Source organism: Phascolarctos cinereus, unplaced genomic scaffold (assembly GCF_003287225.1).
Source record: "Phascolarctos cinereus isolate Bilbo 61053 unplaced genomic scaffold, phaCin_HiC Scaffold_3;HRSCAF=262, whole genome shotgun sequence".
Taxonomy (NCBI): domain Eukaryota; kingdom Metazoa; phylum Chordata; class Mammalia; order Diprotodontia; family Phascolarctidae; genus Phascolarctos; species Phascolarctos cinereus.
The window spans coordinates 234,032,080-234,096,690 of NW_027555736.1; the positions used below are offsets into that span (position 1 = coordinate 234,032,080).

Below are 64,611 nucleotides of genomic sequence, written 5' to 3' on the forward strand. Positions count from 1 at the left end.
AATGATTAACCTGTCAGTGAGTCTATTAGACTAATGATATTAAAGAGTCAAGGGTGGATGACAGTTAATCAGGAGGAAAGAAGGCCGATTTTGATGAAATAGCAAATAGGGAAACTGAAGAAACCTACCAGGTTTGGTGTGAGAAACTTTCAACTATGAAATGAGAAGGGGAAACTGTGTGGGACAAATGAAAGTTACTCATGTGAAATCTAAGCTATGCTCCAAAAATATAGTGAGGCTTCAGCATGAGCCTTTTATTTCTGGAGAATGGGGGCTGTGCACCAGCTGCCCACCCCTCCCTTGTTTCCTAACCACCCCCTCTTTTATTTTGTACCTTAACTACCAAATAAGGCAATCCTCTAGCTCCCAAGCTAGTTTTGAGTAAAAGGTATCTCTTGAGTTCTAAATATAGACTGTGAGGCCTCTTGCCTCAGCCAATGAGGATAAAGAGATTGAGACAGACAGGTGGGGAGGGGGCTTCTTGGAGTGATTTGTCTAAGAGTATATAACTGTTTGATGCTGTTTGTGTTGGGCCTCCCTACTCCAGTCCACCCTGGGTAGGTGAGGCCCAACTCTTGGGCCAGACTTGCTAGAATAAAACTTCTGTTTTCTACCTGGAGATACCTCTGAGTTTTTATTTGAGTAAGTGGTCTTAAATCCCACTCACAAACCAAAGTGGGTGAGTAGAGGATTGAGATCCCCCGCCCCTGTGTGCTCAGCTGAGCAGTTTCTCTAGGCTGGACCCTGAACAGATAAAGAAACCCAGGCCCAGGGAGGTTGTGATTTGGCCCAAGCACAGGAAGGGAAATCAATTGCAGTGGAAAAATTGAGCAGTAGCTTGCAAATCATGGGTTTTTTTTTTTGTCGATAGCAGTTTTATGTGTCATGCAAGAGGGTGTGGGGCAGAAAGTTGTCCAATCGATCTAATGCTGGGATAACTGGGACCTTCATTAACATAAATTGAAGTGTTAGTTTCTTTTAAAAATAATTTTAGGCACAATTTTTCTTTTTACTTCACTCTCATTTCTTAATCTATCACTCCCTAATCTTTATTTTAAAGAAAATTTTTTTCAATTAACAAGCGTTTATTTTCTTCTTCCATTTTTCTCACCACCAAGGGTAGGGGGAAACTTATGGTAACAAATGCGCAGAGTTCTTGCCATGCAATAAAAACTTTTTTAAAAAAATCATTCAGCAAATGCCAATCTCGGTCTTTTTCTAAATACTGTAACCTCATTAAGATAATATTTCAGATATACTGTGGCCTTTTAGGTGTAGGGCGAACATCCTACTTTGTCTACGCTCTAGCCTGATTTTGAAAACTGACTTCTATGCACCAGGATGCAGACCTGCGCCCCCGCCGCTCTTGCGGCTGCAGCGAATGCTCATTCAGAGAAAGATGAAGAAGGGAACCGGACAGGTTTTGGCCACGTCCCCCAAACCAAAAAAGGAGAGCCTTCGCAGGAGACTCCTACGTCACTCAAAAGCTGGCCAATCCCCCTCAAGGCTTCCGAGGGAACGCAGCCTATGACTCGCAAGCCCCGAAGCTTTGGCCCGCCTCTCTCCGAGACGGGAGGGAGGGGATAGATTCGGCTGCGGCGGGCGGGCTCAGTCGCGTAGTGGCAGTAGGGGGAAGATGGCGGCTGCTGCACCCCAGCGGGTGTGGACTGCGGAGCAGCTGCGCAGCGAAGCGCTCCCCAAGAAGGACATCATCAAGTTTCTGCAGGACCACGGCTCGGATTCGGTACCTCAGGGCAGGGACGAGGCCGGGCTTGGGATAGTTGAGGGGGCAACCCTTCTCCCCCCCCCCGCACCCCGACAACATTCTGTCTCCCGCCTCGTGCTCCTCGCCACGCGCACCCAGCCTCGTGGGCTTGCGGGGGGAGCCGCCTCTCCATTTACCGGAACTAGAACCTCGTATTTTAATCTCGAGCCCCGGGAAGAAGTCCCGCCTCCCCGGGCTTGAGGGAAGTGGGAAAGATGTGAAAGGAGACCTCCGAGACGAAGTGCGCGGGCCGGAAGCGGGGGGGGGGTGAGAGAGGAGAGCGCGAGGGGGATTGTGGGCCCCACGCTACCCTCCGTCCCTGCTGCCAGTCGCCTTGGGTCTTGGGTCGTGCCCTCCCTGCGCTTCCCCATTTTAAGAAATTTTTAGTTCCGTGTTCTTTTCTTCAAATTGTGATGAACCGCCTTCCCTGAAATCTTAATTCGCGAAGTGGGCTGAGTGGGCGTGGGGTCGGCGCGCTCTGTCCGTGGCTAGGGGCCGGTCCTGCCCCGTGCCCTTTCTCTAAGGGCATCCTGGGCCTCCGGGGGCCACCCAAATTTGGAATGACCTCAGTCATACTCAGATGCTCTGCATAGGCCAGGGCTACCAGAGCTTGGTGGTTTTTAAAATTTTGATAACTATTTCAATTGAAGGGTTTTTTTTTGATCCTGTGTATTTTTATTTTATGCGTTTAAAAGCATTATTCTGTGAGGGATCCATGGGCTTCCCCAATGGTCGGAAGAGTGCGGGACACCAAAAAGGTTAAGCGAGTTCCACACTCAGTCCGCCTCGATTATACTCTGATGCTCTGCATAAAACAGGGGTTCTTAATCCCTGAACTCTCTTTTTTTGTTACATGTTTTGATAACATTTAGCATAATGGGATTCCTTTGTCACCGTATGCATTTTATTTATTTAAAAGTAGTATTCTGAGGAGTCCATAGGCTTCCCCATACACAAAAAAAGAACCGCTTTCCTAAGGTCAGTTCAAATTCTCTCTCATCAGCGTCACTTATACTTAGGTCCTGTGCATAGAAGAAAGTTGAAAGATGAAACCTTTTGTAGAAGTGAGAAAGTGGTAGATTACAAAATAACTTCCTAGGAAAGGAGATAGCTTTACTAACGGACAGCGGGAGAGAATTTTCTGATACGGAAGGAGGCAGAATGAAAACTGGTGAAGAGCCAGGAGATTAAACACATCAAAACAGAGAGAAGGAAGTGATTTGTTTTATTTAAATTCTGTGTTTTTCAAATTAACCAAAATTCACATTCTTCCGACCTCCCACCCCTAATTCAAATATAAGGGGGGGAAAACTCTTCTAACAAATATGTGTAGCTAAGCAAAACAGAATCCTGTATTGGCTACATCCAAAAATAAAAATGTCTCAATCTGCACTTTGAGTTCCTCACCTCTCTTATCAGGAGGTGGCTATCATGGCATATAGTTGTGAGATGAGGAAAGAGAGATTAATTTTTTCACCTTTGTAAATAAATTGTATTACTATTTCTAGTTTTTTTTTACTTTTTTGATAGTGTAACATCTGTGGTACAAGTGGAATTACAGCCAATTTTTTAACAACTGCTCTTGCACTGTCCAAAATAGGCAATATCAAAGCCAGTGGTGTTGATAGAATTATAATTCTTTTGTCTTTGAACAGTGCCTCTATAATTTTAACAGTAACATTTTTAAATTACAGTGTGAGGCAGCTAGGTGGCATGGTGGATAGAGCGCTGACCACAGTCTGTAGGACCAGAATTTAAATTTGGTCTCTGATACTTACTAGTTGTGTGGTCCTTGGCAAGTCATTTAACCCTAATTGCCTCCCCAAAAATAATAATAATAATAACAATAAAAATAATAAATCTACAACATGACTACTACCTTGAGTAAACAAACAGAAAAACTTTAATACTTCTGTTCCATACACTTCATTTCAGGTCCACAAGTGTTTGCGAGTGCCTATTTTGTCAAACAGTGAGCTTACATTCTTTTGGGGGAGGGGGAAACAACATGTATACAGATAAGAATATAGAAAATAGAAAGTATTTAGAATAAGTACAAGAAGCAATTTGGGGTATTGAGAGGAATTGGAAATTGGCTTCTTTTAGCAAATTCTTCCCTTTGAAGGAAGCTAGAGATTCCAAGAGAGCATCTTTTAAAGACATCCCTTGCTTGGGGAAGTTATTATATGTAACTTTCCTCTCTTAATAGTTTCTTGCAGAACATAAATTACTAGGTAACATAAAAAATGTGGCCAAGACAGCGAACAAAGATCATTTAGTCACAGCCTACAACCACCTTTTTGAAAGTAAGGTAAGTGTCTCCGTTCTCTGTATAGTCAAGTGATTATCTTTGGCATTTTGTTCTTTTGGAATTGTAGATATAAATGTAAGTATGTGCTTCCATATGCATAGTTATAGATACATTAGAGCTATAATTATTAAATTGTACATGAGTATGTATTGGTGTCAGTTAAATATATGTATTGTTTGCTGGTTTTCTAAAATGCAGAGATAGATGAAAAATCTGCCAATTCTAGGGAAGTAATTTACATCATGATGAGATCTTGATTTTATTATTAATAAGTTTGATCTCTTATAACATAAAATGAGGTAATGGGTATGAAAAATTGAGATGTTATATCAGATGTCATTATCATGTTACTGAAGCAGCCGTTTTCTGCAGTTTAGTCTTGTGGAAAGGATGTTAGACTGGAGTGAGAGTATGTACATTAGATTCCTGGCTCTGATACTAGCTGTATGAATTCTGAGAAGGGGTCTGTAGGTTTTACCAGACTGTCAAAGGAGTCTGTGACACAGAACAGGTTAAGAACCTCCATTTTAATGAGTCTGTGAAGTGCTATACATTTAGATTCTGGTAGCAGCAAACATCTAGGAAAGTACCCTTCTAATTGTTAATTGTTAAATATGCAGCTTTAGCAGAAAGGATTCCTTTTTTTTAAGTGACTAAATGAGTAGCATCAGCATATCTTCTTCACCCCCTTCAACCTCCGCCCCACTCCTCACCCCCAAGACTATATATTTTTTGAGGGTTGGAACTGTTTCATTTTTATTTTTGTACTACTGCCCACCATGGTGGCTGATATATAGTAGGCGATTCATAAATGCTTACTGATTGATGCTCTATCTATTCTCCTGAGTTTGTTTTATGAGAATGTGATTTTGGATAATATAACATAACAGGCTTACAGGAACAATCCAAAGATGAATTGACAAAAAGAATGTTAGGGTGGAGCATTGCAGTGTTATGATCTGAGTTAGATCAAAATGTATTAACAGTGTTATTGCAAAACAACTGATTCCGGCAACATTGTATGGGGTCTGCCTGCATTTGTACCACTGATTCAGGGATATATCTATAGGGTTGTTTTTTGGTTCTTATTTCAAGTATTATTTTAGAAAATTAGCTCATGATTTATATAATAAAAACAGAATAGTTTCTTTTTATGTTTTATATTCCTTAGGCTAATTATTTCATGTTAAATTCATGTCACAGGTTTTCATTTGGCACAGAGTAGCCAGATTTCCTCAGGTGCAGTTTTCATGAAAAGAGCTTGTCTTTGATATGTTAACGTGTAAGGGATTTTTATTACAGCGTTTCAGAGGTACTGAGAGTGTTGCCAGAGTGACAGAGCAGGTGAAAAGTGTGAAGCTTGATGAAGAGAAGTCCAAAGGAGTCAAGCCTGAAGAGACTTTGGATGAGGTCTGTAGAGGGTCATAAAATATTTTGCAACTTTATTTTTGCTTTTATATATACATTTTAATGATATTGTTACTTAGTGGAATCTAGAGGTCTAACCTTGGATTACTCTTTTATTTCCAATCCTGAGCCAAGTTTTTCCTAAACTTTCAGGCAAATTTCTAGCCAGAAGATTCTGTATGCAAATTGAAATAGATCTTTAGGAATTCCTTCTTCCTATACCTGGAAGCCTGAACCTATTGCTTAAACTTTTGGGACTAAAAATAAGTAATTGAAGTATTTAGACTTCCTTGGAACTTTCAGACCTAGGTTGACATCCAGTAAAAATTATTGTCTCTTTTGTCCATCTCACTTCTCGTTCTCTTGTCATTTGATTTTTGACTCCACCATTCAACTAGAACTGCTTTCCCCAAGGTTACCAATGGTCTTTTCTCAATCCTTGGCTTACTTGACCTTTGACGTATTTGACACTGTTTAAATGTACAGCCAGGGCCTGGGGGTGGGAGGGTTCCTGACCTTTATCTCTCCTGGTTCTTTGAATATCTCTATTATCATCCTTGTTTTCCCACTTTTGCATGGATGTCCCTGCTCTGTCCTAGGTCCTTTTTTGTCTTTCCTTTTGTCATCTTTTTCATTCCCATGGTTTTAGTTATCTCCTTGTCTACAAAGAGACTCCCAGATTTGCTTATTGAGCTCATTGCACTTCTGAGTGCCAGTTCTCTATCACCAAAATTTCCTGCTTCATATCTCTATCTTGGTGCCTTATAGGCATATCAAAGACTGAATGACTAAGCAAAACTCCTTTTCCCCATGAAACTCATCTCATAACCTCCAGGACACTGCTGTAATTTGAGCCACCTGCAGCCTTGGAGCCATCTTTGACTCTTCATTCTCTCTCTCAAAAATAAATTTTTTTTCAATTATGAAGCATTTCTTTTCTTCTCCACTCCATTGGGGAGAAAAAAACCCCAACAACTTTGTAACAGACATAGTCAAGCAAAACAAATTTCCATATTGGCTTTGTCCAAAAACAGTTGTCTTATATCTGTATCTTAGTCCATCACCTCTGTCAGGAAATTCACTACCCATATCTAATTAATTGCTGTGTTGTTAATTTTACTCCTGCAACATCTTTACATATATATGTTTTATGTGTATGTGTATATATATATATATATATATATATGAAAAAAATGCAGTGAGTGTGGGTATTACTACCACCCTAATTCAGGCCTTAATGTCCTCTACCCTGAAGTGACTTCTTAATTGGTCTTCATTCCTCCTGTCCATCTTCCACACCATCTGCCAAATTGATATTCCCAGAGCACAGGTTAGCCCTCCTTTGTTGAAGCTTCAATGGCTTCCTGTTGCCTCTGTGATAATACCTCTGTTGGGTATTAAAACCCTGTGTAACCTGGCTTCAGCTTGGCTTTCTTTTTTTTTAATTTTCAAATTTTTTTTGCTTTTTGGTGAGTCAGTCGGGGTTAAGTGACTTGCCCAGGGTCACACACCTAGTAAGTTTCAAGTGTCTGAGGGCAGATTTCAACTCAGGTCCTCCAGACTCCAAGGCCAGCGCTCTATCCACTGCGCCACCTAGTTGCCCTTCTCTTTTTTTTAATTGGGGAAATGATATGGTCAGAGTTAGATTTTAGGCACGCTAATTTGGCAACTTTGTAGAAGATGGATTGCTAGGAGAAGGGAATGGAAGAAGAGTGACCAATTATAAGGCTTTTGCAATAGTCTAGGCAGGGGTTATGAATCCCTGAATTAGTGGCTGTGTGTGATTGGACTCCAATTTTAGTGTATAATCCACTGTACTACACTGCCTCTTTTTTTTCCATCTCTGACATTTCAAATCTATTCTTTTTTAAGTCCCAAATCTTAAGTCCCTTCCTGATGTCACAACTATAGTGTAGGACCTCATTATTTCGTACCTCTACAGTTGCAGTATCTTAAAAGTGCTCCTTGCCTCCTTCCATGCTTTTCCTAAAACACTATTTCATGCACATTGCTTCCTTATGCAGTAAACTCCAGTGAGTCTCTGTTGCCTCTAGGATAAAATGAGAATTCTTGTCCTTCACAACCTGGCCCAGTCTTCCTTTCCAACTCCTTTCCATGCTCTATAGTCTAGCTGCTAAGCTATCTTCAAAAGTTTACTTTTGCTGTTCCTCAGAGTTTACACCAGCTCCTGTCTGTACCTTTGAATAGACTGTTCCATATTCATGGAATACACTCTTTTTTTATTTTGTTTTTTATTGACACTTTTTTTTTATTTTTAGCATTCACTTCCATAAGATTTGAGTTTTGAATTTTCTCCCTCTCCCACTCCTCTCCGCCCTGCCTAAGATGTGTGCAATCTGACATAGGCTCTCTTTATACATTCGCATTAAGCATATTTTGCCATTAGTCATGATGTAAAGAACAATTAGAACTAATGGGAGGAACCACAACAATGAAGCAAAAAAACAAAACAACAAAGGAAAAAGAAAGCAAATAGCATGCTTTAATCTGCATTCAGACTGCATTGTTCTTTCTCTGGATGTGGATAGCAATTTCTATCATGAGACGTTTGGAGATGTCTTATATCCTTGCATTGCTGAGAAGAGCTAAGTCTATCAAAGTCAGTCATTGCACACTGTGGCTGTTACTGTGTACAGTATTCTCCTGGTTCTGCTATTTCATTCTAATGCACTCCTTTCTTACTTTCCTCCTAGAATCCCTTACTTCCATGACCACCACTTACTATGTGAAGCCTTTCTTGATTTTCCTTCCCCTCAAATTACCTTGTATTTTTGAATATAGATATATGTATATATGTTGTACATGTGTATGTTTATAAATTTATCTTGCATGTTTATATAAAATATATAAAATAAAATGTAAGCTTCTTGAAAGCAGGGACTGTTACATTTTTATCTTTGCATACCTTGCATATAGTAATTGTTTAATTAGTATTTATTGATTGAGACAGGAAGGACTGATGGGAGATATGGGAAGGCAGAATATAAATTCTGGGTCTTCCTGTCTCCAAGGCAAACACTTAATTCACTCTACCATGCTGCCTTTGTCAATTCTTTATTACTAATGTCTCTTGAATCAGTTCCTGTCCATTCCTGCTGTCACCACTGTAATGTAGGATCATATCTTATTCCTGGACAGTCTCCTAAATATTCTCCTTGCAGTCTAGTCTTCCTTTTTCTTTTCCTTTGGTGCTTTATATCATTGCCCCCTTAATCTTCCCTGAAGCATTCTCTTACACACACATCACCCCACCCATTCAAACAAGCTTCAGTGATTGTTATTGCCTGTTGGATAAAATCCAACATCCTTGTCTACCAGCAAGAATAGCTTAAGAAAGGATTCATCCTATTCTTCTGATCTTATTTGGTAAAAAGTACTCCCCTAGGGGGCAGGTAGGTGGATAGAGCACCAACCTTGAAGTCAGGAGGACCTGAGTTCAAATCCCGCCTCAGACCAAACACTTGACACTTACTAGCTGTGTGACCCTGGGCAAGTCACTTAAACCCAATTGCCTTTAAAAAAAAAAGTTCTTCCCTAAGCAAGCTAATTCATTTATTTACTGTTTCCCAACCACACATACTCCTGCCTTCAGGCCTTTACTTTTGTTGTTTCTCCAGAAATTACTTTGCCACTTCTCTCTCTTATTCTGCATCTTGAATCCATCATCTCTCTATCTATAGGTATATAGCCAGTGTGAGGAACATGTGGCCTTCTAGGTCCTTTGCCTGAATCCAAACTTCACAGAACAAATCCCCTTAATAAAAGGATTTGTTCTGTAAAACGTGGATTCAATCAACAGGCTGCATCCAAGGACGTAAAAGGCCACACGTGGCCTTGAAGCCACAGATCCCCCATCCCTGGTGTATAGTATAAATGATGAATATCAGTCTTCCAGACTCATGGTTGGTTATTTTATTGGTCAGAGTTCTTAAATCTAGCAAAGTTGTTTGTCTTTACAGTATTATACAAGTAATTCTTCTGGCTCTGCTTGCTTCACTGTTATCAGTTTGTACAAGTTTCTCTGAAACCATCTATTTTGTCATTTCTAAGGCAAAATAGCATTTAGTTTCCAGATCTTTGACCATTTAAAAAAAATTGCTATAAATATATTTGTACATATAGGTACTTTTCCTCTTAGATTTCTTTGGAGGCACTCTTACTGCAGGAAACTCTAAAACATAGTACATTGGCGTAATTAACCCTTGATAGTAAGATTCCTGTGCTTACAATTCTGTTAGTCCAGCCTAGTTAAGGATCAGTTCTACATCTGTGTTACCTGGCCACCCTGTGAGTTATTATTTATAGTTCTGAAGAAGTCCTTAGAAACTGGGTTAGTTTCAGGGCCATTCGTAGCATTTTGACTTAATTCCAGAGTGGCCCTAGAGCTCTGCTATTCTTTTAAAATGATTCCACTGTGTTCACCAGTAAGTAAACTCCATATCCCACGTCAGTCCCAAAATTTGAAGTTCTTCAGCCCCATTCTATAATGGGTTGTTATCTTCAAGTTGAACAGGGAACATGGAAGATTGAGGTAACACTGGACATTTGCTGTAACGTCTGTCTTTGCTGTGGGTTAAATAGGTTAAATGATTTGCTTCTGTGACCAGAAAACCCAGTAAACATTTGAGTAAGTTGGCATTTAAAATTTGATTCCTGTTTATGAATCAGAAGTCTAATCTATTCTCTAATTTAAAAAAGCAGTTTAAAAAAAAAACTACAGAGGATGTTAACATTACTTTTCAAGTAATTTATTTTTATGGTTTATTAGGATACTTTTTCTCTAAGAAAACAAACTCCTTAAAAAGATTTGTTTTCTAATCTTGAAATTCTTTTTATATGTTGTCACAGCATATCAATTTAGTGATCCTCATGTAAGCTAGCTTTTGAAGTGGGCTAAGTTGAAACACTTGAAACAGCTTCCAGTTTTATTCATGAAAATTATTTTGTTAAGTATTAAAAATTGGGGCAGCTAGATGGTGAAGTGGATAGTGCTGGGCCTGAAGTTCAAATGTGATCTCAGACACTTACTAGTTGTATGACCCTGAGCTAGTCACTTAACCCTGTTTGTCCCAGTTTCCTATCTTTAAAATGAGCTGGAGAAGGAAATGGCAAATCACTCCAGTATCTTTGCCAAGAAAACCCCAAAAATGGGGTCACAAAGAGTCAGACATGACTGAACAATGACTTCCAATTTTCATAACCATTCTTTTCCATGAGAGGGGAAGATCCATCAAGTTCGCCAGCACAATTTCCTGAATATATTATTAGCTTTAACTTTATACATTTTGAGGCTAAGATTCTAGGATTTTCAGTAAGAATGAACTGAAGAATGTGACAGCAGTCTGTAGTTCCAGAAGAGAAACTTTTCCGTGATACAAATAAGTTTTCCCTGCAGAACTGAAGAAATGCCTTTTAAAATGTATAACACCAGAAGTTTTGAATATTCTTTTGTCATTCTTAGGAGTACTTCTAGATCGTTTGTACAGTCAGTCACCAATCACTTATTAGGTGCTATGTGCCAAGCATAGCACTGGTCATACTACAGGTGTAAGGTTGCGAAGGACTTTAAAAGCCAAATAGAGGAGTTAATATGAAGTCTTGAGGGAGTAATAAGGAGCCACTGAGACTTGAGTATAGGGGAGAGATGTGGTCAGACTGTTACTTATGTAGTACACAGAACACTTTAGCAACTGTGTAGAAGATGGATTTTTGTAAGGAAAGACTTGGCTTAGAGTGCCTAGCTAACTAGGCTCTAGGAAGCTGTTGCAGAAGTGAGGGTCTGAACTAGGTGATGTCTAAATGAGTGGAGATGGATTTGAATACATTGATAAAATCAACAACTGGCAACTGATTAGATAGGCAGTATGTTAGAATTTTCAGCCAAATTTTTTTTTTGACATTTTTATTTTAAATTTAAAAAATTCTCCTCAGAAAATACTCCTTTTTGAAAGACTCTGCTCTTAGAAATGTTGCTAAAAATCCTATCTTTACAAACTTAAAGCATATAAAAAGTACAGTACTTTATACCCCCAACTTATCAAAAAGAAAGCAACTATAAGCTTTAAGATAAACACTGCACATAGTAGGCACATGATGTTTACTGAATTGAATAAATTAGATTAGAAAGAGGTATCATGTAGAAGTAGGGCATGAACTGAGTCTTTTTTCTTTTAAATAGTGTTTTGTTTTTCTCGGTTGCATCTGGAGTCAGTTTTTAACATTTTTTTTTTAAAGGCAATTGGGGTTAAGTGACTTGCCCAGGGTCACACAGCTAGTAAGTGTCAAGTGTTTGGTCTCAGGCCGGATTTGAACTCAGGTCCTCCTGACTTCAGGGCCGGTGCTCTATCCACTGCGCCACCTAGCTGCCCCGTTAACATTCATTTTTTAATAAAAATTGAGTTTCAGATTCTCTCTGTCCCTTCTCCCTAGGAAGGTAGGGCTTTTGATGTGGGTTGCATATGTGTAGTCATGTGGAACATACTTCCATACTGGTTGTATTTGGGGGCAGGAACCAGAAGGAGGGGACTACAAAAGAAATGAAGAAAGGGAATAGGAAGCAGCGCAGTAATTTTGAGTTTGAATTTATCAAGTTACTGTGCTTAGTGCAGCTGGAGATAGAGATGATTAAGGCACCATCTCGATCCTCAGGATGTTTGCATTTTAGTATTTTGAGAATAAGCCGTTCTTAAATGTTTGAAATTTGGTGTGAACTTCATTTTAAGGGAGCAAAATATGGGATGATATTTGATGTAAGGTGAGCATAATAGTTTGTATTATACAATGTGATTTACAAATAAGTTTTCAGGATCAGAGCTATTGTTTAAAAGTATACATTTGTGTAAAATATTATTAAATAATAGACACTGATCCATTAGTTTTATGTAACCCACCTTAATGTTAAGAACTGTTGAGAAATTTCAGGAATCAGGGCAGCTAGGTGCCACAGTGGATAGAGTGCCGGCCCTGAAGTCAGGAGGACCTGGGTTCGAATCTGGCCTCAGACCAAACCCTTGACACTTACTAGCTGTGTGACCCTGGGCAAGTCACTTAACCACAATTGCCTAAAATCAAAAAAAAAGAAAGAAATTTCAGGAATCATTTTGGGATGGATGGATTGTTAAATCTTAATTGTCTTTTGAATTATAGCAAGCACAGTTTTAACTCATCACAGAACTATTCCTGTCATTTTACCTATCAACCTTTTCTTTTCCTCATTCGAGTTTTCAGTTCTATTTTCTTGGCTTTCTTCTGCAACTCCTACACCTTGCATTTAGTAGACATTTAATAAATGTTTGAATTTAATTGGTTTGAAAGGCAGAATTTTCAGATATGTAGTAATATTTATGAAACCAAACCAACTTTGAAATCATGGACATAAATTTTTAAATGCTCTTCTGGTGTGCAAAAGACATTCAAAAAATTAAATGACTCCAGTACACTTGACTTGAAAAAAAAAGTATTGTTGACCTAGTTTTAATAATTCAAATCTGGTCTCAGACCAGACACTTGACAGTTATTAGCTGTGTGACCCTGGGCAAGTCACTTAATCCCAGTTGCCTTGTGCTCCCCCCCAAAAAAAAAGTTCATTTGAATATATTTAGATATCAGAAATCTCTATGGGAATTTTTCAAAAAGAGACTAAGTTGCTGCAAATTCTGTGTTTTTATCTTTTATTTAGGGTCCACCAAAATATACAAAATCTATTCTTAAGAAGGGAGATAAAACTAACTTTCCCAAAAAAGGAGATGTTGTTCATTGCTGGTACACAGGAACATTACAGGATGGAACTGTTTTTGATACTAATATTCAAACTAGTAAGTGTTGGTTACTTCATTTGTGTTTATAAGTTGGGGAAATAATCAGGGAGTATCCATTGGCTTCTTATGCACTTTCAAACTCTCCACAAGTTTGTTTTTAACCTGGAATCCAAGTGCAGGAAGATTCTACAGTGTAGTACAGTGGTCTGAAACCTTTTAAGTGTGTGGATTTTTTTCACATCAAAACCTTTCATGGACTATACCATCTTCATTCATTAGTACCCATTCATTGAAAAAATATGCGATGACAAAAAGTTACTATGAATTAAAAAACTTTTAATGACTTTTAGTAATCATAACAACATCTATATACATTTAAAAAATGGTAATACATACATGAGCCATGCTGCATTTTTATTGGAACTAAGGTTTGAAAAAAGACATATGTGGATCTGAAGACCCCTGTAATAATTTTGCTGTTCCTCTTCCCACCTTAATCCTCCCCCAGCACTCCCCCCCCAGGGGAGGTTCCCTGTGGTTGGGAACCATCAGTGTACTTCAAACTACACTGAATTTGTAGTCAAGAAACCTAGATTCTAGTCTACACAAATCCAACTTTTGTGACTGACCTCTTGGGTCTGTTCCCTCATTTGTAAAATGGGGATAAAAACACCAGCACTTTTGTACAGGCTATTCTGAGGATTAAATTAATTACATGAAAATGCTTTGTAACCATAAAGCACTATATAAATAAAAGACGTCTCTATTAACAAGTCTTCTTTTCACTGGCTGACTATAGGCTGTTGATAGCACTGTGCCTTCAAACACAACTGATATTGATAGATTAATTCAAAATCTGAGTAGAAATGGGAGAACCCTAATTCCCCAGCCTTGAATGATGCAGCATTGTAGGGCCTGAAATACTTGGACTAAGTGTCATTCAAGCCTAATAGAACAAACAGAAACAAATAAAGCTTCTCAGTGATAAGCTTGAATATTTAAAACATAATACAGAATTCTCTCTGAGTCATCTGATTTTTTTGGCTTTTACTTTGTTTTATACTACCAAAAAGCCTGCATGATGACATCAGCAGAATGTAATTGGTTACTGTTACTGTTTAAATAAAAAAAAAATCAAGTTCTCAAAAAATAGATCATATCTTAACATTGTTTTACAGGTGCAAAGAAGAAAAAGAATGCTAAGCCTCTAAGTTTTAAAGTTGGAGTGGGCAAAGTTATCAGAGGAGTAAGTAATCGACATATACTTGCATTTCTGTCCCACAGAAGGCATTGTGCTAGGTGCTATCAAAGACATAAGGTATCATCCTTGCACTTAACAGCCTTACAGTGTAAATTTGGAATCATTCTTTTCTCTTTCACTAAAGGATTAAGAGAAATTATAGCTGAACTCCTTGGATGCCCAAAAAGTGAGTAGGAGTCAGGATGTACGTTCAGTATGACACCAGAGTGTTCCTAAAACTAGATTTTATTTCTAAATGAATTACATATAATTCAATAAGGTGATGAATTTTGCTTTTGCTTGTTATTGGTAATTTTTGTTAAGCTTTATATACCTGAATAATGTGAGAGTGATTCCCTACAAATATTATTTGGGCCTAGGAGCTGTCTCTACTTTTTTTTAACATACTTTTCACTTAGCTTCCTGGTAGGTGGCACAGTTGTGGACATTGCTCAAGTTAGAACCTGGAAGACACAGATTTGAATTTTGACTTCATCTGTAAAATGAGGGGGGTTGGACTTAATGGTCTCCCGTACAGCCCTAACTCTGTAGTGTTCATAGGAACAAGGAAAGAATGAAGTGATTACTTTGCCAGTTTCATGCGTGGGGACAGGTCTCAATTTCTGTTACTCGAGACTTCCTGCAGTCTCTTGTCTCTTACCCTTTGCATACAAGCTCAACAATGGGATTTCATTACAGTATATCATCTCATATTGAGTGAGGAGACCTAAGGGAACTTTCAGGTTCTGTGTAGTCGGGTCTTGCACAGAATTAGACATCAAAATCAGCTACCTTAGGAATCCCAGCACTGAGGTATTCATTTTAATGAATAACATTTGGGATTGTTTCATTCCTTGTATTTGTATCCCTATCACAGGGCCTGACATAGCAGGCACTTCTTGATTGATCACCAGAGTCCAGGATGAATTTGGTAAACTAGGACAATTGAACAGCTAAGCAGATGGGCCTCACCAGCTTACATTTCTGCTGCCTTTTAAGGCCCTTCCTTCTTATACAACTTACACATATGCATAATGGATTTTCTCCTTTCCCCCAAGCATATCCACTGTTTGAGATAGCCATAGCTCCACTTAGATTAATTGAGAATTGATTCTGTGTGCCTTGTCAGCTTTTGCATATTATAACTCCTGATTCCCCCATGATAAACAGCTTCAAGAACCAGAATGGGGAATGAGGTGGGGAGGACCTAATATTAAAAAAACTTTTTAAAGCTATAGAGGAAGGTTAATGATAAACAAGTGTAAAAGTCTGTTATAAAAACAAGCCCTTGGTAAAAGCAGACTTGTAGCTTATTAAAAATGAGGCTTAATTGTTCTCACAAGAAATAGTGATCACCTAGAATATGTCTCCTCTTATTTAGAAGAATCATTATATGTAAGATTTTTTTATAAAGCTCCGATTTCCTCTTTTGTCATGTTTTGTTTGTTTTCACTTTTAGTGGGATGAAGCACTCTTAACAATGAGTAAAGGAGAAAAGGCTCGCCTGGAGATTGAACCTGAATGGGCTTATGGAAAGAAAGGACAGCCTGATGCAAAGTATCCTTTTTCCTTTCAAATAGAGAAAAGAAATCCAACCTCCTACTTTGTGCAGTCATTCATTCATAGCTTCTGGTGGGTATCTTTCTAGTAATAGCTACTTTTAAAAGCAGGTGTTAGCTAGCTAGAAAGTGGCGATGCCATGTATTACCTATCCTCTGGAGCAACTCATGTTACATTTTGTAAAACTTAAAGTACTTTTCTCCTGTTACTCACTTTTGAATAGGAAAGGGAAACAGACTTTTTATACAGGTAAAGCTTATTTAAGCTTACTCTGGAACACGGGAGAAAGTGTTTAGGAATTACCAGCATGCGGTGCTCAGCCCACCACACAGAGAAATGACAATTCTGCCATGGAGGGGAACAGGTAATTATGGTTCAAGATACTCCAAGGGCCTCTTTTCCTATACTGAGAAACTTCCTGAGATTTTCTGAAGGTAGTTTGCCCAACATCTCTATAAAGTGAAGTCTTAAGTTTGAAATATTAGTTAATATATGTGTGTATACATATATCCCCAGAAATCTTCAGCATTTTCAGAATAGTCCACAGAGTATTCTGATTTATATAAAACAGGTATTCATATAGATTTTTTTTGGCTATTTATTTGACTATTGTGATAAAAATAAGTGTCTGACTTATTTACCTTGACTTCTCAAACAGAATTCCACCAAATGCAAAACTCAATTTTGAAGTGGAATTAGTGGACATTGATTGAAGTGATAGATGTTTTACTGACCGAACTACATACTTCAGGAACTATTTCTGCAAGCCTGTGGCCTTGTCTATACTTGAACATCTGACCTTATTCTTGGGGGTGGGGAAAACATTCACTTTGAGAATAAATCCCTCGAGTTGAGCGTGTATTGTTGAGGCTATATACAAGGCTGATTGGGGTTGAGTTTTCTCTTATTTAATAGCCATATTTGTAAAGGCAAAATCCTGAATACAAATACATTAACACAAGTAACTGGATGGCTCACTGAATTTTCTAGGGCTGCAGGCAATGCATAAGATTCCTTCCAATATATGTTTTAAATATTTTTAGAAAGTGCTTTCCTCACTAGTAATTTAAGAGTTAAATTTGTGATGTGTCTTAACCCTAATAAAAAAATTTTAAAACAAACACCTGTTAAAACAAAAAGCAGCAGGCTTTTTGTTCTTGAAGTCATAACTAAGAAATTTGCCTGTTTTTACTAAAGTGATGATCCTGCTCTTAGCTATTTATAAAGATAATCACATTTTTCAGCAACTGGGTAACAAATCAGATTCTCTACCTCCTAACTTTTTGCTAAACTCTTAACCTCTTCCCAATTAAAAATGTCACTGCATCTGTGATGATGAATAATTGACACAGCTTTTCTTGCTGGTTGAAAATAATACCCACTTTGAAAGATTTTGAGTGCTTAGCAGAAGTCAGGTGGCTAAAGAGTTGGGGATGTGGTTTTAAATCCTCCTCTGAGTATGAGCAAGGCAAACTCTTCCTGGACCTGTATACAATAAAGATTATGCGAGGAGCAGAGTTTTTTGGCATTTAAAGTAAAATTAATAAAGAATATCAAAATGTGTCTCACCCAGCTTGTTGCCTGCTTTAATTGGCACAAGTTTAATTTCTAAAGTGTTTTTTAAAAGATCAATTCATAAGCAATTGTTATATAAGTCCTTGTTTTATTATGAAAATGAAAATGATCAGTTTGATCAAAAAAGTCTGCTCACAAGTTACACATGAACATTCTACATACAAAAGTCTACTGTATAACGATTTCCATTTTTAAAGGGATGCAAATATTTTGACATTTTATCACTTATGAATATCCATTTAAGGATTAAATGTTTATATTTCTATAAGTAGATGCAACATCACAACAAGGACAACTGGAACACAACCCTTTTTAGGTTGAAAGTTTAAAATCATTTTTGATAGATGAGGTGAAGACATTTTAATAACCAGCCCTTATGTATATTCAGAATTACTTGCTACACTGACATGATTTTCAGTCAGTTTTTTTCCTCCTTAAGGCTACTAGACTTGGTTTCAAATGTGTTGAGAGAATTCTGGACCACAATGCAAAAATAAAAAAAAGTTCTCCAATAAAAAGTAGGAAATAGTATGTTATCTGTTATTAAGTGAAATATTGTCCCAATTACTAAGTAAATGTTACATGTGAACAGGGAAGACAAATTACCAAATATTATCAAATTATGTTTTGTTTATATCCCTCATTAAGAAAAAAAAAACTTTGTTTTTTCCCCACCCCAGACAACACCATCAGGTATTTTTCCATCAGGTTGGAGGGGGAGGATAATACTGTCCATAATTCCAGGGATTCTGGTAATTGTACTGTAAAGAAAAAACAAATTAGCACAGTTATCTGGTTACTTTTATCATGAAATACATTGTTATTTACCCAAATTATGTAATTTTTAAAGAAAACCTAATTTTAACTTTGCCATTTTACAGATTATCTCAGGCACATAATATCCTTTTAGCTAACTCTCCTGCTTTTTCTAAGCACAGTAGTACTGGAATCAAGTATTTCTACTCCTAATTCAGTAACCAAAAAATAAATACCCTAAAAAATTAGCCATGGCTCCAAACATTTAGCAAAGGAAGGCCTATGCTCAGAATCAGGAAAAGAATCATGCAAAGAAAAGCCATCATGGCAGAAGGACTTGAGTTGGAGTCAAGATGCAAATTTCAAAAGCCCACCTCTGACTTTCCTAGGTCTAACTCTAAGACATTTATAGATGAGTTATAATCTGCATTATTTAGTTCCCACACTGACAAAAAACAGATCAAAACAGCATTTACTAAGCACCTATTATATGCTAGGTACTACAGTATCTGCACTGTACTAATATCCTTTTAGTGGAGGATACTAACAAAAAAAAATTTAAATGACACCTTTTCCCAGGAAGTTTACAATCTAACAGGAATGTACGTAACTACATAGGTCCCTGACATAACTGTCATAAGTCAGTAGAAAACATACAAAGTTCAGAGAAATTAGATCTTGCAGAAAAAGCCCCAAATCTGAATTATTTACACATACTTGATACCAGGCACTATAATTATATGCAGCTTGGTTAGCTTGGATGTCTCCATCAATCATCTGAGTAGATGCTAAGGTTGCATCTTCTGTGTGTATTTTTTTTTCATCTGGCTCTTCTGCCCTATTATGACAAATAAAAATAACTTAGTATTTCAAAATTATAGCCAGCAAAACAATGAAGTTCTGTATTCACTAAGTTTTAAAAAGCATATCTATGTTCTTCAGCCAGTTTAAATCAGTATAGTGAAGGAGCAATAAGGTTCTTGCCCTCAAAGAAATACTGGTACTGATTCTGGGTTATACACAACTTTGTTCTATGTAGAATCTGACTTTTAAAAATGTTTTTCCTATGTTCATAAAAATAACTTCTGAACCAAAAAGAGAACATTGGGACAATTTCTCTCATACAGGAAGGAACTGACATTCCCAATTTATGATCTGCACGGCCACAAGATCATAGATTTAGCTATCAGGGTTTTTTTTTTTAACCCTCTGTTTAATAGATAAGAAAACAGGCCCAAAGAGGTTGACTTGTGCAAGGTCATAAATGTAATAAAACATCAAAGGCAAAATTTGAACCTAGTCTTTTGAGGCCAAATCCAGGTTTATGGGTTAAAAATAAGCTTTAGAAATAAACGTTAAAAGTATTTCTTCCACTGTAATGAGCCATCTTGATCTTACAGATATTACATACCCATTTTCAGCTTTCCTTTTTAAAGAGTCTTGTTCTTTTAAAAGTATTTGATGTTCATCATAAGCATCCAAAAGCCTAAACAGGAAAAAAAATATACTGTTTTTTCCATATTTTAAAGTATAAAATAATGTAAATTATTTTTTTCTGGAAAATCTAGGTTTGCTATATTACACAAGTAAAAGATCTTCAAGCTTTGTAACAGTAATGGAAGTTTATTTTGTAGTTAGAAGAAAAAAACCTATATAATGTTAAATGAAAACCAAGAAGTTTCCAACTTGGATATTTTAACTCGCTCATATGAAGTCACATTACCAAACTTTATATTTTCTATGAAAGTGTTTTTTCAAAAACAAAACTTCACAGAATTTGTTAGCACAGGATAAACAAAATGGATGCCTAGACTAATCTTACAGTTTCTATTATAATCTATGTTATTTGTAACAAGATTTCTGGCACTTAGCAGCCTATGAATGGGAACCATTTAATAACTAAAGAACTCCTAACTTAAATCTTTATTTTTCATGATTAAAGATACTTTTATTGTTATTTGTGCCTCAAAACAAAAACTCCAAAATCATGAGTTATAAAATAAATTTTTTTATGTAATAATGCAGGTAGTACACAATAAGGAAAAATTTCATCCCAGTCATAGTTTCTTAAAGCTGCTATTTCTGAAATGCAAGCTGGACCATAATGTGTACGTATAACTTTCATTTCCTCAAGTGGCTGACATGCATTTACCTAAAATAATCATACAACACAGCCCTGAGGAATTGTGAGATACTGAGATTCATTTACTGCCTATGGAAGCTTCAACAGGGCACTATGGATCTCAATTTCTTCAACTGTAAAATGTGAAGGTTGGACTAGCGGTCCAGAACCTTTAGACCACTCTAAGGATTAGCTACTAGTACACTAAAAAATCATAATTGAAGAACCGCCGAATATCTTCATCCACCACATAAGTCTGTCTTAATGGAAGCTTAAACAACTTTTCTCTGTATCTTTGCAGTAGATTTTGGCCCATAAGCTGCAATTGTTTACAAGGTGATTTTTTTAAAACCTCAATGACTACTGAAATAAAAGATGGCCAATTGCCCACAAAATGTTTTCTGTTGCCTTTTAACTCATGGAAGAAAAAACCCCCAAAAAAACCCCAAACACTTCTGCAAAAGGCTTTTACTTGCCTCCATGAGAAATCTCTGAATCATTCTTACATTCAGTGGCAAGTTTCTTTTGTCTTTTTTATTTCATTTATAATGTGAATGTTAAAAAAAAAGTTACTCCCTACCTTTAGGTCAAGCCAAATTTATTAAAAATATACTTTTATTTTTTCTTACTCATTAAGATCCGTGATCAGAATAATTGAATTTTCTTCCCACAATGCAGATGGCATGTGCAACTACTGTTCATGTTCTGTAAGTTCACAGGAGGGGGGTGGTGGAGAAGAGAAGCACTCACTGTGCTACAGAGAATTCTCCCTTTTTCCTGACTGGCCACCTGTCATTCCTCAGCTCTACCATACAATCAGCCGTCTTCTCTTTTCCTGTCATTTATTTCCCCGAGGCTATCTTCTACTCCTGTTCTTCAGAGTTCTCCACTCAGTTACAGCCTAATCACTCCCTTCATGTGACTGACACTCATTTTTAGTTCTTTCGTGAACGTTACTGTATTCTGTGTTGCTGCCATATACCAATGATAGTAGAGTGCTGGCATTGTCCTTCATGGGAAGCTTGGATTTATGAAAAGAACTTTGTGATTTTCCAAACTCAACAGAGCAATATAGTAGCCTGCTGTCCTCCTTACATTCAATTCTGTGTGTCCCAGACACACATAGTGAGTTCTATAGGTTGTGCAAACACTTTTGGGAGTCTGGGTAACAGACGTTCTTCATCCACCTAGCATTTGCTTATGTGAATGGTCGGACCAGGCCTCTCTGAGGATACTCTTCGGTGTCCTGGAGCTTGATGCAATCAGCACAATATCATCTGCAAGCCAGAGCACCTGGACAGTCTCACCACCCACAGAGAATCCCTCCACTACAATGCAGAGCAGTTCTGGCAAGCCTGCATCTTAGGTCTCTCGTGCCTTGTCTTGAGGTTTATGACCAGAAGGTTATTCAACAGGGCTGTGCCTGTTAGATCGTTCAAGGAATCGTGAATGATAGAGACATACCCATGACAGAACCTCGTTGTAAAAAAGCGTTCCAGAGCAAATGATGTTGGTGTTTTGTTTTTTTAAATCAACAAATGACCAGTGATTATGCACAGTCTTGTATTCTCTTCATTACTTGTAAATTGTTAAAGATGTGAGTCTGCTATTCTCTACTACTACCCTCATTAAGGATGTCCTTATTTCATGTAAAAAATCTCAGATTTTGTATAAATAGGAGAGGGGGTCAATAGCCATTATTATTCCCTTAATGGCCTCCTTCAGTTGTATTAAGGTCTATGATTTTTCTCCATGCCTTTGGAATGTCTGCCTCTTTAACTACCTTATATATTCCTCACAAATGGATCAAAGTATAATAATTAACATCAGTTGTGTCCACTTCCTATTTTTGACAGTCCATCACTAGTTTAAGTAATTAAGATTAAATTGTTTCAACTGTACATCATCTCACTCTTTTTTTTTTTAAACTAAGTCTAATGAGTTGGTTTCCAACTACAGAGTCAACTCAGTGATACTCCCACGTCGATAACAAATTTATCTTCTGTCTTAAAATATACTCTGTTTTGGCTTTTACAGTGCTAGCTGGTACTCACCATTTCTGGTGCCTACCAATTTTTTTTTTAAGAAAGTGTAACCAAGGTGAGATTTTTGTGTAATATATAAGCTTCAGCCTTCCTGAACTTTTCTTTTTTCATATATTTCTTCCACTTTTCTACTGAAGTTATCAAATATAAAGAGTGGTATGTTGAGTTACTCTATGGGTCTTACCAAGTTTTTTTGTAGATATTCTTTAGGTCTTCATTCACAACTAATACTGATGCATAACACTGGGACTGCATTAACGTTGTAGGATATTCAAGCAGCAAGGATTAGGAACTGGACCTTTGAGTTCAGTGGTATACGGAATGCCTTTCATACCATTGTAGGTCAGGACCATCCCTGTAAATTATGGTCCTAAAGAGCTAGCTAATAACTTTTTTATATTGATGTAGTAAAACATGCATTTCTTAAGCACCTATACTTATTAGCCCTTATGCTAGGTGCTAAGCATACAGAAAAAAAAAAATTAAAACCCCTATCCTCAAGGATTTAACATTCTCTCAGAGGAAAAAGCATGTTCATAACAACATATACAAAATATTTAACAAGGTGCTTTGATAGAGCAAGGGCACTGAGCTGGGCATGGGAATCAGGACAGGCTTTGTACAGAAGGCAATGTTGGTGGAGTTCTGAAAGTACAAGGCATTTCAAGAGGCAGAGAGCAGAAAGAAGTACATTTTCTGCATCGAGATCAGCCAATGCAACGATATGGGAACAGATGGTGGAGGTCTTTAACTAGGATGGCAGCCATGTGAACAGGGAAGAGTTTGGATGTAAAAACTGATGAGGATGCAAGTGGAAGTAGACAGTAGTAACTGCTAACTTAATGGATATATATACATATATAGATTGATTGAGAGAGTGAGGAGTTAAGGATAACACTGAAAACTGGAAGGATGGTGGTATCCCTGAAAGAAATAGTAAGTTTGAAAAAAGAAAGGAGTAATCTGTGGAGGGAAAGATAATAAGATATTTTTCACATGTTAGGTCTGCAGACCATTCAGTTTAAGATATCCCATAGGTAGCTGGTAATATGGGACTGGAGTTTAAGACTAAAGCTAGATAAATAGATGGGGGAATCTTCTGTATTAAGTATGACAAACCCTTTGGAGCTAACAAGGTCACCAAGAGAGTATAGAGAAAAAAGGAGAGCCCAAGATAGACCTTGAGATACACCCACAGTTAAGGGGTATGATATGGATGATGGGACTCCCATATGGAAAGTGATTTGGGCCTAGAAAACATGCTAGAGGTAGCTACGTGGCAAAGTAGATGGAGCTTCAGCCTTGGAGTCAGGAGGACCGAGTTTAAATTTGCGCTCAGACCCTTGACACTTACTAGCTATGTGACCCTGGGCAAGTCACTTAACCCCAACTGCCTCACCAAAAAGGAAAAAAAAAACACGCTGGACTGAACAACATTATTCTTACAGGATACTACCTGATTGTGAATCAAGTAATATCACTTCTCTGAAGAACAGGGCACTTTAGGGCAATGGAAAGACACCAGGTGAGTGTAAATAGGCTGCTGCCTATGAACTGAGGCCAAGAAACAATAAAATAGAAAGATATCACCGAGATATGGAACTATGAATGAGAGGCTGGGATGCAAAAATAAATAGTAAAAAAAGTACTAACAGACTGCATACAGTACTGCAATATCACAGGGCCTGACACAAGCCCATGTCATGTTAGGCATCTCCTTCAGTATGATTTACAGGAAAAGATGGGGAAGAATTACATAACAGGAGAAAGAACTCTGGATTTTACTCACAGAACTTGGGTTAGAATCCTGGCTGTGCTAACTTATTAAGTAATATTGATAAAATAACTTAAACCAGGGCAGCTAGGTGGGGCTCAGTAGATACAGCACTGGCCCTGTAGTCAGGAGGACCCGAGTTCAAATCCAGCCTCAGACACTTGATACTTCCTAGCTGTGTGACCCTGGGAAAGTCACTTAACCCCAATGCCTCAGCAAAAATAAATAAAATAAAAAAATAAAAGTGAAGGACATTAATCTAAATTCCACGAGGAAGTTGAAGATTTTATAAAGGAAACCAGACCTCTTGCCATTATGGTTTCTATTTAAGTAAAAGGATGAGATCACTAGTTTTAAAGCAATGATGAACCTATTAAAATGTTTAAAACCGAGCCTTATCACACACACACACACACACACACACACACACACACACACACACACACACACACACACAAATGCACACTTTACTCTTTTAAAATATAAATTTTGGAGCAAAGAAGAGTTACATAAGAAAACTTAGTTTTTACTCTAAATATTGCTTTTTCCCTAATGTTCTTTTCTTAATGAACTTCACAAACATCAGGCAACATAATGAACATTTTTATGTACAAAGAACAGAAACAAAAGATTATACACAAAACTATGAATTTCTGCTACAGATGTTTTTCTTCTGAAAGTATATACTAAACATAACACGATTATGCTAACACTGCTTGTGTCTTCTTCTGAAATTCCTTCTGATCTGTTTCATCAACACTTTTTATTTCTTACTCTTCTTTACTAACCCCCCAAACCATAACAAACATTTTTTAAGGCAATGAGATTTTTTTTTTTGGGCACAACTTGTGATTTCACTGGTATAGGGTAATTCTTGGCAAGGTAATTCCCTCTACCCATAAAATTTTATAAATGTTGTGCAATTCAGAGGGGGCACTAAGAGCTATTGTCCCAACTTCAGTTCACGTTCTAACCGTCAATTACTCTATTACTGAAAGGGCCTAAAAATCATTAACTACAGTCTCTCCTCACTACAACAATCCCTATCAGGTGGCTACAAGATTAAGCTATCTCACTCTCTAGTAGAAACCTCCAATGGCTCCCCAATGTCTTCAAAACTCTTAAATCTTAATAAAAATTAATTAAAAAATAAAAAATCTAAAAATTTTAAGACCCTACAATAAGTAAATGTGGCCACTAAACGTAACCAATTGAATCCCCCACTGATTAGCCAAACAAGCCCTTCACTCTAGCTAGATTTGTTTCCTTAATGACTATCAATTTAACCAAATTCATTCCTACCTCTTTCTAAAATGGAATAACATTCCTTCCTTTTTCCCCCAAGCACCTTCAAAATTCAACGAGGTTGGCCAAGTTCATGTTGCTTTCCCTAACCCTTCCAGGATGTTTCATTTTGGCTCTTAAATTGCAAAAACGAAATATGATAAAACCTTTTTGTATTATGTGTGTATGTACCCAACTTGGGAGCTGATCTTTATATTGTATTGCTTTTTTCTCTTCTAAAGGCCCAAGAACGCCGAACAGAGAAGGCATTTAATTATTTGTTTTGAATTTAGTTGCAATTCCCAGGGGAAGATGATGCGAACTAACAAAGCTTTCTCCCAAAGCTCCTAAAAGCCCTAAGAGCTCTAATAAAGCCAAACGAAATATTACACTTATCCCTTCATCCTCATTAATGTAAATACCTACATAATTAAGTGATGATCGGGAGATCTTTTTGCTGGGTTATAAACTAAAAAAATTTCTGGAAAACTGACTTTTAGGAAACTGAGGATTCAGAACTTTGGAGACAGATAATATCTTCACCTCCAATATTACTTTTTAAAAAAGGAGAGGAACAGAAAGGGAAAAATAGAGGAGTAATGAAGGAAGAAAGTGGCACACATTCCCTTAAGTCAAAGGAACCAGTCTTCATTTGAATTTTTAAGGGCAAAGTTTTAAGCAGAAATCAGAAACAAAATTACCATTGATATAATCCTTGGCTTTAGTGTGGAGGTTTTTTTAATATTTAATTTAGAAGGAAAAATATCTACAATGACAGATGCTTAAATTTTTAGAAATCAATGTTCACTTATTCATCTTTCAAGTAAATAGCAGACTTAATGTCTTACTTGTTCACATCAGAACCAAAATCTTCTAGAAATTCCACTTTTCGCTGAGAAAATGTAATTCTCATTTTAATAGGCAATGAACCATGTATAGCCTTGTCAAAACAGGTGAGGATATTGTCTTCATTTTGTTTGAGGTCCCCACTATATTCCATTTCAAGTAAGTTGAGGTATAATTTTGTGTTCTCCTGTAGAAAAAAACACCAATAGTATTAACTGCCTAAAATACAGAGAGAATAACTTAAAAATGTTCAATAATAATTAGAATAGTAACATTGTTGTATAACTACATTGTAAGAAAATCATATAAATACCACATAAAATCAGAGAGTAGGGAGAGGGCAAGAACACCTACATACACAGAAAATTAAATACACACAAAGTAATGTCACGCAGAGCAGACTAGTCACAAGTAGGGGACTCAGAAAAGACCTGTGTAGGAAGTGATGTGTGAGTAATTAAAATCAATCTTTAATGATCAGAGAATAAATTTCTATTTTCTCCTTCAGGGAATTAGAAAGGAGCCATGGGAGTTTACCAAATAGCAGACGAAATGATTACAGTAATGCTTTCGGCACTAACACAGCTGTAGAGAGAATGTGTTGGAGAGACATGAGACTACAGACAGACTACTGCACTATTCCGAGGAAGAAGTGATGAGGGCCCTGGACTGAAGCAGCCAAAACAAAACAAGTTCCCATTCTCTAGAAATATATATTCGAAAATATATGGTATAATAAAAATCATTCCATGTAAAAAAATAAGCTTCAGCATACAGTCATACTACCTATTGGAAGTAACATACAAAAACATGGCTATTGCTACACTTAGTATATATTTTTAACAAGTGTTCTCAAAGGTTTTTTTCTTGCTGCTTTTAAATAAATAATTAGTACTTTTGCTGTCAAATTCCTTAAGAATGGGCAAACAGTTAATGTCCCATCCCTGGCTACACTTTTGTTTTCATCTATAATTGATTCTTCCACTCAGGAGTTGAATTAACATTAATATGTGACAAATGCTATGTGTGTGTGTGTGTGTGTGTGTGTGTGTGTGTATGTATGTATGTATGTATGTATGCATGCATGCATGTGTGTGTATTTTAATATTAATTGGACCTCTAATTTTACTGGTAAAGGAAACTCCAGGTGAATAAATTCCTTCTATTCATTTAGAGACTGGCATCTGGCATGAAACTTGGGAGTCTACAGAGCTGCCCACAGCCCTGAAAGTGAGGATGACTAAGGTAGAAGCCAAATCCAGGACTTCTCAACTCTTGACATCAACTCTCTAACCACTTAGATGATGCCTTCCCCTTCTCCCTCTCTCATATTTGTTTAATGGTTAAGAACAAAAAGGGCAACATCAGCTTAGAGGGACTGGTGTCTTCATGTAGTAATAAAACACATTACATACAGACCAAACTTGTCATCACTGTTGCCAGTAGTCATTTACTTATTTGCCTATTCCAAAATCTGAAATATATAGAAACACATACTTTGTCTCTTTCAATGGCTTCCAAGAGCACTTTTCTTGATTTTGGAAGGTTCTTCTGTATCTTGAAAAGATGTCGGGCTAGTTTTATAGCATAAAATGAGGATTCATTATTTGATTTGGCATTCTTAACAGCATCCTGAAGCAAATGCTCAGCTTCTTCCATGTTTCCATGCCGACGCTCTAAACTCACTCTTCTCAAACGAACCATTGCCAATCCTAGAACACATTCCTCAAACGTTCTTAGAATGCTTCTTGCTTCATTTATATTACCTAGAAACAGCAAGTAAATATTTAATATTTTTAAATGCCTTCTCCTACAGCCTCCCCATTCTTTTGATTTGTCTTTGAATTTTTTACTTTAAATTACAAATAAAATTTCAACTGATGTTGCAAATTCTTACCCTGCTGTTCTTCAAAAGCAGCCCATAGCATGTGAACCATGGGTTTCTTTGGAAGATGTATAGTACAAGCCCTGCTGTAGACATGTCTCACTCCTTCGATACTATGGTTTTCCATGTACTTGGCATACTACACACAGAAACAGAGTAAACACTGAATAATTTATGATTGAGTAGGTCATTAAATACATTTCAGAACAATAAAATTCTATTTTTAAACCCATTCAGCACCTTTATTGAACCACTAGACTAGTTTCTGTAAGGAAGGACGAAGAGAGGCAACGAGGTTGGCATATGCAGCAGTCAAATCTGGTTGCAAGCAGACCATCTCCTAATGCAACAGATATAGTTACATGAACAACATTCGACAGAGGTACAAAAAAGGTTAGTCACTAGATCAATGTTTGTAATCTATTAAAATTCATTAATATGTAATTTACTCACCTTAATCCAAAAGTCCTCATAGAGGGCACAAGATATGACACATCTTTCAAAGAGAACAACAACACGTTCATGAGTTCCATTTTCAATTTCAAATTCTAAATATTCTTTCCAGTTTTTCAGTTGTGCCTTTTCCAATGGTTTCACATGGAAATAAGGTCTTTTAATCTGAAATTTAAAAAGGAGCATGGCAGTGCAAAAATGCTAATACTGTTTGACGCAGAAATGTCAAATGTGAATTCAATAATATAAGTTAAATTCTGGTCTACTGTTTAAAGATATTTCCTGCTCTAACATTCTGTGGGGTTTTTTGGTATTTATAATCCCCTGTACTTAGTATAATGCCTTATAGGCATTAACACATTTTAAGGTAATAATTTAAAATTAAATATTAAGCTATCCAACTGGGATAATGAATAATTTTTAAAAGATTACTCATGAACTCTTGGCTTTTCATCAACAGCTAATAATTATGATCTAGTTCAGCTTGGACTAATTTATATAACTTTAATCAATACTCTAAGACCTCTAATAAAATCTTTGTTGACTCATGTACCTACTGGAATTCAAATAAATTATTTTAATGATATTTATATTCAGGACAGATATTTCAATTAGCAAAGTAGATATATCATCTTTATTTCCTAGTTAAGTAGGCACCAACATAAAAACATAACAGTAAGTCAAGTTTCAATACATCATATGTATTTCAAAAAAAGAACACTTACACCTTCTTCAAAGGTCCACCTTTTGCTAACCTCATGTTCATTATAATTAAACATTTCTTGATGAATCTCAATGATTCTATGTCTCATGTTTTCTATTTCAGTGATTAGCTTAGGAGAGAAAAAGAGTTTAGAGTTAAAGAAATTATAGTAGCATACCAACAGATTTCAATTTATACCAGCTTACTTTGATCTCAGAACTATAGTTATACAAAACTATTTGTTCCACCAGACACACTATCAGTGTTAAAATTCACCCCTTATGGGATTTTCAGAAAACATTATTTTTGCATTTCTTGAAGTTTCTAAATCGTACTTTATTAACAAGAAATTCTTTTGCTCACTATCTTTAAAAGGTAAAATTTATCTTCTATGCTACATTAATACAAAATACTTGTTCCTATAAACAGATTATATAAATTACACTTAAACCTAAAAGTTGTAGCTGAGGAATTGGTCACTATCTACCATCAAGAGAAGTGAAAAAACTTGTTATTTTAATAATTTCACTTTCAAAATTACCCAAACTGATGGGCAAAAGGACAGTTTATAATTCAATACACTGTATCTGTAATGAATAATCTGCAAATTGAGTTTATCATATACTCAGGGAATAACTTTCACTTTTTAATTACCTTTGCTGGGTCAGTTATATCTTCAATTCCAGAGGGTAAATCATCACCAGGGGGGCCATCATCACCACTGTGTCCATTTACAGAGGCCAGTTCTCTTCGTAGCTGAATAAACTGCTCACTAGTTAAAAGATCTCGAGGCAAGTTATTCTGTACATGTTCTTTAAACCTAAAGATGCAATAATACCTATATTGAAAGACTCAGCCCATCTTACTTTTTATAGAAAACATGCATTGACTTTTTAATATTTCAGAATTTAAAAAAAAAAGGAGATATTAAGTCTGATAAAACTTCAATGTTATCAGAGGAAGTTATTACAAAAAAGAGCCAGTATCATAAATAAAAACATAATGGTATAAACTAACACAAACACAAAATTGCACTAATTATGACCAAGATTCATTTGTATAAATGCTATAAATCAAATATAAATTTGATTTCACTTTTGTTGTATACTTTTTAAAATACTCAGATGGGTCATTATCTCACAAGGGGCTTTTTCTTTAGAAAGCACTGTTCAAATCAGTCAAAAATTTTTAAAAATTCTTAAAGCTATTCATCTATTTACTAAATTCAGAGGTAAAAAGATTCCCTGGGAAAAGAATTAAAATAAATGTTTTTGTCCCATGCCACCTCAAGTTAATATCAAGATAAAAGCAAAAGAGACAAGGGATGTGTATTACAAAATAAATTAATAATCAAATTAAGTACTGTATAGAAATGCTTTTTGTCATTCAGTCACTTTTCAGTTGTGTCTGACTCTTCATGACCCCATTTGGGGTTTTCTTGGCAAAGTTACTGGAGTGATTTGTCCTTTCCTTCTCCAGCTCATTTTACAGATGAGGAAACTGAGGCAGAGTTAACTTACCCAGGATCATCTAGCTAGTAAGTGTCTGAGGCTAGATTTGAACTCAGGAAGATAAGTCTTCCTGGCTTCAAGCCCAGTGCTCTATCCGCTGCACCACCTAGCTGCCCATATAAATGCTATATATGCTTATAAATAAATGCACATATTATCTATGTACACTATAATATGAATACTACTGAAAAAATATTAGGTAAAGAACACGTTATTTAACATAAAGATTCCCATCTAAAAAGCTTAATTTGTTTGACATTTACCAGGACGAATCTTGTTTTAATAAATATAATTCTAACATCTATCCCTATCACTTCCTTGCTATTCTGGCAAACACTATCTCACAATGTTTTGATGATATCAACACTGCAATTCTTCTGAATAAAAATTTCATATTATGGGTTTATTTAGAAAAATAGATACAAGTATTTATCAAGTGTATCTGACTCTTCACATTTACCAATCACAATATATTTCTTGGGCAGGGGAGGGGACCCAGAGAGAAAAAAAGAGAGGACACTGTGTTTGTGTATCTGTATAGATACAAAAACATATCTACACATACACTGTATGCATGTATATAAATACCAGCAGCAAAAGAGAAAAATCTGAATTCAATTCCTAGCTTCTTCCCCACTCAGAACTATATTATTATAACATGTCTTAGACCATGTTATTCAATCTATTCAGTTACTATCCTGAAAATGCTTTTGACCACTTTGAAAAACACTAATTATAGGATTTTTAAAAGTAAGTTGGTTATAATAGTGATTAAGTAGCAGAGTCCAATAATATTTCCATTATAATGGTACTAATTCAAACATTTAGATGAAAATACTACTCACAATTATTTTTAGAGCACCTTAAAACCCTTAGTTTTTCTACTTACCTCTGGAAATGATGACTATAGAGTTGTGTTGGAATACCAAGAATACGATCATATATAGTTGTAACCTCTCTCAGATTTCCCTGTTCATTTTCCCAGTTTATGTACATTTCCCATAATCTGTCAGATCGGAAATCTGTTCCTGCAGCTAAAACAGCATGCTCGAAAGTTCTGAAAAATTAAATTATTACTAAAATTATCTGTAATGCTATCATCTTGTAAATTTTTACAAGCTTATAAGATAATCCTAATATTAAAACTTACTTTCAATTAAATCTTATGTAACTAAAAAAAAAAAGTCAAATTCCATGAAGGAAGTAACAGAACATAGCAATTATCCCTCAGATCAAACAGCACAAAACTACACACATTGTATACACATTTAATTCAAAAGGAAACTTAAGTTGCAAACTGAAATATGATATAAGCAAATGCAATAATCCTGAATGCAAAGTCCTTTTGGTTGAAGTAATTATCTTATTTATTCTTGCACTTAGCACAAAGTATTGCACATATAGATGTTTAATAAACATTTGTTGAATGAAGAAACTAATGTAACTGCAGAGTGAGTTCTCTAACGTTAGATTTTAAAATTAAATACAAAAAAAAGAAAAAGCACATAATCAAAGATATATAAAATGACTGAAAAATGGTTAAGTGTCACAAAAGCAAAAACTCAGAATGAACTAAGATCTGCAAAAAGAACTAAAGACAACATGGTATTAGCTTGGACCCACAGCATGGCAAATTTCAGATTATAGAAAATTATCTTGATGACAAAAACTGAAAGAATATAAACATCATATAAAGACAGAAATTATACCTAAGGAAGAGAAATAGTTAAAAAAAAAAAAGAAAAAGAAAAAGACCATAAATTCAAGTAATTGAGACCACATGAATTACATAAAGCATTCCAAGACTATACATATTGTAATCACTGTCAGAATCTTTGAGAAAATGCAACAGGAGAGGTGCTTTAAGGCTTAGGCGTTTGTTGGTTTGTTTTTTTTAAATACTAACTTATTTACAAATGTTCCCTCAATTTATCAGACATGAGAAAGGGGTACCATTCTGAAAACTACAAACAATTTAGCTTGATGTCAACACCGGGAGAAATTCTAGAACATACTTTTAACAATTTAAATTTCCATGCATTTTTACTTTTCAGCATTCACTTTTACAAGATTCTGAGTTTTAAATTTTCTTCCCATTCTTCCCCTTCACCCTCCCCAATACAGCATGCAATCTGATATAGGCTACACATGTACAATCATATTAAAAATGTTTCCACATTAGTCATGTTATAAAGAAGAATTAGAACCAAAGGGAAAAACTGCAATAAAGAAAAAAAAAAGAGATAGAGAAAATAGTATGCTTCAATCTGCATTCAGACTCTATCAGTTCTTTCTCTGGATATGAACAGTATTTTCCATCATCACTGCATTGCTCAGAACAGCTAAGTATATCAAAGTTGGTCACTGCACAATGTTGCTATTACCGTGTACAATGTTTCTAGAACATATTTTTGAAGAGAGTTTGTAGTTTTATCTAGAAATTAAAGCAGATCACTAAGAACCAACACTGACTTATTAAAAGTATCTTATTTTGTTTTACAGTCAGAATACTGATCGAAAATAATATTTTTAGCAAGGTATACCTATATATTTCTTTTTTCTCTTTCCTGTTAGAATGCAAACACCTTTTAAGCAGGGATTATACAATTCATCATATCTGTATTTTCAGTGCCTCATATGGTGTCTGGCACCTAGTAGGAGCTTAATGCTTGTTGAATGATTTAAATGCTCTTTAATACATTTCAATTAGGATACTTCAATTAGGAAAAAAAATGCAAGTTGGTTAAACAATCATCTCCAAAGCTGATTAACAGATATCAATTTAGAAGTAGGTTTCTAATGTCAAGCCATGAAACTCTGTATTTACAGGATCAAAAGATTTCAGGCAGAGAGCTGAGAGGCACTTCAGAAGCCAGCCAGTCTAACATCATCATTCCATAAATGAGGGCACTGAAGCCCAGGGACATTAGATGACTTGTGGTCACAAACGTTTCCAAGTATCTTGTCACAATCAACATGTTTATCAAATGTTTGGATGAGGACACCTATAGTATGTTACTAATATAAAGCCAAACTCAATCTCCAATATAAGTAAGAATTTAGATCCAAAATTACCTAAACAACAATAAGGTGACATATAACAGGGGTAGATGTTTGGGTTAATAAGTTAGCATTTATATAGCACTTTGAGGTCTGCAAAATGCTTTACAAATATCCACCTCATTTTATCCTCACAACAACTAGAAAGATAAGTGCTATTATTGTCCCCATTTTACAAATAAGGAAACTGAGGCAAGAAAAATTTAAATGCTTTGCCAAAGGTCACACAGATTTGAAAGTAGGTCTTACTGATTGCAAGTCCAATGCTCAATATCCACTACAGCATCTAGCTGCCTTAAAAAGAAATCAAGCGCATAAAAGCAGATGAAACTTGGCTTAACAGCTGTTCAAATAAACAAGACCAGAAGGTTGAAGCTCATAAGGCTCCATATAAATCAACAGTCCAAAGAAATTTTAGGTTGTCATTAACAAAAGTAGAGGGTCCACACATCAAGGAAACTAAGACCTCCATTTGGAGTTACAGACTGTATTTTTAAATTTTCAATGAAAAACTAGAAAGATTCAATAGAAAGGCAACCAGAATGATGTAGAAACCAGCTCATTTGAAGAACATTTGAGGGAAACAGGGAAGTTTAAAGGAAAACTGTTTTAAAAGGCTGTCTTCTGATGGAGTCTGATGCAGATCAAAAAATACTTTTTTCCTTTTTCTTTTTTCCTTTTCTGTGTTTTTTTTCCACAATATGGCTAATATGTAATCATGCTTTGAATGACTGCATATTTATAATCTATATCAAACTTGTCTTTTCAAGGAGCAGGGAGAGAAGAGAAGGAGACAATTTGGGACTCAATTTTTAAAAAAATGTTAAAAATTTGTTTTTACATGTATTTCCTTTTTTTTTTAAGATAAAGTTGTCTTCTAAGAGGAAGCAAAATTAGTGCAAATGAAGGAAAAATTAAGGTAGATTTTGGCTCAGCATAAGGAATAGTTATCCCAAAATGAAACAAGTGATCATATGAGGACGTGATGCAAATTGCTCTAGACTAGAGTACCTCTGAAATCCCTTTCAGTCTGAGATGCTGTGAAACAATTGTAATGAATACATAAAAAGAATCCTTTAACCTACGTGGAAGAGAGTATGGACACTCTGGTACGGGAACTCTAACAGTGTTATGACTCATCTACGTATGCCTTATCCAGAGTCACATAACTAATAAGTTTCAGAAATGGGATGCAAACCCAGGTTTTCCTCACTCCAAGTCTATCATGGCATACTGTCTGCCTATAACTGTATCTACATGTACTCAAATAATCAAATGGATCTACAATCCCTTTGATTCAGGAGTTCCAATAACACAAACTGAAACACATTATATTTAAATTTATAGATACCTACAGATACATACGTCCAGTAGTATATAGTATACCAGTGGGTAGAGATATGCATATATACAGGCACACATTTGCAATTATAACAACTGCATTCAGAGGGTTAACCAAAATAAATTAATTGCTGCAATAAGGAGACCAAAAGAGCCCTAAAGAGTGCCTACAATCATACATATGGCTTTATGCCAGACGGAGAGAGATAGCTGCTAAAAGAAATGATCAGGTATGGGCAAACTATTTTGCACAATCTTACTAAAAAGAATAACGGATAATTATGGGTAGTGCCATCTATTAAAGCATATAGAAACAGTTGAGAATAAAACCACTTCAAAGAAAACTCGACATGACAGTCAAATAAACAGTTACTCCAAGAACATCTAAAAGAAGGACAAGACAGAAAACACAAGGAAAAATAACAGGAAAAACAGAAATCCATGCTAAAGGCAACCCAATTATGCGGACCTTGATGGACTTAAATAAAAAGTATCTAAAGGAGTCAAAAATGCCCAAAGCAAAAAATCTGACTTAAACAATATTGAAAAAAGGTAATCAAGAGAATAACAATGACTACTGATCTATATCGCTCTCTCCATTTATACAAAATATTCCTGAGACTCTTTACATGAATTAAGGACATCTGTGACGAGGGTAGCAGTAGATAATAGAAGACTCACAACTTTACCAAGTCATAAGTAATAAAGAGAATATAAGACTGTGAAGAATCACAGTGGTCATTTGTTGATTAAAAAAAAAACCCCACCAATAACATCATTTATTTTGGAAGGCTCTTTTACAACAAGATTCTGTCATAGATATGTCTATATCATTCATGATTCCTTGAAAGATCTAACAAACAACCCTGTTGAATAACCTCCTGGTTATAAACATCAAGACAAGGCACGAGAGACCTAAGATGCAGGCTTGCCAAAACTGCTCTGCACTGTACTAGAGGTGATAAGGCCCAGCCAAGGGATTCTCTGTGGATGGTGAGACTGTCCAGGTGCTCTGGCTTGCAGCCTAGAACAATCTACATTATGGGTCAGTTTCATATTGATGAAATCAGAGATCCGTTGGAGCATGTATAATAAACACACACTCCCTCTCTGTGTAGTATCTTATTTGTGCCTAAGATTTCTGCAGATGCTTTTAAAATGTAGGACTCTCATGAATCAAAACTGGAAATCTGACAATTTACTCCAGAAATATGACAGTGCAAAAAGAGATGGACTTAGAAAGAGAATAATTAGACACAATTCCTCAAACATTGTGGAACTCTGAGAAAAATCACTTCACGTAAACCCTTGGTAGCCTCACATGAAGAACCAAGATGATAATAGCACCTACATCATAGGATATTCAAAGGGCAGGTAAATGCATGAAGAGACAGAGGATCTGAGCATACCTACCATTTACGCAGACCCTCGGAAGGCCTGAAGCCAGTACAACTTTATATGTCCTACTAGCCCATCAGGGTTGGATGAGAAGCTAAAGTCAACTTCCTGTGGTTAGCTATGCAAGAAGGAACTAGAAAGGGGGCAGTATGGAGACTCTAAGGTTAAAAGATGACTCAAGCAGAATCCAAGCAGTAAGGCGAAAACTAGTTTTACAGTCTTTAGTCCCAGGTCTTAGTCCAAGGCCAGGGCTGTGGAAGAGAAGACAAAAGAGGGGTGAGACAAAAGGATAAGAATCTCAAAGGAAATAGTGGGGGAAAAAGAGGGAAAGAAGGAAAATTAGCAGTACCCAATCTCAAACTGTACTACACAGCACTAATCATCAAAAGTATTTGGTACTTCTTAAATAATAGAAAACTTCATCAACAAACGTCATATGAAATAGGGCCTAAAAGCAATTCAGCCTAGGGTCTAATAAACCACAGAACACCAAATATATATATTACGGTAAAGACTCACTACTGAACAAAAACTTGTAAAACTGTCAAACAGTCACAAAGAAATTAAATCTCACACCCCATACAAAAAATAAGCTCCAAACAGACACAGGACCTAAATAGACACAGTCATATCAAATAAATCAGACAAAACATGAAGGAAATATTTTTCACAACCTTCGATAAAAAGAGTTCTAAAAATTGATAAAGATCCTAAGACAAACTGGACAATTTTGATTACATAAAATCAAAAGGCTTTTGTAAAAACAAAATCAATTCAATTAGAATTATATGGCAGAAAATTTCCCTAATAGAGGTCTGATATGTAAGATATACATACAAATCTTAATACCAATACAAATATAAAATATAAAACAAAAGCCATTCCTCCAAAGATCATAGAGGCAAAGATCAACAACTGAAAGAGACATCATATTTTATTTACTTCAACTCCCTCATTTTGCAGAGACAAAAACTAAAGCCTGGGGAGATTATGACCCTGCCCAAGACCAATGGTTATAAACAAACATTTTTAAATTTCTGAACTTGAACAAGAAACCAAAGACCATTTTATATATGACTCAGAAAAGAGATGGGATTATATGTAAAACAGCTCATCTTGATTACACACAGCTCGTTCCTTTCAAAACTATCCTGCTTCTCTATGCTTCCTTCTGCACCTTCTCCAAAAAGGCAGTTTTCAAAGGAAGAAATTCCAGCTAAAAACAAACACATAAAAAAAATGCCTCCAAACAACTAATAAGAAGTACAAATTCAAACAATGTTTTGATTCCACTTCATACTCAGACTAGCAAAAATGACAAAAAAAGGAAAATGACAGTTGATATCTACAGAGCACAAGCATAAAACACCACTGGTGGAAGCCATGTGCAAACTGATCCCTCCGTTCTGGAAAGAAATTTGGAACTATATCTAAAAAGTTATAAAACTGTGAAATGTGAAATTTCAATGCAACAATATAAGAATAATAGACTTGTATGCCAAAGCTTGAAGACAGATTCATAAACACACATATATATTTACAATAGCATTCTTTATTATGGCAAAGAAACAAAGGAGGTACCAAAGAATTGGGGAATGGCTGAACAAACTATGGTATATAAAAGTAACAGATTGAGAAAAATCCAGGACAACTTATAAAAAAAATACAGAGTGAAATGACCAAAACCAGGAGAATGATGTATACAACGATGTTAAGGAAAACAACTATCAAAGCCTTAAGAACTCTGATTAATGCAATGAGAAGTTATGATTCCAAGAACTGATGACAAAGCATGATCATCATCATCCCTAGCATTTATTTACACAGCCATTTAAGGTTTATAAATACTTCATAAATATCTTATTTGAAGCTCAAAACAATCCTGGAAGGTAACTGTTAGTAGGACCCCCATTTCACAGATGAAGAACCTGAAGCAAAGAGCAATTAAGTGCCTTGCTCAGGGTCACATAGCCAGTCAATAAGCATTTGTTAGATCAGGGGTGGGGAACCTGTGTTAGATGCCTGCTATATACTAGGTACTGTGTTATGTGCTGGGGATACAAAAAAAGGCAAAAACCTGGGTATGAAGCAGCTCATGGTATAATGGGGGAGGCGACATGCAAACAACTAAGCACAAAAGAGATTTATCCAGGATACAGTGAAGATAAATCGACAGAGGGAAGGCGCTGGCAAACCTGAAACATCAACTAATAACAGTAAGGATGATGATGATGACGATGACACTGTCATGGTGGGACTATCCCTTTTTTTCCTTATTCCAATCACTCAAGCCCTTAGCCCCATCATGAGGTACTATCCTCCTTAGTCAAACCTCACACACCATCACCTTGCCTACGTGCCTCATCCACCTGTCATTATTCTTTGATCCTCCTATTCCCGGGTTAGACTTTGCTCTTTAACTTCTTTTTTTTTGTTGTTTTTTTTTTGCTTTTAGGTAATTGGGGTTAAGTGACTTGCTGAGGGTCACACAGGTAGTAAGTGTCAAGTGTTTGGTCTGAGGCCAATTTGAACTCAGGTCCTCCTGACTTCAGGGCCGGTGCTCTATCCACTGCGCCACCTAGCTGTCTCCGCTCTTTAACTTCTAGCTTCTCTCTCCATGACACACACCTCCTAGTCTCAAGCTACTAAAACCTCAGATGATTATCATGAGCTGCCAGCTTCCTTCTCCCATCTAATAAGTGGCCAGATTTAAATTCATATCTTCCCGACTCAAGTCTGGCACTCTATCTAGTACCACTTGGACTACTAGTGTAGAATGAGACATATGTTTTCAGACAAGACCAAAGAACATAAACTAGTTTCACTTGACTCTATTTGTTACAAGGAAGGACTTTTATGTGGCAGGGAAAGGTCTGCAGGAATAATGACAAGAGACACAAAAAAAGATTTTTAAAAATGTATCAATGAAATATTTTATCCCAAAGAGATCATAAAAAAGGAAAAAGTACCTATATGTGCAAAAATATTTATAGAACCCTTTTTGTAGTGGCAAAATATTAGAAACTGAGGGCATGCCCATCAATTGGGGAATGGCTGAACAAGCAGACCCCAGAAAAACCTGGAAAGACTTGCATGAACTGAGGTAAAATGAAATGAGAACTAGGAAAACACTGTACACAGTATCAGCAATATTGTGTGATGATCATCTATCACTCAGTTCTTCTCAAGCAACACAATGATCCAAGTACAAGGATTCACAAAGGAAAATGTTATCCACGTCCAGATAAAGAACTGATGGACTCTGAATGCAGATCAAAACATATATTTTCATTTAATTCTTTTTTTTTCCTTTTGATCGGTTTCTTCTTTCACAACTGTAACTGATATGGAAATATGTTTTACATGATAGCACATGCATATCTATATCAAATTGCTACCACTTTCAGGAGAGAGGGGAGGGAGGAAGAAAAATTTAGAATTCAAAATCTTGTAAAAACGAATGCTAAAAATTGTCCTGATATGTAATTGGGGAAAAAATGCTATTAAAAATTAAAAAAAAAAATACAAAGAGAGCAGGAAGTTCAGACTAGAGAAAACCTGGTCACTGCTGGCACTACCATCTTAACTCTATATTAAACTACAAGCTGGACACAATACATTCAGTTTCATATAAAATCTTTTCCTGACCTTTTCTGTACAAGGTCATGTTCATGTTCTTTAGAAAAGCAAAGTTCCAGTTTATAGGTTTTTTCATTTTTTTGGAAACCTTTAAAAAATGACAAAAAAGAATTCAGAGAATGTGGAAATTTATGTCACTGATGTACAGTGAAATAGAACCAAAAAAAAAAAAGATTTACACAGTGACCACAATAGTGTAAAGAAAAACAACAGAAAGAGTTAACTTTTATCAAGGCAAAAACCACGATTTCAGAAGAGTTTTAATAAAACATAGTTCTCTCTAACTATACCTATATGGATAAAGGAAGGGCATCTGCTTGGGATGGGGTGGGAGGGTGTCGGGTCAAGGGTACATAACAAGGACTAATAAGGATGCAACTTTTTTTAAAGGAAAAATTATCAATGGAACATTTTAAAAATATATAGTACAAGTACAGTTTTGCTACTACTGCGCATATATACACACATGTACATTTAAACACGCACGTTTTTAAAATGTTCAGTTTCAAATAAACTTCCTGTCCACGTTATATTTAATTTGCATTTTTGTTAAGTTCATTAGAAAAAAAAAGAAGGCAGGGAGGGAGTCAGGACCCAGCTACACCATCCAGGACTGTAGGAGGGGAGGGGACAAAGACTGTCCCTAACACAAAAAATATAGGAATTGAGGCTGGAGACATGTATAAACAAAAGAAAATTCCTAACATGTTGAAGAAATATAATGGCTTAAGATACTACCAAGAAAATAACTCCAAAATAAGAACAAATAGAACTCATAAAGAAGATTCAATGTTTTATTCCCTCTATTTTAGCCACCTGCTCTACAACTTTCTCCAAGTCCACACCAGAGACCACAAATTAGGGGAATTTGCATCTGAGGGCCCACTCCCTTGATGGGCAAATGCTTCCCCCAAAACATTACTTCAAGAAAGCTCCAGTACTCTTTCATTTATTTCTTCCTCTTTTGGCTCACTAACTCCACAGGCCCCCTCACAACCATGCAAGCTCAAACGGTGTCCTTACTTAGCCTTAGCGCTGGAAGCCTTTCCCTCTTCCCAGTTCTGGAACTATCAAACACCACAGAGCCAATTCTTACATTTTGTAGGATGAAGTAAGTTGAATATACACTCACCTGTAACTTTATGGACCAAAGTACAAATTAGAATAACATAACCTTCATGAGAACAGGGACTGTCCTTTTCTATCTGTATCCCTGTGGTAAGCATTTAATAAACACCCTTTAAAAATCATTCAATTATGCAAAATATTACAAGTGGGAAAAAAAAGAACAAATTAGGTATCTACTACCAAAACAACTGGCTTGGAGGTAAGAAAAAGTAATTTAAGAATCAGCACTGACCACCAATATGAATAGGCAATTTTCAGATGAAGAAAGCAAAGCTACCTATATTCATGTGAAAAAATGCTCTAAATCACTACTGATTAGAGAAACGCAAATTAAAACAACTCTGAGGTACCACCTCAGACCTATCAGATTGGCTAATATGACAGAAAAGTTAAATGATAAATGTTGGAGAGGATGTGGGGAAACTGGGACACTAATGCACTATTGGTAGGGTTGTGAAGTGATCCAACCCTTCTGGAGAACAATTTGGAACTAGGCCCAAAGTGTTATAAAATTGCACATGCCCTCTGACACTAGCTCTCTATCACAAAGAGGTCATAAAAAAGGCAAAAGGGCCTACATGTACAAAAGTATTTATAGCAGTTCTTTTTATGGTAGCAAAGAATTAGAAATTGAGGGGATAACCATCACTGGGGAGTGGCTAAACAATCTGAGACATATGAATGTCATGAAATACTACTGTTCTATAAGAAATAACAAGCAGGATGATTTCAGAAAAACCTATAAAGACTTACATGAACTGATGCAAAGTGAAGTAAGAACATCACACATAGTAACAGCAATATTGTAATGATGATCAACTACGAATAATCTAGCTCTTCTCAGCAATACGACGATCCAAGACAATACCAAAGGGCCCATGACAGAAAATGCTATCCACATCCAGAAGAACTGATGGAGTCTGAATGCAGATTGAAGCATACTAGTTTCATTTTATTTTTTTTGTGGATTTTTCCTTTTGATTTGTTTCTTCTTTCACAACATGACTAATAAGGAAATATGTCTTACATGATTACATGTATAACCTGTATCAAATCACTTACCATTTTAGTGAAGGGGAGGAGGAGGGAGAAAATTTGGAACACAAAGTTTTAAAAAAATGAATGTTAAAAATTGTCTTTACATGTAATTGGAAAAAATAAAATACTATTAAAAAAAGAATCATCAGATTCTATGAAAAATATGACCAAAAAAAAAAACCACATTTCAAAAAAAATCATAAAAGAAACTGCCCATAACTATTAGAACCAGAGGGCAAACTTAAATAGAAATATTCCATTTCTTAACTCCTGAAAGAAGTCCCAAATAAGAAACACTCAGAAATATTATATCAAAACCCAAAGCTTCCAGATTAAAGAAATAGTGAAAATAGCTTAAAAAGAAAAAAATTAAAATACCATGGAACCATATTCAGAGTCACACAAGACAATGCCACAGTCAAAAAGGAAAGGAAATCTTGGAATATGATACACCAAAAGGCAGAAGAAAAGGTATAACTACCAAAATAACTTACCTTGCAAAACTGAGGGTAATCTTGCACAGGTTAAAAAAAAAGGGGGGGGGAATGGGATAACAATAAACCAAAGAGAGAACTCTCAAGCATGATGAAAAGACCTGAGACAGGCAGACTCTTTCAAGTACAAGCATAGGAGACAAGGGAAAATGGGAAAGGTAAATGCAGTTGAGCAACGAAAAAGGTCTAGGTGAGGGTTGGGGAACCTCCAGCTTAGTGGCCACATGTGGCCCTCTAGGTCCTCAAATGCATCCCTTTGACTGAATCCAAGCTTCACACAATAAATCCCCTTAATAAAAGGATTTGTTCTGCAACATTTGGATTAAGTCAAAAGGCTGCAGCCAAGGACCACATGTGGCTTCGCAGCTGCAGGTTCCCCACCCCTGATCTGGTTGACAATTCAGAGATTATATTCCAATTGAGGGGGAAAAAAACAATTGGCTCTTCAGATTCCCAAGTGTCTTGAAGGATCACAGAGAAAATAAAGACAAAAGTACAGTTTGGGCTGGTATGGTTCGGCTTTACTTTATAGGTTTTAATAGAGAAAAGAAAATGGAAGGAAAGAGGAAAACACTAAGGGAGAAAAGGGGAGAAGAACTTCTTTCTCAAATTTTTTGGACAAGCCTACAAAAAACAGAGGGGTGAGAAGTAAGCATCTCACAAACCTCATTTTTATTAGAACAAGGAAAAGGGGAGCTTCAACACATAATTTATTGTAGAAATCAAATAAATTCAGGGAAATAGGTAAAGAAGGGGAAATGGAAAGAAATGTTTAAGAGGGAGGGAATAATCACAAACAAAACAAACATCAACTTTTGTTGTTCCAGTCATTTCAGTCACGTTCAACCCTTTGTGACCCCATCTGAGGTTTTCTTGACAAAGATACCAGAGTGGTTTGCCATTTCCTTCTCTAGCTCATTTTACAGATGAGTAAACTGAGACAAACAGGGTTAACTGACTTGCCCAGGTCTTGCCCAGTGTCTAAGGCCAGATCTGAACTCAGGAAGATGAGTCTTCCCGATTCCAAACCCAGTGCTCCATCCACTGCGCCATCTAGTTATCCAAGAATGTCAACTACATAAGGATAATCATAAAATGAGGCGGAAGGAAAGAGGTCAAAAGTAGAGTAAGAAACTATGGTCTGGGTCTAGGCAAAAAAGCAGTTAGGTGGATTACTAGTATACATCCCCTTTCTTATTCTTTCTCACCTTTTTTTTTCCTTTGTAAAGAAGGAGGTGAGGGGCAAAGAGAAGAAAAATTATAATAAGAGCTGATGGAGGGAAAATACAATTAATCATAACGGTGAATGTAAATAGGTTTAACTCTTAATGTAGTAAAGGGTAGTAGAATGGATTAGAAAGCAATTCAACAATATATTAACAAAAAACATGTGAAACAAGTTTCACAAAATTAAAATGAAGACCTAGAGCAGAATTTATAAGGCCTCAAGTGAATCCAAAAGATGGCAATCACAATTACAAGCCAACAATGAATAGTTAAGAGTTAAGTACACACTTCACATCCAGCAAATTAGCAAAGGTAATAAAAGATAAGAACAGTCAAGGCTGGAGGAATATGGGAAAAAACAGACATACTAACGCACTGATGGTGGGGCTGCAATGATTCCAATCATTCTGGGAAGCAATGTGGAATTATACAAATAAAGTACTAAAATGATCCAAAGATTCCGCTGCTACATACATAACCCAAGTAAGTCACCGGTTTAAAAAAAAAAGGTTCTATATACTCCAAAATATTTATAGCAGCACTTTTTGTGATAGGAAAGAACCAGAAACAAACTAGATGCCCATCAATGGGGAATGGCTGGACTGTGGTATACAAATGCAATGGAATATTATCGTGCTTTAGGAAAATACATGATGAATATAAAAAAAGTATGGAAAGACTTACATAAATGGATGCAGAATGAAGAGCAGCCAGGAAAACAATATGTACAATGACACCAACGGAAATGGAAAGAACTCCCATAAAACAAGTGAAGATGGATGTTGTGAAATTATAAAGAACAAGCTTGGCCTCAACGAGAGAACTATAATGAACTCCACCCATACCCCTTTACAGAAGGATATGGGGGGGAAGGGGGATAGATGGTTTTTATATATGAAATATTACATATCATGTCAAATTTTTTCAAAATATTGATAGGTTTTGATGAGCTGTAATTTCCCTTTTCCCATTTTTAAAATTCTTTAGTATAAGCAATGGCTCTCTGGGAAAGGGTAGTGAAGGATACACGGGAATAGACAATGTAAAAACAAAAGATATCAATAACCTTTTTTTTTTAAAGGAGGTTCAACTATATGATCTCAATTTCAATTCTAGTTTTAATGTCCTATGGTTCTATGAATGGATTTTTGTGGGCAATCCAAGAAGGACACTACCACTTATAATACTGTGTCTTAAGCAGGGGTTTCTCAACCCTTTTGTGTCACACATCCCTTTGTCAGCCTGATGAAACCAATGACCCCTTCTCAAAATAATGTTTTTAGTGCAAAAAAAGGAAATACGTAGAATTATAAAGGTAATCAACAGAAACAAAGAAACAGACAAGGAACTAAATTATGATTAAAGGCACCAAAGATAATAGGGATATACATAATGGGATGGATTGTGATTTCATTGGAATAGAGAACCTCTAGGAAAGGCAACTCCTACCAATGAAGGTTGGCACCTTCTTTGTAACTTCCACTTTTGGAGTTATTTAGATCACTGAGAGATTAGCCACTGAATGACAGCATTTAAGTTACTTAAAGGAAAATCTAATCAATTATAGGGAGAAACAGACTATAAAACTCTTAAGAGTTGAGGATTCAATGTACCCCTTATAGATATAGACAAATTTAACATAAAATAAACAAGAAGTGCCACCTGGCTGTCAAAAAACATCAACTATATAGAGATAAATTATAAAAGGTGGGGAGGGGAGGTCAAAAGTAGAGTAAAATATGTAAGAACCAATGATCTAGGTCTGGGCAAAGAAGCAGTCAGGCAAATTACTAGTGTAGATCCCACGCCTATTCTTTCTCAGGTTTTTTTTTTCCCCTTTGTAAAGTAGGAGGTGGGGGGCACAAAGAGGAAAAATTACAATAAGAGCTGATGGATGGAAAACACAGAAAAGAAGGACCAGAACAGAATTTTAGAAAAATTATTTAAAATAAATTTCTGCATCAGCAACTGAAAGGAATTCAACTTTACATCACACCTTTATAAAAACTAACCACATGCTAGGGCATTAAAAAAATTCAATGAAATGCAGAAAGTCTAAACTCCCTCCCTCACCCCGGCAAGAAAATAACATCTATATTTCACCTACCCTCTTATTGTATTATTTGTCTCAGGATCATCTGGGTCCAATGTTTCTTTTAAGAAGTTTATATAATGAATCCAAAGATCAACACTAAGAGGTATTGCCTGAAGCCCTCGCCGATAAACCTAAGAAGAAAACAACAAACTGTACTTCAAATATTTATTTATTTATTAAAAGAGAGGCAACACTGTGTTATCCGGTGAACCTTAGAAATACTAATTACTGGAATTTTGTTTAAATAATCTACCATTACCATTTGGGTGGAGGTTGGATAGAACATGGCAATGTTCTGATCCCCACGTGCAGAATCTTGATCTTCAAAGCGCAGCAGTCCCTGCATTCTGACCGGGTTGTGTGGGCAGGCTTTGGGGTACAGACCATAGGGCACAGACCCATTAGAGCATCAATGACAGCGTCTGACCAAAAATGCAATAAGACGTAGCAAATGTGACTAGCAAACCAACTATATTATTTGGAAAATGAGAAATAAATGTAAGTGAGAAAAGCCCTGCCCTACTTGTTAAGCTGCAGTGTAATACAGAGGCTTGCACTGCAAAGCTTGACAAACTGTTGAGGTTTTACGCACCTGCCAACAAAGAGAGAAAATATTAGCTACAAATGCCACAAGAGTGACAAATGCAAATAAAATACCCTATTAAACTATTTGAGCATATATGGTAGGTACTGCCAGCCAAAAAAAAAAGTTTTTTGTTATTATTTGGCTTACAGTACCTAATGGTGTTAACTTCATTCTGTGATATACGCACCTCATCTGATTGTTTAATGTTGTCATGGCGCTTTTCAAGGTCTGCATACTTTTTCCAATAACCATAGCAATATGGGTAGTGTGTAAAAAATTTGTCAAATGCTTTCCTGGCAGCCAGCAAGTGATTCTGATGGGGAGGAAAAAAAAAACAAGCAGAATGCTTTTAAAAATCTTATTTCTTACAAGAAGAACACAAACCAATTTTTCAAATAACCTATTAGAAAATGCTCATCTAAATAATATTTTAATAAAAATAAAGGAATGGATTAAAAGAAGTACTAAGTAATAACTTATATTGTGCTTAAGATTGCAAAGCAGTATATAAACATGATCTCACTGGACCCTCATGACACTCTTATGAAGCAGGTTAGTATTTAAAGATTGATTCAAAAGTTAAGTCTTCTTGACACGAAAGCCAATCTTCATCTCACTAAATCATGTTGCCTCTCATGAAACAATATTAAAATCTAAAGCATATTTACTGATGACCATACTTGTGCAACTACAACATTTGCTGACTGACAGAGAAGCCATTAAATCTGTGAGCACATTTTAACTTTCAATAATATAATACTCATGCTACGAGCTAGTACTTTTCCTATAAAGATGGTGTTAGAAACATCTAATATCCACATTATTAAAGATTTAATTCAATTTCTATTTTGTCCTACACCAAGATGCAAAGATTAGACAAGAATCTTTAGGCAAAATCACACTATAAAAAAATAACATTTTCTTTAATTTTAAAAGTCTCACTGAGGTCTGAAAACAATCTGAAACAAAAAAAATTTAAGAATAAGAACCTGCCTGATAAAATTAATATTTTCTATGTCTCCCCATTTATCCTTAAGTTTAAATAATTACTAACCTCCTGTTCTACATATTGCAGCAAATATACCCAGCCAGTAAAATCCTGGAGATTACTTTCTACAGTTTTCCAAAACTTTTCATATTCTGGAGGAAATTGTGCTTCAGTATCTGTCACTGGCAGTTCTACACTTGAAACTTCATTTTCCTCTGTATTTTCTTCATTCACATTAGGAGAGCCATCAGGTGACTGTTCCATCTCTATGACATTCATAATCTCAGTACTGAAATCAGTGGGCTGCTCTATGGCTACCTCAGAACGACTGCTTGCATTGCCATTGCTAGAACTGCTGTACTCATCCATGTGAGTAGAATTCTGCATAGCTGTTGATGTTGTCTCCTGTTAAACAATAACCTGTGAAAACATACAACAAAAATCACCATCTTCCAAAAGATAATAAAACAGTATAACATGCAATCAGCCCTCTTCAAGTAGTCTACTTCAATGCAAAAGAAACGTACAACTTCAACACTCAACCATCCTCTAAATCAGTGCTTCTTAAACTTTTTCCACTCATGACCCCTTCTGGCCCAAGAAATATGTAAATGTTCCCGGGTACATAGATCAAACATTTATTGGTAATAAGTCATAAAGAAATTCATTTTAAAACAATTCTTTTGCATACATATAATTTTACTATTTATTAAAGACAGTAGTCTCGAATCTGAACCAAGGTGTTTCTAGTAGCATTTGTTGTGGTTGTGTGGCATGACAGCATGCACAGTGCCAATTGCCATATGTTGTGTGTTCACAACCAAGGCTGCAGTGAAGTCGCGTGATGCAACATGGGGAAGTGCTGCCAGAAATACACTGGATTCATTATGTGTTTGATTCTGAATTTTTAGTTGTTGCAGGTTCAGAAAATTTTTACTGCTGCCAAATTTTTCACAACCCCCACATTCAGTTATGCAACCCGATATGGGGTAGTGACCCACAACTTAAAAAGTGCTGCTCTCGGGGTAGCTACATGGCGCAGTGGATAGAGCGCCAGCCCTGGAGTCAGGAAGACCTGAGTTCAAATCCGGCCTCAGACACCTAACACTCACTAGCTATGTGACTCTGGGCAAGTCACTTAACTCCAACTGCCTCACCCAAAATAAATAAATAAAAATTTTTTTAAAGTGCTGCTCTAAATCACAATGTTAACACAACTTTTCATCATTTGTTCTATCCACAAATACTTATGAGTGCCTTCTTATGCATTCAAGTTATTTATACTAGGCACACAGGGCACACAAAGGTAAATGAACATGTATCTCTTAAACACCTACTGTGTACCAGGCACTGCTATTAAGGGTAGGCTAAATAATTCAGTTTTACAAATGGGGAAACTGAGGACCAGAGGGGGGAAATGATTAGTCCCAAATCCACCCATACTACCAAACTTCCCTTTACCAAAAATATCATTCTTCCCATCATCCAGGTTTGTAACCTCTGCATTACCCTCTATTTTTCACTCTTTCAACTCAAATATCCATTTACCAAATCTCGTCATTTCTATATCCACAATATCTATGTATCTGATTCCATCTTGCTACTCCATACAGACATTAGCTTCTTATTTCAGTCCCTCATTACTTCTGGCCTAAACTGTTGCAACACTTCCTAATTGGTCTCCTTGCCACCTCAAATCTTATCCTGCATGAATCCATCTTTTACAAAGCTGCTTTATGCTTAAGAAATCTTATGCTTGAGTGACCATATCACTCTTACTTAATAAAATGCCAGTGGTTCCCTATTACCTCTAAGATTAAATATAAACTCTGTTTAGCATTTATAGGCCTTCACAACTTGAGTTCTACCTATTTTTCGAGCCTTACTTACATTACTCCTCTTCACCCACTCAACATACACACACAGCATTCCATTTCCCTGAGGTTGTTAAATATGGAAAACGATGATCCTGGGGGTAGATTGGCTCTTTTCTGGGGTTTTTAAGAGAAAAAATGAAGGGATAGTAAAAGGAATATACTACTGTGGGAAGTCAAGTCAGTAAGTACTAAGTGCCTACTATGTGCCTGGCAGTGTATTAAGGTCTGGAGACACAAAGAAAAACAAAAAGTCCACATCCTCTACTTCATAATCTAAGTGGGAGACAACATGAAAACAACTATGTCCAAACAAGACGCACATATATATGTATGACAAACTAGAAATAATATGAGAGAAGGCACTAACATTAGGGAGGACAAAGCAAGGTTTCTTGCAGAAGGCAAGGATTTTTAACTCATACTTAAGGGAAGCCAGGAAAATCACAAGGGGATGATGAGGAGAAAGGGAATTCCAGGCATGGGGGATGCCAATGGGAAAAACAATTCCAGAAGGTGGGAAATGGAATCTGTTGTGTGAAAAACGAATCCCTAAGGAATCCCCAGTCATTGATCACAGAGTGCATGGAGGAGAATAAGGTGTTAAGCAGACTGGAAAGCTAGGAAGGGGTCAGGTCAAGAAAGATTCTAGAAGATGTTTATATTTTATCCTGGTGGCTTAAGGGAGCTACTGGAATGTAATGAATAAGGGAGAGAGGTGACCAAAAAGGAGAAAAAAGGGGTAGAACTTGCTATTTCTCATATTTGGGGTACATGAGAAGGGCAGCACACAAACATGTGAGTAGAAGGACCAGCTATCAGATGAATCTCACTTATCTGAAGCAAAGGTGAGTGAACATCCATAATGATGTAGAAATACATCATACTCAACAGGGACACAAACAGGGATGGGAAGAGCAAGGAAAATAACAAAGGAAATCACTACAAGCAAAATTAATTTCCTGATCCTGAAGGGGGGGGGTCCCTGCAAAAAGGGAGGGATATTGAACTAGACTCTAAGGGTGGGTTGCCCATCAACTGGGGAATGGCTGAATAAATTGTAATATATGAAAGGAATGGAATATTATTGTATTATAAGAAATAACAAGACATGATTTCAGAGAATCCTGGGTAAAATGCATTACCAGAACCAGAACAGTTTACACAAAGGTAGCAACATAGTAAAGAAAAATAACTTTGAAGGACTTAAGAACTCTGATCAATGCAATGACCAACCAGGTCTCCAGAGTATCTATGATGTAAACATGTTATTTACCCACCTCCCAACTAAGAAGCATAAATTGATGGTTTTACATACAATCCTTTTTATGCTTTGCAGTATATACTCTTCATTCCTAAAATCCCAATTTTATGGTACAGTCAATATGCTATTACATTCATATCTCAGTTTGACACTCTCAATTTGAATTTAACCTCAAGTTTTAACTTCTAAGTTGAAAGGAATATAGTGACCTAAATATTTTCGTCTTTGCTTTTTGTTCAACTGCATTTTCAAAAAAGCCCAGAATACAATGTCTAAATATGGCTTCAAAAATAATTTTAAATAAGTTTCTATAAATAACTACACATCTACTACAAAAGATTTTTTTTAATTTTATTTATTTTGCCCTGGAACTGTGACTTCATTGGCACAGGATACTCCCAAAGAGGCTATGTCAGCTTCTTTAATTGCAGATCAGCCCTACTTCTACAATTTATATTCTTGAGAGTTACCTAGGGCACTGAGAGGTTAAGGGATTTGTAGACATTCACAAAGCTAGTATGTATAAGAACATTACTGACTGTGGCCAGCTCTCTAACTAAAAAAAAAAAAAAAAAAAAAACCCCCAAACAATTGTCAATTAATGATAGTTGGTGATAAATGCAACAAGAAGTAATAAACTAGGAACTTGGGTTTCTAGTTGCTGCTAGTTAGAGTGCTTAGCTAGCACTAAGAAACTTAATAGGCCAAATAGTGCTCGCAAATCATTTGTGATTCTATGAACTTCCTTTCTAATATCTATGGAAAGGAAGACAAGAGAAGAAAATAGGCTCAGTGACAGGATGAAAAAGAAGGAAAAAAATAAGCATTAACTTGTACATGAGCACTGTTGTATTATGTGCCCATTTTAGCATAAATGTACATCTAGCTTGACCTTCCCATAGATCTTGGTAAAGTCCCAAGGAAGACTGGCCTACAACCAGTACAATTTTTAAAAAACATTAGCTATATTTTTTCTTTTCTTACACACCTCCCAGTTACATTTTTAAAAATTTATTTTCAGTTCTGAATTCTCTCCCTCTATCTAGCCCTCCCCCCACTCACTGAGAGGGCAATAAGATATCCATTGTAAAAGAAAAAAAAAGACCGGAAAAACCAAGTGAAAGCAAATATGCTTAAATGTGCACCCCAGTTCTCTCTCTGGAGGTGGATAGTAGTTTTCATCACAAGTCCTTCCGCCTTGTCATGAAATCATTGTGCTGATTGGAAGAGCTAAGTTTTTAACAGTTGTTACAATATTGCCATGACTGTGTACAATGTTCTTAGTTCTGTTCACATCACTTTCAGCTCAAATAAGTCTTCACAGATTTCTGAAAATTTACTTTGTCATTTCCGACTCAAAGTGTGGAGCTGGATTATCAGGTCATTTTAGTTTTCTCCCAGCTCAAAATCTAAAACTTATGACTAGAAGCCAAGTCTCTTGACTTGTGCTCCAAAGCTCTACTATGTCAAAGAGGCTCTGTATTTGCAGTAGTCTTAAAAGTATATACTAATTATAAAAGAGACTTCAAGATACTAAAAAATGGATACATCTTAAGGAATCATGTGAGACTGGTTGACAAAGCTAGTTAAGCATCAGTCTGTCCTTGTCAATTGTATCTACAGGACATGTCTCACACCCCTTTCTTTCCACATACTACAACCAACCTAGTTCTTTCTATACTCCATCACTTGAACTTATCATAGCAACCTCCAACTAATTGTCATTTAAAGTCCTTAATGAGCTGGTTCAAACCAGTCTTTCCAGACTGATTTCACTTTATTCCTCTTCAAAGACTCTGTAATCATTTTGCTTGCTCTTTCCTTCTACATATCACATCCTATTTGCACGGGCTACCCTTGCCTAGAATACTCTCCCTTCATCTTTTCTGCTTCCTAGAATCCCCAACTGCCTTCAAATTCAGTTCAAGTGCCACTTAAGAGGTTTTTTCTTACATCCCCCAGTTAGTGCTTCCATCCCCACCTCTAAATTATTTTTATTTTGTATATAGTTTCTATTTACTTATGTATATACAAACTATTCCCTCCAGTAGAAGGTAAGTTTGTTAAAGGTGGGTACTACGTTAAGGTTTTTGTTCTTGTATCCTTGGTTCCTTACACAAAGTATCCTGACGAAAAGTAGACTTAATAAATGCTTGTTAAAATGTCAGTCACAATAAGTACTTGAAACGTTTCCTACAGTATAATAAATTTGACCTACCTAAAAAATGTGCTAGCTACGACAAACACTAGACAGTGATTCAACAATAACTTTGCTTGCCAATTTAGAATTTTAAGGGGCTTTTTAGGATGATCTGAATGAGCTACATACATTTCTTTAAAAAGTGGGTAGGAAGGGGCAAGAAATTTCTCTGGGAAAATTCCCCTGTAGCTAACAAAAAAAAATTTCACAAATTTTATCTATTATTTTTAGAAGCAGTTTTTGCTGGGAGAACAGCTAGGTGGCAGTGGATAGAGCACCAGCCCTGAAGTCAGGAGGACCCGAGTTCAAATTTGGCCTCAGACCAAACACTTGACACTTACTAGCTGTGTGACCCTGAGCAAGTCACTTAACCCCAACTGCCAAAAAAAAGGGGGCAGTTTTTGCAACATTTAGATATTAATAGACTAAGGACTAGTTGTCAGGAAACATGGGTTTTTAGTCCCAGAGCTGATACCAATTTTATAAGCTTAGTTTCCAGATAAATTGAATATATCTTTAATTAATGATCTCTAAAGTCCCTTTTAATAACTAAGATTCTATGATTTTGGGTCTTTCAGTGTTTGGAAAAACAGCTTCAATCTAGAAATCTTAAATCTTTTTTCCAATATGCAACTCCAAAATTTCCATAAGAACATTCAAAGGAAAAAGGACACCCCCCCCCCACATACACTCTCAACCCAAATGACATGTCAAAAGGTTTAGAGTTTGGCTTTTTTTGGGTTGCTGTTGTTAAACACTAGCTAACTAGAATCACCACCATCCCTTCTCCCTACCTTCACCACCAATCCCACCCCAGTGGGAGAGTGGAGAGGGTAGGAATAAACAAATGGGTAAAGAAAGAAACGAGAAGCACAGGTAATTAATTAGAAAGTAGCAAAGGTGTAGAGTAAAAAATACATATATATGCTAAATTTGGGGTTCTTCCATTTTAAACTTCCAGATTACTTTTGTTCAGGTTACTTTGTTAACAGTGATTACAACAAACACAGTTTAGGCTAACAAAGGCTTTAAAGCTTTAAGATCATCTGGTAATGACTGAAATTTAACCAATGTGTAAATAACTAATGTAGCAAAATAGCAGGTCAAAAGTCTTAAATTGGGCAGCTAGGTGGTACAATGGATAGGGAACTGGCCCTGGAGTCACGACCCGAGTTCAAATTCAGTCTCAGACTGGAGACTTGACACTTACTAGCTGTGTGACCCTGAGCAAGTCACTTAACCCCAACTACCTAGCTCCCCCGCAAAAGTCTCAAATTACGGTAAGCAGAAATGATCCCGCTTAGCTCAGCTGATTAAGAACATTAACATCAGTAACTTAAGCTATAATGAAATACATTAAATTAGTGCAAGGAAGCCCAGAAATACACATCAATGAAACAAAGTACCCCATCACCCCAGAAGTTACTTCAAATTAGATTATAAGGGTGAACAGGCAAAGGAAGTAATCTTAGTCTTTGACAATGCCTGAAAGAAACTTCAGTAACCCTTTCAAAAATAATTCTATACTTTAGCAAGACAAACACAATGTTTCTAAATAAGGACCCTCTGCTTCTAATCCTATAAAGAAAACTTCATTTCCATAAAGTTAGAATTACATTATCTTTTTTTCCTAACAATTATTAATAGGAGTCTACTTAGTGATGCTGCTTGAACAACCTCAAAGAAAATACTGGATTCTTCCTGTATCAATTATCACCCCAGTTATGACATCAACCACTCACCTCACCTATTACCCCTGAGCCTATTATGATGGAGTTGATTACTGGGTTCATAAAAATCTAATAAGACCTTTACTTATTGCCATTTTATCTTTATTAAAGGGCACACAGGGAAAAGTTCCACACCTTAGAAAATATATAAAAAGTTAACAGTAGCTGCAACTTAACAGCGGCATGCAGTAAGCACTAGATGCCTTTTCATTCCAGTCACCTAGGGCACTAAGAAGTTAAATGACTCACCCATTGTTGTATAGCAAATATGTGTAAGAGGCCAGGATATGAAGCAAGATCTTCCTGATTCTACTATCCAAACTGCCTAACAGGACTACCTGCAGCACAGTTAATAAGGCAGCATTACTTTTTAACTTAAAACTTCTCACTACAGTTATTACCTCCCCTCCATTTCTCAAGCTCCAAAGAAAAGTCATCTACATTCATTACTTCTACTTCCCTTACTTCCACCTCAAATCTCTTCACTCAGCTGAAACTGCTCTCAAAATGATTTCAACTGCCAAATCTGACAGCCTTTTCTCAATCCTCAGCCTCAAAATCTAAGTACAGCATTTGACACTGTTCACCATCTTCTCAGTTCTAGATACTCTCTTCGTTGTCCATCTACCTGTCTGCTCCTATCCAGTCCCCTTTGCTAGATTATCATTCATTTCATATCCCTAACTGTAAGTATACCACAAGGCTCTTTTTCCTCTATGCTCTCTCACCAACCAGCTCCTGTAGGCTTAATTAATTTCTATGCAGATGATCCCTAGATCTATATATAGTCAGTCCAAGTCTCCCTCCTGGGATCCAGGCCCATAAATCACCTATTGGACAGTTCAAACTGAAAGTTCCATATAAGTATCTTGAATCTAACATTCAAAACAATACAGATCTTTTCCTCAGAAACATACTCAACTTCCAGACTTCCCTATTTCTAGTGAGGTCATCATCATTTTTACAGTAACCCAAGGTTTTTAAAACTTTAGTGTCATCCTCAACTCCACAAACAACTCCACTCATTCTCCAGACCCCACAAACTCAATTCAGTTGCCAAATCTTGTCCTCTGTACCTCTAAAACACTTCCCACCTCTCCCACATTCTGTCCAATCACACAACCACCATCCTAGTTCAGGCCCTCATCACCTCTCACTTGCACTATTTCAAAAGCCTAATCACTTTTGCCTCTTAAGTCGGTAACCCCTCCCCCAATCCAACCCATTCTTCATTCAACTGACAATGATTTTCCTAAATCGAAGATCCAACCATGTCACTTCACACTAATCAACGAACTGGTGATTTCCTATTATTTGTAGAATAAAAATATAAACTCTTTTGTCTGGCACTGAAAACCCTAAAAACCTCTTTCCAGCCTTCATGTGACTTACCTTCCCACTCTTTAAGGTCCAGCCCCAAATGCCACTTCGCCATCCTTCATAGAGGACACTCTCTCATCTGTCCCCCATGCCCAGAATGCTTTCCTCCCTCACTTGTGACTCTTAGAACGTCGTTTCCCTAAAGACCCGGAGTTCAAGGCTCCACTTTTAACATGAAGCTTTTCCTGATCCCCCCAAAACACTACTGTATTTTTTTTTCCGGCATATAAAATGTGTTGTTCCTCCCTTCACCCCCTACTCATCACTGAATGTAAACTCCTTGAGATGAAGGGCTTTCATTTTTGTCTTTATTACCAACAGAGTCCAGCATATATTAGGCACTTTAACAAGTGTTTGCTGATTGATATTGCAAAGTAGGTATGAAAAGAACTGAGGCTGGCTCTGCAACTATCAGGAAGAAAAGGAGGGCTCCAAAGTGCTTGAGTGCTCTTCCTGACCAGAAATTGCCAAATTAAAAGGGGACTTTGGCCTACTTTTACAATGCTGCTGCCTGCTCATGGTCCATGACACTACAGTAGGCGTTTAACATGCTCGTAGAATGACTCGAGAGTAGGATTTTCTACACACTGGAAGGACGATTGAGCCTTAGCTCGGCAGGATTGGTCGTGGCTCCCTGCCCCCCGCCCCCATCCCGGGTTGCCTTCAAATGAGGAGGGTGGGGGCGGGGAGGATGGCCATCTGTAAAGACTCGCCCAACAACCTCGTGGTGCCAAGGGAGCGGGCAAGTCCCGGCCCAAATCCGAAAGGGCCGTCCCTCGGGTAAAAGCCCGCGGAGCGGCAATCGGACCGAGGGAGGGCCGGCGAGGGACGGAGGAAGGGTGGGACGACTGGGGGAGGGGGGCAGCAGCGCCGGGCGCTTCGGGCGCCAAGTCCGGGCCAGGCCGCAAGGGCCTGTGGGGTGGGGGGTGGGGAGGTGGAGTGAGGCCCGGGGCCGAGACAAACCAAATCAGGCCTTACCCCTGGAGAAGTCGGCCGCCGGCTCTCTGCTCGCGTCTCTACCTCGCCGCCCGACCCGCACTAACCTTGGGCTGGAAGCCGTTCAATGCCATTAAGGAGAGACTCGGGCCTGGCTCCCCACAAAACGAGCCCGGACGGCCACGTCTGCAGCGGCCTCGGCGGCTCCGGCTACTGCGGCTGCGGTGGCTCCGAGCGCCCCGCCCACGACACGCGGAGAGCGCAGGGCGCATGCGTCCGCGTCGCCCTCGCGGGCAGGCTGGATCACGTGTCTTCCCGCTGCGCTCCACCCACGCGCCGGCGCGTCCACCTGGACTGGAGCTCCCGAGGCTCCGGGGAGTGCCCCTCCCCCCAGCAGCCCCGGGCTGTTGCGTTCCTCGCGTTCTCTGTACATCCTCCACAGCTGAAGCACTGCTGACCCCGGTGCGCTCCACGCACTGTGCCCGCCTCACCTGTGCTGAGCTGGGGAAGCCCCCCAGCAGCTGGTGTCCTTCTTGCTCTCTCGGCTCTGCGTACTGTCAAGTTAGCAAACGTGTTAAGAACCTGCTATGTGAGCTTATGGAAGTGATTGTTTATAAAATAAATTAATTTTTAAAAATTTTAAAGAACCTACTATGTGATCAGCGTTAAAAGCATCCTTGCTCTCAACGAGTTCACAGTACGGTATACTTTTCTTTCCCCAAATCCCAACACTAGATATAAGGGTTTTCTTTAAATTGAACCAGAGTCTAGACTTAGAGGCTTATGAGGGTCATTATGTAATGAAGCCAATTCTTAGGAAAAAAATACATGTGTAGTGATAACAGGATCTTTTGTTATTGTTGTTGTCTGCACAAAGAAATTGATCCCTGAAACAGGATTTGCACCTTTAGGGGCAGTACTCAGAAGTACTTTCTCCAACCCTTCTCCAACTCCATCAATCCACCTAAAAGCAGGAGAAACTCAAACCTGCTCTCCAAACTGAACAATATGTGAACTTTTATTTGGCTTTTTGAGGTGGAGATTAGTGGATCTTAAATGTCCAGAGGGTAGGGGCTTAACCTCTCATTTAATCTAATCTAACTCCATTATTTTACAAAAGAGAAAATTTGAGATGCAAATTAATTGATTTACCCAAGGTCACTTTGGGAGGAGTAAATCCAATGACTTCAAATCTCTTTAAAACAAACAAAAAACCCTCGGTGAAGGCCTACAAACTGGAACCTCTTTCAATATGCAAAGAATAACAACAAAAAAAGGGGGAGATTGTATATGTTTCCATTTATTCTCCCTTTATTTGCCAGGAAGTGATGGAATCAGTTGCCAGGATGTTAGGGTTTTTTTATATTAATGGAATGTGAATTCTGTTTTAAGTAACTTGTCTTCTCTCTCTCCCCACATTTTTTGTTGTTCAGTCATGTCTGACTCTGTGACCCCATGGACCATAGCATGCCAAGTCCTTCTATCCTCTAGCGTTGTTAAGTTTAGAGTTGGGAGAGCTGGTTCAGGTGTGAAGGAATTCACTTAGACTTTCTCTGTAGCACTTGGTGATGAGCTCAGCGTGGACCCCAAGAATGTTGGAGTGCTACCTGAAATGATAAGGAAGAGACATTCGGGTCCTAATATTCTGAAAGAATTCATTCAGACAGTCTCCAAGTTAAAGAAAAACATTTATTGGGGTGATGTATCCAAGTGGGCCTGCTCCCTATAAGGCAAAACACAAACCAAAGACGCTGCTTCCCTAAGAGAACAGAGAGGCCCCTGCTTCCCATAGGAGTCAAAGGCAGTTAGCCAGGTCAAAGGTATGGTTTAAATACAATTTTATGGAATAGGGGGAAAAGTACAAGAGAATGGGTGGAGTAAGCACGACTCCAAAATGCCTGGGATGTCAGGTAGTCAGGAGATGATAAGCAAAGAGAACAGGAAGGGGAGGGGAAGAATTGTTCTGGCATTGAGGGTGCTTTGTGAAAGCACACAGATAAGTCCATGGGTCGGGGTTTCAAAGTCTACATCCTTCATCCTATCTCCTATCTCACCCTGCCTCAAGTATTCTTCTACCCCATCAGTATCTCCTTAAGTCTGTCCAAGCTCTTGTCTGTTGTTTCAGTGACATTATCTGTCCATCTACATCTGCATCCCCTTTTCCTTTTGCCTTCAATCTTTTCCAACATGAGGGTCTTCTCAAGAGCCCTATCTTCTCATTATGTGGCCAAAGTATTTAAGCTTCAGCTTCAGTGTTTGACCTTCCAGTGAATAACCTGGATTGATTTCTTTAAGTATTGACTGATTTGATCTCCTTGTTGACCAAGGGACTTTCAAAAGTCTTCTCTAGCACCACAATTCGAAAAGTATTGATTCTGCAGTGCTCAGCTTTCCCTGTAGTCCAACTCATAGTCATATGTTGCTACTGGAAAAACCATACTTTGCCTATACCAACCTTTGTCAGCAAGTTAATGCCTCTACTTTTTAATATGCTGTCCATATTTGCCACAGCTTTTTTTCCAAGGAGCAAGTGTCTTTTAATTTTATGGCTATGAGTGCCATTTTCAGGGATCTTTGAGCCCAAGAATATAAAATCTGACACTGTTTCCATTTATTCTCCCTTTATTTGCCTGAAAGTGATGGAATCAGTTGCCAGGATGTTAGGTTTTTTTTAATATTAAACTTCAAGCCAGCTTTTATATTCTCTTTCACTTTCATCAACATGCTTCTTAATCCTTCATTTTCATCCATCAGAGTAGTATTTGTCTGCATATATCAGATTGTTGATATCTCTTGGCAACCTTAATTCAGGCTTTTGATTCATCCAGCCTGTCATTTCTCATGATATACTCTGCATATAAATTAAATAAATAAGGAGACAATACATAGCCTTGTCATACTCCTTTTCCAATCTTAATCAGTTGTTATATGTTCAGTTCTAACTTGCTACTACTTATGTGTTTTTAAAAAAAAATTCAAATTTTAAATGGTAGTTCCTATATTACCCTGCTTGTCCCTGTCCCCTTCAGAGCTTCCTTATGCTCTTTTCTGTTTATTGATTCATTAATGCTCTTTTCCTTTCCTATTTCCTTCCCTCCTTCCTTCTTGCTTCTTTCCTTCCTCCCTCCTTCCCTCCTTTCCTTTTCCTCCTTCTTCTTCACTGTCACTACTCCAACCCTGCTTTGGCTGTTTCTGAAAATGTATGACTCGTTCTTCTCTGGTTCATTGTTGTTTAACCATTTTTCAGTCAAGTCTGACTCTTCCTCACTCCTTGGCAAAGGATACTAGAGTGGTTTGCCATTTCCTTCTCCATCTCAATTTACAGATGAGGGACTGAGGCTCAGTGACTTGCCTGGAATCACACAGCTATTAAATGTCTCAGGTCAAATTTGAACTCAGATCTTCCTGATTCCAGGCTTGGTACTCTATTCACTATGCCACCTAGCAGCTCCTAACTGGTTCATTACCTCTTTGCCAAAAGGTAGGAAGCATGATTTACCAAAAGGCTTCTGAGGACATAATTGGTCATTGCACTAATAATTCTTAAATATTTCACAGTTAAAAACAACTAGCTTTTTAAAAGCAGCAATATTAAAGTCATTTTGTAAGTTGTTCTTCTGATTCTGTTTATTTCATTCTGCATCAGGTCAGGTAAATCTTACCACGTATGTGTTCCTGAACTACTCTGCATTAATGAACCTGCCTGCCAAATGTGAATCAGAATTATTTAGTTATCTTGGGAGTCACCAACTGACAGTCAGTTACTATAATTTCTTTTCTACTTTCCCAGAATTCATACAGCTTTGTTCCTCCCGTGAGACAACCTAAAAATTACTAATATTGTACCTGCAATATTGTAATTTTCCCAACCTCAACCTGAAATGTCATTGTTCTTCCTGATATTCACCCTTAACCATCTCAAAAAAGACGTTAACTGTCCTATCCGCCTTCCATCAAAATCAAGGTTCTTACCTTTGTTATCAGTAGTTGAAGCTTACATTTTTTTTGGGGGGGGAGATACAACATATTTGTACATAATTATTTTCATGTTGACTCCCTCATCAGACTATGAATTCTTTAAGAGTAGTGACTGTTTTTTTGACTTGCTTTGTATACCCAGCACTTAGCTCAGCACTGATGCAAGTGAGTTCTAATTGACTCACTGAATGACCAACAGGTAGTAGAAGGTATTGCAGGCCAGAAAATTCCAATCTGTAACAAAAGTCATTGAGAACTCCAAGCATGATTAATTAATTTATTAGGGAGTCCAGGGGTCCCTAATTAGTTGGGTCCAAGATCTTTCTCTCCTTCAGGGACCCCTCCCCTTGGGGAGCTACTTTTATACATTTAGGAGAACACTAAAAATAGGAGGTGTTACAATTCATGTATTGGTCAGTTCCAGAACTGAGGAAATCTTATGGTTGGCTAAAGGAAATGTCCATCAATCAAACCATTCTGTCAACAGGCCTTTCACAGGTCATAAGACCTTCCATTGGTCATCAACTCCAGGTCACCTGTGCAGGGGCTTTCCAAAGGTCATAGGACCCTTTCAGCAACATCTCAGAACTTTTACAAGTCATAAGACCCTAGTATTTGACCAACAGTATCCTAGGGTCCAAAGAAGTTGTGGGTTTGAAGCGAAGGTCACTGGGAAGTGGACAATAATGATTGTTAGAGGTGAGGGGGGTACTGCACCTGCAAATGAACCTTATTATATAGCAAGTTAAAGATTTGGGGCTGGGGGTAGTGTAGCAATTATGTTCTTATTACATTTCTAACTAACAGTATGAATCCAGCTAAGTCAAATGCAATTAATATAATCATAAATACATGGTGAATTAATCATTCCTAACTCTTATCTTAACAGCATCAATTAACATGATTACCTCAAGCTAAATTCTATTCTGCTTAATTCATTAATGCAATCACTGATACCCATCAAATCACAATAAACTGAATAAATGCTGATTAATTTGAGTAAGGGCATCAAAATTGTCACTGTGTCTAACAAAATAAATACAGAGTAATTGCGGTGGGAAGATTGGGGAACTAAAAACTGAAAAGCCCAGGAAATGCTTTTTATATGACAGGGGTTATTTACTTGGAGTCTATGAACTAATTTTTAAAATTTTTAATTAAATTTAATTTTGATATTCATATTTTTGAAAACTGTATTTCAATATAATTTTCTTTGCAACCCTTTGTATTTGATTTTATGCATTTAAAAACATTATTCTTTGAAGGGGTCCATAGGTTTCACCAGACTACCAAAGGGATCTAGGACACACAAAAAAGGTGAAGAATTTCTCTTGTAGGAGGTGGCACTCAAGCTAACCCTTAAAGAGAGATTGGGGAAGAGTTCCAGACATGGTGGTCAGCTTGTGCCAAGGCATCAAAAGGGAACCTGGCATTATATGTATAACGAATTGCAAATGGACCAGTTTGGTTTGACTGGAAGTAGAGTACACGAGGGAAGAGTAATGTGAAAATCAGCTAGAAAGACTGGTTAGTACTAGATTGTGAAAACAAGAGTTTTTATTTTATCCTGGTTGGTTGTGATTGTTGTCCTGCGGCTCAGAGAGTACCAAAATGACAACAGTATGTTAGAGTCAAGTTATAGTGTGTCCAACTGTGACCCATCAGACCAAGAGGAGCTCAGAAGGCTCTACCACAGGTCAGACCCAAATAGTCCATATAAACATCTGGGATGGAGATGTTTCTAAATTTGCCCATCTCACATTTATTTTGAGCTACTGAAATTCTGCTTTGCTCATAAAGCATAAAGCCTTCTATGCTGGGCACTTTGCCAGTGTCTTTCCCATCACATAATTAATTCCAGAGCTGTTGTCACAGAGCGACCTTGAGAGTGTCCTTGTATCTCTTCTTCTGACCTCCATGTGAGCACTTGCCTTGTGTGAGTTCTCTGTAGTCTTTTTGACAAACATACCTTTGGCATTTGAACAATGTGGGCAGTCCACTGCAATAGAATTTGAACACGTGGCAATTTAGCTTGAGAAAGGACCTCAGCATCTATCTAGTACTTTATCCAACCAGGTAATCTTTAGAATCTAAGACAATTCAAATGAAATAATTCAGTTTCCTGGCATGGTGCCAGTAGACTGTCCAGGTTTCACAAGCATATAACCATGAGGTCAGTGATGAGGTTTAGGGGTGCTGACATAGCTTATGGGTGCTGGGACCCCCAAAATGTCAGCGTACAGGGCAATGTTGCCTGGAATGAATTCAGTCACTCAAACCGTCTTCCAGTCAAGTGGCAAACATTATTGTGACCCCAAAAAGGCAGGCAAAGTTGCTTGGGCAACTTGCAACTTAATGGGAATGATGCTAAAGCTTATATAGAAAAGGACAGTGAAAAGAATGCCAAATATTCTAATTAAGTGATCTGGAAGGGATTAGGGAGTGGTCAGTATAAGCAAGTAGTCCAGGTGCTGGGCTGATGGAATGTGTGAGAAAACTCAGGCATTCAACAGAGAGAGCTTTGTTGTGGGGACAAGATAATTCTGTTTGTGCAAAAGGTTGCCAGAAGCATGGTCCTTGGGGATCTGGTGCTGATGAGGACTAGAGGTTTAGGGGTGCTGGGACCCCGAGATCACAACACACAGGTTCTGCCTGAAAGAATTCCACCCAAGCCTTCTTTAAGCCAAAGACAAGGCTTATTAAAGATCCACCATCTTAAGGAATCAGAGCATCTGCGAGTTATTGGCTAGATTGTAAAAATCTGAGCAGTGGCTAAATTATAAGAATCAGAGCATCTTAATGGAGACAAGATGGACCTTATATACAGAAAGACTATGGGAGGGATCTAGGAGTGGCCAAGTGGTCTATGAGTTAACAGAACTCTAGGGGTGGTCAAGGGAGAACAGACCCTAGATAGGATTAAGGGTGGGAAATGGCCGGGGACATGGGGAGGTCTAGACTAGGTTAAAGGTAAGAGAGAATTGGGAGATTGGATGTAGCCACAAAGAAAGGCCATTTGATGGGATTATAGGTTCAGGTGAATGCTAGAGATTTGGCCATGTGGGAAAGTCCAAGGTTTTTCCTTTTTGGGGTCTAGATCTTATCCTCAGCAGTGCCAGGGAAAGAGTCTTTGGGCCAGCACCCCTGTGTCTGTACTGATAGCCTTTATCTAAGGAATTGCAGGGTCAGGTCTCCACGTGCCTGTAATAAGGAAAGATTTTCTCACAGGGCCTTGTTGGG

General features: G+C 37.2%; 2 protein-coding genes and 1 non-coding gene across 12 annotated transcripts; 1 reads left to right on the forward strand and 2 right to left on the reverse strand.

Annotated features, from left to right (window-relative positions):
* Positions 1–1,582: 1,582 nt before the first annotated feature.
* FKBP3 (FKBP prolyl isomerase 3) lies at positions 1,583–16,920 on the forward strand. Of its 2 annotated transcripts, XM_020986422.2 has the most exons (7): positions 1,587–1,744; positions 3,975–4,076; positions 5,379–5,486; positions 13,183–13,318; positions 14,440–14,507; positions 15,961–16,058; positions 16,720–16,920. In XM_020986422.2, the coding sequence occupies exons 1-7, from the start codon at positions 1,637–1,639 to the stop codon at positions 16,772–16,774; spliced, it is 675 nt and encodes a 224-aa protein (XP_020842081.1). In that variant the 5' UTR covers positions 1,587–1,636; the 3' UTR covers positions 16,775–16,920. The 2 variants fall into 2 exon arrangements, with proteins under 2 accessions (XP_078007626.1, XP_020842081.1); XM_078151500.1 differs by lacking the exons at positions 15,961–16,058; positions 16,720–16,920 and having other exon boundaries at positions 1,583–1,744; positions 14,440–14,696.
* PRPF39 (pre-mRNA processing factor 39) lies at positions 13,577–57,586 on the reverse strand. 9 transcript variants are annotated; one of them, XM_020986416.2, is made up of 14 exons: positions 57,436–57,523; positions 48,076–48,429; positions 47,209–47,334; positions 46,448–46,566; positions 31,905–32,072; positions 30,159–30,324; positions 29,527–29,634; positions 28,802–28,966; positions 28,361–28,487; positions 27,961–28,229; positions 26,466–26,650; positions 19,804–19,878; positions 19,110–19,230; positions 13,577–18,397 (listed from the first exon to the last, which is right to left on the reverse strand). In XM_020986416.2, the coding sequence occupies exons 2-14, from the start codon at positions 48,394–48,396 to the stop codon at positions 18,341–18,343; spliced, it is 2,007 nt and encodes a 668-aa protein (XP_020842075.1). In that variant the 5' UTR covers positions 48,397–48,429; positions 57,436–57,523; the 3' UTR covers positions 13,577–18,340. The 9 variants fall into 9 exon arrangements, with proteins under 9 accessions (XP_020842075.1, XP_020842074.1, XP_020842073.1 ...); XM_020986415.2 differs by having other exon boundaries at positions 13,577–19,230; positions 57,501–57,586; XM_020986414.2 differs by having other exon boundaries at positions 13,577–19,230.
* On the reverse strand, positions 27,820–27,905 carry LOC144456446 (small nucleolar RNA SNORD127). The gene has a single exon (XR_013485536.1). It is a non-coding gene; the product is annotated as a small nucleolar RNA SNORD127 (small nucleolar RNA).
* Positions 57,587–64,611: the final 7,025 nt, after the last annotated feature.

What these genes read in the sequence shown, in the direction of transcription:
- FKBP3 (XM_078151500.1), top strand. Translation starts at nt 1,637, where the DNA reads ATGGCGGCTGCTGCACCCCAGCGGGTGTGGACTGCGGAGCAGCTGCGC. An exon ending in AGGACCACGGCTCGGATTCG is followed by an intron (nt 1,745 to 3,974) that starts GTACCTCAGGGC and finishes CTCTCTTAATAG; the next exon opens with TTTCTTGCAGAACATAAATT. An exon ending in TGATACTAATATTCAAACTA is followed by an intron (nt 13,319 to 14,439) that starts GTAAGTGTTGGT and finishes ATTGTTTTACAG; the next exon opens with GTGCAAAGAAGAAAAAGAAT.
- PRPF39 (XM_020986415.2), bottom strand. Translation starts at nt 48,396, where the DNA reads ATGCAGAATTCTACTCACATGGATGAGTACAGCAGTTCTAGCAATGGC. An exon ending in ACATTAAACAATCAGATGAG is followed by an intron (nt 46,567 to 47,208) that starts GTGCGTATATCA and finishes TTTTCTTCTTAG; the next exon opens with GTTTATCGGCGAGGGCTTCA. An exon ending in TGCTTTTGAAGAACAGCAGG is followed by an intron (nt 28,230 to 28,360) that starts GTAAGAATTTGC and finishes TGCTGTTTCTAG; the next exon opens with GTAATATAAATGAAGCAAGA.